At 38.2% G+C, this 72,089-nt stretch overlaps 1 protein-coding gene and 1 long non-coding RNA gene across 2 annotated transcripts; both read right to left on the bottom strand.

The window, feature by feature from the left end:
- Window positions 1-49,666: 49,666 nt before the first annotated feature.
- On the bottom strand, window positions 49,667-59,158 carry LOC126829857 (uncharacterized). Its single transcript, XM_050560024.2, has 6 exons — window positions 58,840-59,158; window positions 56,295-56,639; window positions 55,073-55,384; window positions 54,072-54,135; window positions 51,723-51,787; window positions 49,667-51,172 (listed from the first exon to the last, which is right to left on the bottom strand). The coding sequence occupies exons 1-6, from the start codon at window positions 58,985-58,987 to the stop codon at window positions 51,090-51,092; spliced, it is 1,017 nt and encodes a 338-aa protein (XP_050415981.2). The 5' UTR covers window positions 58,988-59,158; the 3' UTR covers window positions 49,667-51,089.
- Window positions 59,159-60,507: 1,349 nt separating this feature from the next.
- On the bottom strand, window positions 60,508-62,742 carry LOC126829866 (uncharacterized). The gene is made up of 3 exons (XR_007683569.2): window positions 62,493-62,742; window positions 61,309-61,659; window positions 60,508-60,837 (listed from the first exon to the last, which is right to left on the bottom strand). It is a non-coding gene; the product is annotated as an uncharacterized LOC126829866 (long non-coding RNA).
- Between the last annotated feature and the right edge of the window lie 9,347 nt (window positions 62,743-72,089).

Raw genomic sequence — 72,089 nt, 5'->3', positions numbered from 1 at the left:
AATCATACTTTCAGTTACGTACTTTATGTAATCATACTTTCAGTTACGTAATTTATGTAATCATACTTTCAGTTACATAATTTATATAGTCATACAGTTATATAATTTATGTAATTATACTTTCACGTACATAATTTATATAATCAAACTTTCCCTTTCATAATTTTTGACATTACAATATATGTGCTAACTGAGCCCGATGGATTTATATAAAGTATATTGATATATTGCAGATAGTCAAAATATAGATGGACGTTTCTACTATTATGATGATAAACAAACATTTACTAACGCAACTAAAAGTTGTGAGGCTATGGGTATGGAATTAGCTACAGCAAAAACTAAAGCTGATTATCAGTCGTTGATGAGTTTTGCGGAGGAAAATATGTAGGTATATTCAAAACTACTAAGAGGGGAGTGGAGGGCAGGGGAAATCAGGGAATGGGGCAAGTGATCCAATTTAACCCTTTGTAACGCAGAATTTATAAATTGATTGTTAATCAATTACATTATCAAAGCTGGCTTTTGTCTGTCCTGGCTCATTGTGTTGTTAATAGTGTCGTATTGTTAAAGGATGGATAACCCCTTCAACAAACTTATAAACGAAATGAAATGAAATGGGGTTTAACGTCCAACTGTTCTGCTACCTAAACTGGGCTAATGAGAGAAATTTTGCCCGGGCAGCGGCACTATCGCCTACTCTTATATCGAATTCCATCTGCCAAGGGATCTTTTACGTGCACGCCAATTTGTACACGGGACCTCGGTTTTTCGCCCCATCCGCTCGACTAGATAGGTGTCCTTATCAGGCCCTCCTTCCTGCATCACTGACAAGGGGAAACCACGCCGGAAAATCTGGATGAACTTTCTCGGCCAATGCAGGGATCGAACACCCGACCTCCAGGCCAGCGAGCCAGCGTCTTACCCACTTAGCCACCGTGATCTCCCAACAAACTTATAATTATAATTCTTATAATTCATAGTTCCTATAATTCAAATGGGTAACCCATTACAGTTGTTAATACATGGTAATTATAACCGCCCCATACTTCTAGTCTATGTTAATACTGAATTCTTTATTTCGCATAAATACATTCATTTTTTTTAAAAAAAGCGAACAGTTATAGTGATACAAATGTTATATAATCCTAAAGTATAGGAACATATATATATATATATATATATATATATATGTTAATATTTAAATAATGCGAAATGTGACTTAAATTCCGGTATGATCTGTCGTTTTCATGAAAGCTGACGTGGCCTTGAAGTTGGTGGCTTGTATTGCTATATTGTCTTGTTTGTTCTGGTGTTGCGGCAATATTATCTGTGTGGGGGATGGGGCGGGGGAGGGGGTAGTCTCTATTATTCAGACAAATATTCTACGGGTTGCCAATATTTGAGAATAATTAGGTCATTGGCTAGATTATTAGGTCTTGCATGTAATCATGTACAAAATCTACCTTTTTCAGTCTTAGGTCGTAATAAGGTGGCTAAATAAACCTAAAACAAGATGTCAACGCCCATGAAATTAGGGGGGTTGGGTGGCTGAATGGTTAGCACGTGCGCGCTGTACCATAAAGTCTGTCATTGAGTCAACTGGCGTGGTTTCGAATCCCCGGTTGTACGTGGCAAGGAGTAGGGTCGCCTGTCCAACCTCGTGGGATTTCTCCGGGTTCTCCGGTTTCCTCCCACTGCTAAAGACCCCTACGCGCAAGCGAATTATTGAAATAAAATTAAACCATGTGTTAGTCTCGAAATGACCTAGTTTGTGTCGAGAGGACGTTAAACCCCATTTCTCTCTCTCTCTCTCTCCCATGAAATTAATTTAAAAATTGCCATTTCAGAAGATCTATTTGCATTGCCTGTTCAATATCCAACGGGGGGTTGGATGGCTGAATGGTTAGCATGCGCGCGCTGTATCATAAAGTCTGTCATTGAGTCGAATCCCCGGTTGTACGTGACAAGGAGTAGGGTCGCCTGTCCAACCTCGTGGGCTTTCTCCGGGTCCTCCGGTTTCCTCCCACTGCTAAAGACCCCTATGCGCAAGCGAATTATTGAAATAAAATTAAACCATATGTTAGTCCCGAAATGACCTAGTATGTGTCGAGTGGACGTTAAACTCCATTTCTCTCTCTCTCAATATCCAACGCTTCTAATGTTTTTATTGTAATTTCTCTCGTCATGGAACATATCTATGTTTTTTTTATTAAACCTAGTTCGTCGTCACGTTTCTTTATAATAATGCATGAATTATGGGATTTATTTCAGGAAGGGAAAGAACCCTTTCTTGGACCTAACTAAAAAGTTCCATTGCCCATGCTTAACCGGGAATTTTTTTTTTATGTGTTGATTATCCAGACCTTCCGTACGTTGGAGACTAGAAGGTTCTGGGTGTCCGAATCTAATCTGGGGTAGTTATTCTGTTATCCTCTCATTTTACAACTCCTTCACTTCTGATGAATTTTAAGTCAACTGAAAGTCGATCGTGTAATTGTAAGTTAAGACTAGGAGTTTATGGGTGTCCGAGATTAATTTTAAGGGAATTGAAAGCCGGTCGTGTACTTATCATACTTCAGTCAGTAATAATACTAACCGGATGTTATTACTACACGTCCGGAAATATTGAGTTGGCGTTGTGGATTAACCTTAGCAAAGATATCCACTTATTTTATCACGTATGTAAAATTGGTGGACATTGTCCTTTATATCATTTTGTCTTGACATTGGTTGACATTGTCCTTTAAATCATTTTTCTTTGTAATTGGTGGTTATTGTCCTTTAAATCATTGTTTTGTTATTACAGTATTTCTTTCTGGATTGGTCTACAGTTTAATGTTACTGAAAACAATTACAAATGGATTGACGGAACATTTATGGACGTTATTAATTGGCAGGATCCAAAAACACCGTATGACATAAAATCGTATGGATGGAACGTGTGTGCCTATATAGACAACCAACTGAAGAAATGGAATACTGATTCGTGTGCCGAGCAGAAACATTACATATGTGTTGACTTCAGTCCAGGTAAATCTAGGTTTTACACAATCTGTGCTTAATTTATTCTGATTTGTAGCCAGACCCTAACTTTTCTGGTACCGTGGACGTAATGAGAGTTGATTACACATGATTGACGTGGAATTCGATATAAGAATAGGCCATATCGCCGCTGTCCGGGCAAACATCTCTCATAGCACACTGTATAGTGTATGCCCATCTTCATTAGCCCATTTAGTGAAGAAACTTCTAATTCGCGAATTGAAACTTCTAATTCGCGAATTGAAACTTCTAATTCGCGAATTGAAACTTCTAATTCGCGAATTGAAACTTCTAATTCGCGAATTGAAACTTCTAATTCGCGAATTGAAACTTCTAATTCGCGAATTGAAACTTCTAATTCGCGAATTGAAACTTCAAATTCGCGAATTTAAATTTCTAATTTGAAATTCTAAATTTCTAAATCTGCTACGTGCAGATACGTTCGGATACTTTTCGATACGATTAACACGATTGCCACGACTGACCTCAATATATGATAAGATCACCACGATTAAAACCACAAATCGGGAATTGGGTTGCTAGATGTCTAACTTTAGATCACAAGATCTGCCAGTGAGTCACTTATAGTAGTTTGGATACGGGGCAGGTTCGTCTGTTTAACCATGTAGGTTTTCTTTACTTGAATGTTCTGTCTCCGTTAAGCTTATAAACCTTCTTTGGACTCATCCAACTGCTAAAGACCCCTAGACCATATTTTAGTGTCGACATGACCTAGTTTGTGTTTATCGGAAGTTGAACTCTCTCTTGATTGATAAAATAGCGTAATTAATCCACTATTCGATCTAATGTGAATATTTCAGTGCCAGTCTATACGTATGGGTCTGACAATGTCACCCATTCCGAAGCCCAACAACGATGTTTACAAAATAAAAGTACTCTACCAATAATTATCACAAAAATCGAAGAAAGATCATTGGATGATTTCCTGGCATCTCTTGGTTTACCCAAGTAAGATATTCTAACCATTTAGTCTCTAGCAAGGCATTGGGAGTGGAAAAAACACCGAATATGTGGACATATTATGCCGTCGAATCTGCCTGTCTGTGTGTGTGTGTGTGGGGGGGGGGTGCGTGTGTGGGGGGGGGGGGTCGCCTACAGGGCGCAATTCGTAATGGATTGTCCTGAAACGTTGTATACGTGTTCCTTATACCCTAAGGATGATCCCTATAACGTTTTTAGTGCATGCCCGACCCTCAGAGACAGAGCCACGCCCATTTTTTATTTGTTTGTTTGTCATGTACAGGACGCATTTCTGAACAGATCATCTTGAATGGATACTTATTCCTTATACCATAAGGATTATATTTACTGTTTTTAGTGCATGTCAGGAACAGGAACAGAGTCACGCCCATTTTCTCTTAGTGTGTCTGTGTGTCGCCTATAGGCCGCTATTCTTAATGGATCGCCTTGAAACCTTTTCATACTTATTCCTTATATCCTAAGGATGACTTTATTTTGTTTGGTGGATACCCGACCCCCTGGGACAGAGCCACGCCCAATTTTTGTGTGTGTCTTTTGTCGTCTATAGGCCGCAATTCCTTACTGATCCTTTTGAAACTTTGTATACCTATTCCTTATACCTTAAGGATGAACCTATTGTTTTTGCTGAGCCACACCCATTTTCCTTTGTGTGTGTGTGTGTGTGTGTGTGCGTGTTGCCTACGGCCACAATTCGTCTTGGAACTTGATATAACTATTCCTTATAGCCTAAAGATAGCAACTACTGATTTTAGTGCATGCCCCGATTCCTAGGGACAGAGCCACGCCCAATTTTTGTGTTTATCGTATACTGGCCACAATTATGAATGACTCAACTTCAAATTTGGCATATGTATTCCTTATAGTCTAAAGGCGGCCATGCCCAGTTTTTGTGTTTAGCGTCTAAAGGTCACAGTTGTGAATGGATTATCTTGGAATTTAGTATAGCCTACTTATTCCTTATACCCCAAGTACGGCAACTATTGATTTTGGTACATGGTCCGCCCGCTTGGCCCAAGGACGGTTACTATTGATTTTGTTACATGGTACATGCCCCCACCCCCACCGGGCGGTGCCACACCCACGTTCTGTTCATATTTGGTCTGTAAATAATCTACAGGTTGCAATTATTAACATATTTGGATCCAATTCAGTATGATCCATCATAGGGTTGTGTCCATTTATATTGGTCCATATTCAACTCCCAGGGGCAGAGCCACGCCCAATTTTAGCGTTTTTTGTCTATAGGCTGGAATTCTGAATATGAATGGATCATCTTGGAACATATTTATTCCTTATACCGTAAGAATAGCAACCATTTATTTTGGTGCATGTCTCGACCCCCAGGGGCTGTGTCACACTGACGTTTTGTTAAATTAGGTCTGTAAATTTGGCAAAACAAATCCAACGCCTAGCCTTTTATTTTAAAAAGTACCATATGAATCAAAGCAGGAATGTGGACGTATATTGCAGCGATAGCGATGCTCTCGTTGTATTTTATAACCCCTGTAGAGTTATTACTTTTTTCTACTAGACAGGCTGGCAGCTAATGGCTCAAACCATTGTTCTACAAGACAAACTGGCAGCTCATGTCTCACAGCACTGTTCTACTAGACAGCACATGTCTCACAGCATTGTTCTACAAGTCCCACTGATAGCCCAAAGTTCACAGCATTGTTCTACAAGGCGGAGGCACGGCTAACGTCTCTGTTCTACAAAACAGATTGGCGGCTAAGGAGCACAGCTATGTTCTACTGATTGTTCATGGCTCACAGTTTTGAATTCGCCTTCATGAGTCGATTGTCAAATATAGAAAATTACTATATATCCATTTTTGAAATATTTAATTAAAAAAGAAATATCCACAACAAGTAGTTATAATTCTATTGTGTTATCTGTGTTATTGATGGTAAGTTGTGGTTTATTCTATTAAACAGAAATGAAGAGTTATGGATAGGTCTGTATAGAGATGATACTGATGGTGAATACAGATGGATGAATGGTGAGGAATTGGCGGGCATCTATATCAGCTGGTATACCTCCAGCTACTTCTCCGTTGATCAATATGTATATGTTCATTTAGGTTCCCATTTACACCAAACCCCAAGTAACAGCCCGCTAGAATATATGTGCCAAAACAATACTACAAATGGTAAGTTTTACCGTGTAAAATCATTCTTTCAAGTAACCATTTAATTTTGTTGATGTAGGTCAACACAAAAGCGAATGTCACCTGATTTACGATAGGCCAATACGATGGGCGAGAAATCAATTCTGGTGAGTGGATGCGTGTTTCGAAACGTACAAGCGACGTAACTTTTGCTGAGCAGGTTTCACATCAAGGTTAACCTTAACCTTATGTAAAAAAAATCTTTAACAAAGTATTACTAAACAATTCCAGAAAATCAATGACATTTGGACCAGTAGTTGTAAAATTATCGAAAACATTAAATTATTTAACAATGTTACACTTGTCTTGAACTGGAAAAAACATCTGTTATATCTGCACTTAGTAGTACAATTACTTGTTAACATAGAACCATCAATATTAATACCTTGAAAAATATCTTTACCTAGGAAATTTTTACCACTTTCGACAAATAAAATACACATTCTGAACTTTTACTATTATATTATATAATTGTTCTAAATATACCAAGAATTTTAATGGAATGTGAAGTGTAACTTCTAATAGAGGTTGCAGCACAAGATTCAATAGATTGTCTAATATACGACTGGTTAAACGTTTTCAAATTCATTATGGAAGCATCGGAAGCAGTGTCTACGGTCATGTGATGAGGAATTGAGTTGATAAATACTGTACACTCAACACTGCGTTTCGTGAGGCTGTTGGAATCAGTAGACAGGACCTGAAATCCATCTTCAGGAGTAGATGTAACGGTAGAGTCATCAATTTGTATCAGGTTGACACGGGGATGTTTACATACGTTGGCACTTAGTCTTTTTTGCCAAGTAGCAGTCTTGCCTTGATACTTTGGGTAATTTGCAAGGTGTTGCGGGCAGTTTAGTTCGGTTTCGGAAACGGTAATGTTCTGCTACAATGTTGATTCTGGGTTGAAAATACATGTAATGACGTAATTTGTTGAGTCTGTGTACCTATGTAGACGTCTGCATTATAACTTTCATGATCGTCTGGAAAGTCTGGAATTTGAAAACAGTCTTTCTCACTGTTGGCAAGGCATAACCAAATTTCCAGGATTGGCTTGAAAAGCTGGAAGCTGTGAAAGCTGTGAAATCGATGAAAACTTGGCTGGAATTTCCGCTAGAAATTAAGTTGGTTATTCGGTTTCTCCTCGTCGCCAAATATAGTATGGATGTATATAATACAGTCCACATTAATGCAGAGAGAAAGAGATAGAGAAATGGGGTTTAACGTCCACTCGACACAAACTAGGTCATTTTGGGACTAACATATGGTTTAATTTTATTTCAATAATTCGCTTCCGCGTAGGGGTCTTAAGCAGTGGGAGGAAACCGGAGGACCCGGAGAAAACCCACGAGGTTGGACAGGCGACCCTACTCCTTGTCACGTACAGCCGGGGATTCGAAACCACGCCAGTCGACTCAATGACAGACTTTATGATACAGCGCGCGCAGGCTAACCATTCAGCCATCCACCCCCCCCATTAATGCAGATGATGTTTATTCTTAGACATAAGATGTTGGGGCCATCATACTATCTCTATTACGACACAGTCTCTAAAAATAATTGTAGTTATATCCCTTACATTATTGTATAATAGAAATAAACCAAGACGTCACATAAAGCATATTAAACAAAATTTTTACCAAAGTAAACAACTTCATAATTCGAGAATGTGGTTCACTAAAATATCAATGTTAACGATTTTGACAGTTTCTAGACAATAATAAAATTATTTTATAATTTATTATATTATCATTATTTTATAGGACAAACGAAGATGTATTATGACCTGCAAGTTACCGATGCCTACCCATTGAATTCACCAAGAAAGGAGATACAAGTGAACACAAGAACAGAATGTGCCGGATATTGTTCAAGAGATAACGGGTGTTTGAAGTTCACACTGGATGGATCAAATTGTACAACGTATGGTCCCGTAGTTTATACACGAAATACCGGTGGTCTATATTTGTATAAAAGAATATAAATGAATCCTAGAATCCAATAAGCAAATTATTTTACATGACAATTAAATTGTCCTGTGTGATGATTAAATTATATTAAAACAAACAAATATGATATCGCATAATTATCCGAATACCAACGCTACATTGGTTGATGCTTTGGGACACGATAACTTTAGTTCCAATTAAGTGAGAGTGATGAAACTTGGTGTATAGTTTCATTACATCAATACCTTGACTAAGTTCGATAATGAGAATTGTCTGCTTAGGCTAAGGAGCAATAAGCACTAATTGCGCATGGCCAAAAGTATATAATTCGAATTCTTCCATTTATTAAAGTAGAGTTTAAATCATCTGGACCGAAAACTTTAAAACATAACTCGTTCTTGTCATACATAGGGTTTAATTGTTATGATTAATATATCAGACGCACATACCTTTATTATAATACTATTTGTGTATCAGTTGCCAAATATATAGCAACGTTCAATAATAAATCGGCGTCTTTGGATGTAGAATGATCTGAAATTTAAATACAAAATATTATAAATGATGAATTGTACAGTATAATTATAATAATAGCACAGTCGGACAATGATCATACGCCCACCAGTATCTTTACGATGGGACAAAAAACGAGGCCCCGTGTACACATTGGTGTGCATGTAAAATATCTCTTGGTAGTTGGAATTCAGTGTAAGAGTAGTTTGTAGCGCTGCTATTCGGGCTGCTATGGCGGATGCCCAGTCGGAGCAGAACAGCGGGACATTTTAAAGTTTCAATGACAAGCATCACTTCTGGACAAATCCACGATTTTCACTTCAACTATAACTTCTGATATGTGCACTTTTATAAGATTCCATGGACAGTAATTAAATGACAATTCTCTGTTTAACTCGGAGAGGTTTTCCAATAACAATAAGCAGAATAGTTGATAGTTGCAGCAACCATTTTGTTATCAAATGATCTTAAGTGAATTGATATGAACGGTCCGAACGAAAGTGCCAAATGGTCTTCAACTGCTACTCACTACCTTAGCTTTCCATTATTGATAGACACCACTTGCTCCAAAATATTCTCAAACCAAATACAGAATCCTCGTGGCGTACGTTCTTTAAATTTTAAAGAATATGATTTTAAAATATGCAAAAATTGCATAATATATATTTTTGTAAGTAATAAAATACTGACCTATATCTAAGGTGTTAATTAAAAGAACTATTCAGCATCTGCAAAACATGAATATGCATATTATATATATCTATCATTTAAAGATTTAATATGTGAGAGCTAAATCTCCTCGTGGCAGTTCATTTTTCTAGCTTCAAAGGCTATACAAATTATTATTTAGACATTCATTCACATGACAAGTCCATAATCAACCCACTAGACAGTCAGATGTCTTGGATATTTAATTGATTAGAATTCCTACTCTTATATCGAATTCCAACTGCCAAGGGATCTTTTACGTGCACGCCAATGTATACACGGGTCCTCGGTTTTTCGTCCCATCCGAACGACTAGACAGCTGTCCTTATCAGACCCTCCGCCCTGCACCGCTGACAAACATGCACGCCGGATGAACTTTGTCGGCCAATGCATAGATCGAACACGCGACCTCCAGGCTAGCGAGTCAGCCTCTATCACGATGTCGCCATCTAGAAATTACAAGGTCTGTGGTAATTAATACAGATATTAGTTATCGCGATGTCGCCATCTGGTAATTACCAGTTACATATATTAGTTACCGCGATGTCGTCATCTGGAAATTACGAAATATGTGGTAAAAGGACTAGAGCGAATGTAGTGCGAGTTATAAATAGACAATTTTTCCCTTAATCTTTTCCTTCCCTCTTCCTGCATTTTTTGGTTGACTTTTTGGTCTTAAATTGGAGAAAAAGGACCAAACTTGCAATTTCATAGCAGTTTTGGATAATACTGATGATATTACAGCGGGGGGATAGGGGTGTAGAGTGTCTTTAGGCAGAGTAATCATTGTGCCGGAAGTGAGATTTTGGCCCCAGTCAACATCAAATTCCCGTAGCAAAGAATCTAAACGGTCACCCCCCCCCCCCCCTACGAAATTATGATGAGAAGATTGCCAAAAGTGGTCCCCATTGTGCCTCTAAATCTTTGGTTAATACTGATGATATTACAGTGAAGGGATAGGGGGTACAAAATTATGATGAGGAGATTGCCAAAAGTGGTCACAATGCCTATAAAGATTGGAACCAACGGAATGTTGAGCAAAAAGCTACAGCTTGTGATGTTACAGACATTTAACATTGAAGAGCCCCGGGGAAGAACGATCTAAGTCACTTTTTCAACGAACCACAGTTAATGACGTCATCTGGTAGCTAATTGTATAAGCTTTCTGTGGAACAATCAATTTCAGGTAAAAACGATCGGAGTCACATCGAACCAAGGCCCTTCTGAAATGGCCTCCCGGACAAATACAAGTCCATCGTATTTATTTGACCGTAATTTGGTTTTCCGGTATTCAGTATAACATGGTGTTTTCCGGTAGTTTTCCGGTATATACTATTGCCGCCAAACAGAGAGTTTTTTGGGTCTGGCTGTAATCATATTCTTATTTCTTATTATATTATATTCCTTATTATATTAGTTTCTATATGGCAATAAATTATATTACAGGTTCTCACTTTTTTAACTGGCTACTTGCACCAATCTCAGTCTTACTGGAAATTTCACGACGGATAGTTTCTAGTCGTTTGGATGGTATAGAAAAAAACTGAGGTCTCATGTACACATTGGCGTGCGTGTGAAAGAACTCTTGTCAGTTGGAATTTGAAATAAGAGTATAGGCCGTAGTGCCACTATCCGGGCAAAATTTCCTTCATAGCACACTTCGATGGCCCAATCCGCGTAGAACAACGAATGACACAGTACTTACCGATATACTCGTATGTAAGTTTAAATCCCATACATTGAAAGATTCCATTTGATTTGAAATTTACGGTTGTGCCCTGGCCAGGTGGAAGAGTTATAGGTGTTGGCGCGGTTCCACCACAGTACCTATGAAATGTTTTAACATATATTTAAAAATTACATATATTTATATAAAAATTCAATATTTTATGCGGAAATCCCTTGTGTCAGAAGACAACGATTACTGTTGTATTGTAATATATAAAATTCAGTCTTTTAGAATGTTGCATATTGTTATATCTTTTGCATTCATTGCTTTCTTTATTTTTATCTTGCATTGTTTGTTACATTATTACTATTAGTATGTGACGCGAATTTCGATACATATAATAATAATAATAACAATAATAATACTTTATTTAGTAATGCAAGGCCATAGTACATCAGCAATTCGTCGTGGCATGCTCCTAATCAACCGTCCAATCACGATTTGGGTCAATCTGACCCACTCCTCTTGCAGTGCCACGGCCAATTCTTGCAGTGTTGTCGGTTGACGTTGACGGTGACGAACACGTCTCCCGATCAAATTAAAAGAGAGAGAGAAATGGGGTTTAATGTCCACTCGACACAGAATAGGTCAATTCGGGACTAACAAATGGTTTTAATTTTATTTCAATAATTCGCTTGCGCGTAGGGGTCTTTAGCAGTGGGAGGAAACCGGAGGATCTGGAGAAAACCCACGAGGTTGGACAGGCAACCCTACTCCTTGTCACGTACAACCGGGGATTCGAAACCACGCCAGTTGACTCAATGACAGGCCTCATGATACTGCGCGCGCGTGCTAACCATTCGCCCCCCCCCCCGATCAAATTAAACGTAACACACTAAAGCAAAGATACGCTAAACAATAAATCTTATGCAAGAACCGATAAGAAAACAAACATGGATAGGATAAACCAGCAAGCGGCAGTTTTTATCAACCATTCCTTGAAGTTTCAAATTTGACAATGAACCCCTCCCACCTGTATGGCGGTGTTGCGTATCGCACATGCAACTCAGTGGTTCGGTTGGGGCGATAAGTTCTTCTCTTGTGAACACACTCTCAAAGCATGTCAAGTGTCCATGACTATTTATCATACCACAACCTGCATAGGTATTTGCATTTCAATATCCCCTACTTTTTTTTTGAAGAATATATTTCACAAGGTAGACGTTGTTCAGGTTTGTTACATAATGTGCCATTTGTTTAATATGGTGGTTGAAAGTGGTCATGTAAAAACTCGCCCTTTGCATAACACGACATCACGACAGTATTAGCTCGATCATACGACAAAATAGACTCACAAAATATTGCGTGATTGTTTTCGACCTATCGCCCTAGTCTCTCTCTACAAGATACAAAAATACAAAATTTTGCAAGCACTACAGTTGCCTGATTACATCATGTAAGAAACAGAATAGATAAATATAAATAAATCGCACGCGTTAAACAGTTGCCCCTCCACTCCTCTAACGATCAAATCAGCTTAGTAACCGGTTTAAGTAAAGAGTTGGCGTTGGTTAAATTAATTATAAATTTACCAGGAAAATGGCAAATGGAACACTAGTTCAATTATTGAAGAGGTTTTACAGGTTAGTAAACTTATTTGGATTGGAGAAACCTCTGTTTAAAAATTACATCCGCTAAAAAGATTAACTTATCACCATTTTAAGAGTTTAAAACCTCTTAACATCCTCTACGTCCAGGTACCATTTGATCTACTGGGGCGTGTGGTTTAGATCATAAAATCTGCCATTGGTGTAACAATATAGTCGTTGCGACATTGTTTTTAAATTTATAGACAAAGAATAGGTAAATAAGATGACTTTATATTTCATTAATTAATATATTTGGCAAATTAATAGTTTCACACATATTCACATATATATTATATATAGTGTGTACTAAATCAACTTAGTCTGTAATTGACAGTTGACACATAAAAAGAGCTATTTAGCCAAAACATGTGCCAATAATATTCCACCAGATTACACGTGAGTGGAATTATTCTAATTGCATCATTTGGCTTAAAGTAACCAATCATATCGTTAATTGCACAGGTTCAGGGCCATGAACAGGCTTTCTGTGCGTGATATGCAGGAGTCTTATAAAATAAATCATAGTTTTGTTTTAAGTTAGACTTCCATTAGATTCCAGAGAGGTTCCATCTGAGTTCCTAGACAGCCGCGAGGCTGGCTAGGGTGGAAAAATGGTTTTAGCTAGTATTGTTATTTATTATGCTTGTATATATGTATTCGGCTATGCTATATAAAATGTAGAAGCGAACTATTGCATTGTTATTCCTGGTAAGACACACGTCTTACGAAAACAGTAAGAAGCAAACACACAATGTGAAGCAGAAGTAAAGACAGCTAGAGACAAATTCTAGACGAGCACAAGGCTACAGAAATATGTAGTAAGAAAGATGCATGGGTCGTATGTAGGATGTGGCGACCGGTTTTTAGGATCGCCCGCTCTCCACGTCAAACCTAGTGGGTCTTCTCAGCTTCCTTCAGTTTTCTCCCACTGCTAAAGTTCCTAAATGGTCTGGTTTGTGTGAAGTAACCCCCCCCCCCCCTCTCTCTCTTCCTCTCTCTATCTCTCTTTCTCTCTCTCAACCACCTTCCTATAACGTTTCTTTCTGTTTTAAATAGTTGAAGGTGAAATGGAGTGTTTCTAAAGATTTTACGTACAACTTACTTTGTATTAGCAATCTTCACATAGTCAAAAGGGCAACTATTACTGGAGCTGCTGTCCGATTGACAAAACACTTTTTGGATTACAAAGTCATCATCAAAAGTAATTTTGATCTGCATGCCTTCAATTCCATTGATCTGTATGTTGTCGTCTCTACCTCTTCCATAATTACCTGGATAGTTATCAGAAGTGATCATCGGCGACACTGGAAAGGTAGAAATAGATTATGATTATTATACAAGTTAATTTATAGATCCCACATCGAACAGCCATGTAACTATCTTTGTCGCGGGAGAGAAATAGGGTTTAATGTCCACTCAACACAAACTACAGGTTATTTCGTGACTAACATATGTTTCAATCTTATTTCCATAATTCGCTTGCGCGTAGGGGGCTTTAGCAGTGCGATGAACGAAAATCAAGGTATGTGTGTTTTAGCAACAATATTATGATTACAACATGAAGCATAATCTTACCACTGCAAAGTTTCCCGGCAAAACCATCCAGACATGTGCAAGTAATTCCTCCATCTGTTGGGTTACAAGTCCCACCATTGAAACAAGGGGATGGATGACAGAGGTTATCTGTAATATAAATAATATGATCAGTTATGGTACATAGAATATTGAACACCCCCACCCCCCCAACAGTCGAGCAATCAAATTTCGGGCAAACGCATATAATATAGTGAACAAAAAAATCAAACAAATTTAGTAATTTGTTTTGGTAGGGGTGGGAGTTAAAACACCTTTTTGCTTTCTAGTCGGCAAACAAAGTGCCGGTCTGACGCCATTCTGTATTGTGCGACAATATTCCATACACCTCGCAGTGTTTTGTTTTATTAGAGCTAATCCCACTGCTGTAATGGGAGCAAATTTCTGTTCCAAATTATGACTGGTCAATAGTCCGATTAACAACCAATAGCTAACTGCGTAACAATATCATTACGCTTTAAACAGAGCTCCAAATTGGACCAAATATGTTTACATAACGTTACATCATGACCCACGGTTTTATTACGCCCAATTAACCAGTATATAGCAGAATATTGCAGAAAAAAAAACTAATTGCGTGACAAACGAGGCTATGAAAACGGATACAATGTAAACAATACTGTTTGGGGACGAACAATACTTTCACCGTTTTTAATACTTTCCAGAAGCCAATCCAGCAAAGGCCAAAGAGGGATTTCTCGGGGTATTGCTTCAGGAATAGGCAATTTTTGTGTCATCAATTTGTCGATAAGTCGATAAATGGATGAAAATTTAAAACATTAAAATCGGTGTAATAAATAGCAGTGTCTAGCGCAAATCTACACTTTAGGCACTTTGCTATAATATTATGTCCGACATATTTTTTTCTGGCATCAATGTTTGTTTCATCATTTTTGGGGGGAAATGAAATGCCCGGTGTCCTGTGAATGAAACGGCAACAGTCTGACTGACTTGTTGACTGGGGTTCAGCTGGACATTGGGTTGGATTTCTGCTGTAAAATCATATAAAAAAAACTGTATTGGAGAATTAACAAGTTATATAAACACGGGCTGGAATAGCAGCTATATAGGAAAACGCATTTGCGGTCGTCTAATCTTCAAATTTTCAAAAGCCATATAAATGAGACTATATTGAACTACTTTCAAGTTGATGTACTCGCCACCGGGAATGGCATGAAAACGAGTTTCATTTCTTTTACATTTTCTGGTAGGCACAGAGTGGAATTTCGCTTCCAAACGCGCTTAAATAAATCTATACGGCAATATTGTTATGTTTGTGTACTCACTAGCGGAAATAGCAAGAAATTTGCTTGGGTCGACGTTCGCTTGCGCCTTGGCTTCGCCGGCTGTGACTGTACATTCTATTTGGATATTTCCATTTCTGCCCCCTCCCCCACCCCTTTAATGCTGATTAAACCCGTACGCCTATGAGTTTCCATAGAAATGTACCTGGGCCTGTATATAGTAACTTGTGAATGTACGAAATAATATAGGTTTCTATACAAATACATGTATACCTGGCCATGTATGTAGTAACATGACTTACCACTGCAAGTTTTTCCACAGAAACCAGGGGGACAGGTACAGGTAAAGTCACCGACAGTTGGGTTACACGTGGCATTATTTTCACACAGATCACACAGATTAACTGTAATAAAATAAGTTACGATTATGATGATGACAATAATATATCTGTATTAATTAATAACAAACTATATTTACATATAGATCACCTAAATCAACATTAATCGCTACATAACAACAATCTTCTATATGTCGCTGAATTTGGCATGTGCACAAACAAGAAGCATGACCACCCGATTAGATTTTATTACATACTTCGAGAAGGTATTTGTTGAGTAATAAAACCTTCTAGTAGTTTATCGAGGGGTGGCCGTCCTTACCGCACGGTACAAATAAAACCTTCTAGTAGTTTATCGAGGTTCGGGTGTTTACGGAGTCCAAAATGGCCGCTTTATATAAATGAGAATTTTGGGGATAACTAACCCGAACCCTAACCCTTTTTAAAAGACTGAACTTGGGTCTAATTTAGTATTTACTTCTCTTAAAAGGGTTAGGTTTAAGAATTTGGGGGAGAGGTTAAGTCTCCACATAAGCTTGTTCTGGAATTTGTTGCTTCTAGTGGTGATAATATTTGTACCGTGCGGTAAGGACGGCCAGCCCTCGATAAACTACTAGAAGGATTTATTACTCAACAAATACCTTCTCGAAGTATGTAATAAAATCTAATCGGGTGGCATGACAGATTTACTTAACTTACCGTCACAAGTTTGACCTGTATAACCATCATCACAATCACATGTAAAACCCCCGTCTATCCTGTTACATGGTTGATGACCTTCACATGGACTAGGACTGCAGTAATCGACTTGAAATGAAATATGAATAACACATGGTAAGATGCATATGAAGCCAGTCTATTAAAATAGAAATGGGGTCTTTTGTTTTGAACACTAATCGAACTAGTGATAGGTATGGAACGATATTCATTTGAATATCCATAAAAAATAGTCACGTTCTCTTGTTTATCCTAATTTCCAACTTCCGGTTTTATAACACTGAAATGAACGAACGCCCACTACAGGTTTTACAATGTTAATGGAGTTACTTTCTCTTGTTTATCCAAATTTCCAACTTCCGGATATATTGCACCTACTACAACTCGAGAGTATTCGTTTACTTCGAGATTGGAATCCTGACGAACTCTCTCCAATGACAGGTCACCTAGACATGTGCAACACAGCACAGGTTTGGTTTGGGTCGGCTATTCCTGTGTACTTAAAATTGTTCAGCGGGCAGATTTTCAACCACGATATTTTACGAACCGAAAATTAACTGATTGGCAAAGAAAACAGTTATTAAATAATTAAGTTTTAAATATACGCAGAAGTATAGGAAGGCGTCTGCTGGGACGTCTTGGGTGACAAATAAAATGCTGTTAGAAATGTAGAAGTTTTACTTCATAACCGATAAAAACGGAAAGTTCTCTGCTGTGACGTCTTGTGTGACAAATAAAATGGTGTCACAAAGGTAGAAATTATATTTCAAAACCGGTAAAAAGCGGCATTAATAGTTTCGTTCGAATAGGTAGGATCCGCAAAAAAAACAACATTTTTTGTAAATTTGGTTTTAAATTGGAATCGAGTGATCCTTCCCTCTATGGGAGTTTTAAAAGCTCATTTTCCATACCCTCCTTACTTTTCCAAAGACCTACCCGACAATTTCTGTTGTTAGGTGCTCTTTTTTCCTTATCCAATGTTTCCTCTTTTGTATAAATTTATTCTTTTTCGCCAAAGGAGAGAGAGAGAGAGAGAGAGAGAGAGAGAGAGAAATGGGTTTAACGTCTATTCGACACAAACTAGGTCATTTCGGGACTAACATATGGTTTAATTTTATTTCAATAATTCGCTTGCACGTAGGAGTATTTAGCAGTAGGAGGAAACCGGAGGACCCGGAGAAAACCCATGAGGTTGGACAGGCGACCTTACTCCTTGTCACGTACAACCGAGGATTCGAAACCACGCCAGTTGACTCAATGACAGGCCTTATGATACAGCGCGCTCGTGCTAACCATTCGGCCATCCAACCCTGCTTTTCGCCAAAGGAACCGTTGTTTCTTCCCGTATCTTCCTAAGTTTAGAAAACTGATTTTTATTTATCGTTTGAGCATCCAATAAGATCTTTAAGCCATAAACCAGATTTATTCATTTTATATAAAATGGATGCTTCGTTGCCAAAAATAATTAAACAAAGGCGCAATCCTCAATAATCTAACACGGTTTCCGGCAAAGTCATCTCGACACTCCAGTAAAAGGTTTGAAATGTACTTTCTAAGAGGACTTAAGATTTGAATCAGAGTTAAATTTCGTTCGTTTAGCAAGAACCGAATCATTTTCAATTTTGAAATTTGAAACGGGTTGATTTACCTTCAACAAAGTTTTGAATGTTCACGTTTTCGAAAAAGTCATAAAATTTCTGATAAATAATTCTCGTATCAAGAGCATTAATGCTGCTTTTTAATATGCGCCACAGTGGAGCAGTAATCAACTTATCAAGCACAAAGCCTGGCAATCAAAATGAAATAGCGGAATTTGAATATGTAAAAGTATGCTTTGGGTCAATCTATTTTCGAAATCAAAATAACAAAGAAAATTGTTTATATGCTTCGCCAAAATATTTACAATTGCAGCATTGTGGAAAATAAATATTATTAAACCGGTTACCACGAAATGAAATGAAATGGAGTTTAAATTCTTACTGTTCTGCACCGACTGGTGCCATGAAATCCCAAGGGACTTGAAATATAATTTAAAAGGCAAATAACAAACCGACATTTCGTCCCCACCAATGTGTAAAGGCTTTACAGATGGCCCGAACCAACCGAAAACACCCAGGTTATAAACGTTTGGGCAGAATATCTATTAAAATACAGATTCAGTGTTATCGTCCAAACAAGTTAATAGATGAAGATCGCAGAATAAATGATTTATATTCAAGTTAAGATTTCGCTCTGAATTTGATAAATCTGACCAGTTTTCAACTAATTTAGAGCAGGTATTGCCACTGTATTGTGTAAATAAAGTGTTAAAATGCTTTTTGGTGATGGCTCTGTCTGACATGATATTATTTCGAAATTCAAAAATTCTTCCAGCTATATCATCAAGACTGTCAAAGTTTCAGCTAAAGTTGTAAGCGTAGTTTGCACCGAATTTGGAGCCACATGTTGTAGCTTCGTCGTATAAAAATTTATGTTTTTCGCACTCTATTAATTAAATTTATACTAAGGATCTGCCGATTGTGTCTCGTCTACTAATTGTGGCTGTCGAGATAATCGTTATTTTATTTCAAAGATTTATTTAGAATTATTTACATTTTTACCCAGCTTTTTAGTTTTTGTCTTTAATACCGAGATCATAGTATTCGCCCAAACCAATGTTGGATAGATATTCATTATTGGGCGCCACACCTGCTAACCGAATCAAATGACACAAAATTGAAAGAGATTAAATAGGTTAAGTCATTTAACAGTGAACAGCTATTGAGGTAGAAAACCATTTTATTAGAACTTAAATTTAGCTGCGTGGGGCACCCTAATGCATATTGTATGAGAATAAACGGCGTTATGTTTTGTAAAGACAATGTTACATGTATACATTTTTAAAGCAGTAATATTGTGATTACATGACGGAATAAATCAAGATCAGTCTTACCACTGCACGTTTTTCCAGCAAAACCATCTGGACATGAACAGGTAAAATCACCGTTTGTTGGGTGACAAGTACCATTATTTAGACAAGGGGATGGATGACAGAGGTTATCTGTAATATAAAAAATATGATTAGTTATGGTACAAGGAATACTGACAGTATCTACAACGATTACATAACGGGTATCAGAGACGGGTATCTAGAATCAGAGATAGTGTATTCCTACGTCCTGTTTGGTATCATTTCTATGCCGATATCCCCCTTCTGGGTCTACCCAGCCACAACTTAGCTATCAGACGTGACTTGTGATGGATGTACCTATACAGATATACCTGGCCGTGTATGTAGTAACATGACTTACCACTGCAAGTTTTTCCACAGAAACCAGGGGGACAGGTACAGGTAAAGTCACCGACAGTTGGGTTACACGTGGCATTATTTTCACACAGATCACACAGATTAACTGTAATAAAATAAGTTACGATTATGATGATGGCAATAATATATCTGTATTAATTAATAACAAACTATATTTACATATAGATCACATAAATCAACATTAATCGCTACATAACAACAATCTTCTATATGTCGCTGAAACATGTTATTTTACGAAGATCATTAAAATAAGTTTAAGCGTTTTCTAGAGTAAACATATTTTGGGCTTGAGGATTTACAGGCGATATACTAATTCTGTGAGGATAAGTCAATGTTCTTGCTTTTCTGTCACAGGCTTTAATCCTTATCGTCACAATCTTGTAAAATTAAATATCGGTGTAAAATATTACTCACCCCCACAAGTTGGCCCGGTAAAGCCAGGCAGACACGAACATTTATATTGACCTCGTTTTAGGTTTTTACAACTAGCACCATTTAGACAAGGCTACGAGGCTCTAGAGACCACCCTACTCCTTGTCACCTACGAGAAGGGAATCAAATGTGACTCAACGGAAAATGGTTGGGGGTTTAAACACAATCGATCATCTAGACGTATGGTTGAACTCAATGGAAAAGGGTTGGGGGTTTAAACACAATCGATCATCTAGACATATGGTTGAACTCAATGGAAAAGGGTTGGGGGTTTAAACACAATCGCTCACCTAGACATATGGTTGAACTCATGTAATATCTCCACTCCCACCTTCAACCCAACCCAAACAGTTACACCCCAATAGTTTGCAAATAAATCCAAGATCTGATAATATTTAAATCATGTAATCAAGATGAATATGTTTATGTAAAGATGATGCATCAAATATTCAATTTCGGATTTAAGGTGACATGAGCCAATTATTTTCAAAACAGAATCTGTGTAATTTCAGACAAAATATGGATAAAAAAAACGTCGTTCTGATATTTATGTAGCTTTAGCATTAGTTGATAACAATTTTTAATAAAGTATCACTTGCTGCGTCCACTGCGGCTTTTGTTTCCATAACTACTGTCACCCATAATACTACTAGCCAATAACAGTATTGAAAATGTCAAACGCAACATCTTGGTATCTTTAATTCTGACTGTCGTGGTAGTGGGAAGAATGATTATGTGGAGACAGAACTATGAGATATATAGCCCCCAAAGTGACACGTTACAAACATTAATTAAAAAAATAAATCAACGTTTACTTACTTAATTATAAACACCGGTCATTTGGCCAGCTTTAACCTTAGTTTGAACTGATTAAATCAATATCCATGGCGACATATTGTATAATTGTAAATGAAATGAAATGGTGTTTTTTGTCCTCCAACCACCACAACATTGCTTTACACCTCCCCTCATACCAAAACTTTCTGTTCCACACTTGATACACGCCTGATTTTGATGTGAAGGTAATTGTATTATTGTTACAACAGATATTATTAATTTATGGTTAAAATAATAGAGTGTTAAACTAACTGTAGTAGTAAGTGCAGGAGGTCCGCAAAATAAAACCGACAGAACACACCTGCTTACATGACAAACTACATAGATAAAACAACAGTTAATACCAAATCAAGTGATGATAATGATACAGACTTTACTCAAAAAAAAGAAAGAAAAGTTTTACATAAAGACCATTATGACTTACTTGACTTACTATCTCCTATTAGGACGTGGTTTCTCAAAATCAGGACATCTCCTGATTAGGAATTAGTATCCCCTAATTATTTATGTGGCCATAATACGCTTCCGTAGATTCGTAAATTATTGTCCATCAAATTCAAGACTTTTATTTAAATAATCAATTAGCAGTGTGAACTGCAAGGAACGACAGCACTTGTTGGACAGAATGGAATGAGGCCGCTGTATATAGTCTTTTGGTTGAACGTGTGTCAAGTAGCGTGGTTTCAATTCTCCGCTTGAACGTGACATGGAGTAGGGTCGCCTGTCGGTTTCCTCCCAATGCTGAAGGTCTCTACGCTCAAGCGAATTAGTGAAATAAAATTGAACCATATGTTAGTCCCGACACGACCTAGTTGTGTCGAGTGGACGTTAAACCCCAATTACTCTCACCCTCCAGTATTAATTGTCATCCCTGACCGACTTTAACGTTTCCTAGCATTTTCCTTGGGTTGAACGCTTTCTACCTAAGATGAGCAACATGTGTGAGATTCACCATGGGGAATCTTGAGATACCCAGTAAACATGCAACTGCCCGCCCTACATTTCAACGTAACCAACCATTTAACTCTGTAATCCTTCTGCCATTAATCCATGAATATTTACCAAAACCAAGGAGAAAATGTACATCTAAACAATTTTCATCGTTTTTACATCATAAATCAACAAAAATCGGCTTGCGAAAGGGAAAAGGAAGAGAAAGACTAAAACAGAATAGGGTTACAAAATGAAATGAAATAAACATCCACCGCATAACTGCACATCGCCCTTCCGATCAAAACCTCCTGCCCCATACTTCTTACATTTACCCCATGGTTCCCTGACCTACCATCTCCACCACATTGATTTACACCTCCCCTCCCCATCATCACCACGCCTTCATCGATACAAAGAAACTGTTTGATTCAAGACATAAAAACACAAGTTGCCAAGAAAAAAACGTGTATTCTATTCACTTTACATTAGCGAACGTTGTAAGGTTCATCCTTGCTATCATGAATGTTATCTGGTTACACAGACAGCGATGTATGCGTTTATGTGACCAAATACAATGACCAACACTCAATGTTATAAATTGGGAAACATAAAATGGTAAGGAAATGGGGTTTAACTTCCTACTTTTTTGCCCCAACTGGCTTAATGAAGACGGGCATGGGCGGTACAGTGTGCTGTGAGTGGAAATGTTGCACGGACAGCTGCACTACGGCCTACTCTTATTGCAAATTCCAACTGTCAAGGGTTCATTTACGTGCACACAAATGTGTACACGCGTTCTCGGTTTTCCGCCCAATTTGAACAACTGTACGTTGTTCCTTGCCAGGTCATCCGGCCTCAACACACGGAATCTCCAGGTCTTACTCACTGAACCACCGCGATTCCCGAGAAGGTAATTGAATTACTGTTCCAACACGTGATACACGCATGTTGTTTTTTTATGTGAAGGTAATTGTATTATTTTTCCAACAAATCTCATTAATTTGTGGATAAAATAATTGAACGTTAAACCATCTGTAAGTATTTCTAATACACTATCCATTGTTTTATGAACACCATATCGAATTGATTTATTGTAAACCTCCATTTATATATATGTCGGCTATACCTTCCATCTATAATCAGGGTCGATTCTACTTGCATAGGGTCCCTGGCTGAACATATCACTTGGTCCCTTTCATCTGCAGTGAAAAGGGGACATATTCTGGTTATTATTCGTCACATAAACAAATTCAATTTGTATGTCAGTATGGTATATAGATTGATATATTTGGCACATACAACATGAGAAATGGAATATATTCATTTATTATACAACTGATTTGGTTTCCCCTTTAATATTGCAGCGGATATTAAGCGCACCTGGGCTCTTCCCTCACTTTGTCTCCAGAGTGAGGAGCTGCGGTTGATCAGCTGGAATTCGAAATAAGAGTAGTCGTACGACCTTCTTCATTAGCCCAGTCGGTAAGTTAATCCCTCAACATTACCCAATTCCAATGTATACGTGCTGATTTAACATAGTGTGCAAAAATAAGAGAGTAACACATCAATATACTGAGAACCTAAATAAATATAAAAATAACGAGTTTCTAGCATGAGGATGGACAACTGTCTAGTGGCCCTCCATAATAAATATTGTGTAGTAATTAATAGACATTATAGGGCATTATAGTTATGACTGTCCAGGAGCAAAGTCACCCGTCCCAATATTATTACCGCGTAGAAGGGGGGAAATAATAACGAAATAAATCGGCATATAATAAGGAGTAAAACGTCAACAAGGACACAGTGAAAAAAAAGAATGGCTAATATCCTCTGCCGTGAAAAAATTATAACAATGGATAAAAGCAAGACTCAATAGAAATGCTTTGACCGATTTTGTCGATAATCGTCTGCTAAATAGAGTTTCGTGATGACAATAGTATGACAGTAGGCATCATGGGGTAGAACTGTGAAAAATTAACAATAATAAGGGCGATAAGCCGGATATAATATTAGATAACGTCATTCAAGTAACAGATTTAATATTTGGCACTTACTGCCCAAATAAGATATCGACGAGTGTTGAGAGAGGGACAGTGCCGTTCGGTATAATCATTGTTGTGAATCGGAGGAGGCCGAGGGGGCATCGTCTCGTTGGAATACACTGATAAATTTGGCATTTTGGTGTTTAATGGACTCATATTGGAGTTGTGGTTTTCGGAAGAACACAAAACCTACGTGTTTTGCACTCAAGGATCCTGTAACCGGGGACAGATCAGTTATCGAATAATATCTACTTTCTTTATCATCTATAAAGTGGTTAGTAATGGTACAGTAGTCATGAAGTATACTCTAAGTTCTAAAGTATGATGACCACTACATAATAATCTATAAAGTGGTTATAGTGTTCAGTAGTCATTGAGTAGGTGTTATGTTTCTTAAGAATAATGACCCGTACAGTATTATCTATAAAGTGACCATGCAGCCATTATTATGATAATTGTTTTTTATAGATCCATTCATAGAATCTATAAATGGACCAAATTTTCCAAATGAACGAAGACGGGTTGTTGTGATTTCCTTTTACCCGTCAGCCCCATTTCTTAAATTATATTATGCTATATTATCCCCTAATTCCTGATAGATCTAATCCTAAAACAGTTTATAACGTATATATGTAAGTTCAAAGGAAACGTTATAATTACTTTAAGAGGCGATTGAATTAAGAAAAACCACAGCATGTTGAAAAGAAATTAACAAGCATTTCAGTTCTATAATAATGAATGGTGGTTTTTAAACAGAAGTGTGGTGTCTTTAGTTCTATTATTTTTATTTTCGTACTTATTATACAGTGATGTTGGACATGCGAAGTTGAGATAGTCTTACATGCGGTTGAAGCGAGATGCTAATTCTAGGCCGGGTGGGGAGGTTCGGGAATTTCTGGAGTCCAAAATGGTCGCTTTATATAAAAGTAATAGGTAAATTGGATCCAAGTTCAGTCTTCTAAAAGGTTTAGGTTTAAGAATTTGGGGGAAAGGTTAAGTCTCCCGTGTTTGAACGTTCGATGCTATGAGAGCTAACGCACGAAGCTAGACTTACAAATAATTAGATGTACATGTACTTTGGATGTATCAAGGTTTGGATCAACAAAAGCACACAGTATTGAAGACAGAGTTATTTCATTATTATTAAAGATGTACAATACAATAAGAAGTAATTTAATGTTTCGGGATATAGTTTCCCACATATTCATACAGAACAAAAACATGAAGACAATTAGAAATTTACACTATTATTTACATCATCAAGTCAGTGCTGGTACCGGGCTTTATGGATTTGTGAGGTGCCTTTTATGCAAATTAAGACCACCAATGTTAGTTGCATAAAGGACATCGCCATAGGTTAAACAGTTTGATTTGCTCAGTGTGAACTTAAAACACCCCTGATCTCTTAAACAATATCTAGCGCATTCGATGTCGGTCTTCACTTGAACTTCTTGTCTTGGTAAACTCAATGGATAGGCATTGATGGCTTCCAGTTCATAGCTTCTATAGATACTGTTTAGAAGAACAGTTACTGTAAAATAAGACACTTTAATTATTATTAATTTAAAAACATGTCTGGTGGTTTGGGGGGGGGGGGGGTATGGACAAGAAAAAATATCTACAATGCACTATACAATCTAAAATTATAGTATTTAAAAATATTTATATTTCCTTGAAAGTCAATATTTATTTTTCTACATTTACAAGTCAATATTCTGTATATTATACAATATGTGAAATACATGATAATACTATACACATCAATTTATTTGTTTTAGCGTGGTTCTCTCTTGTCAGTGATGCAGAATGGAGGGCCTGACAAGGACAGCTGCCTAGTCGTTCGGATGGGACGAAAAACCGAGGTCCCGTGTACACATTGGCGTTCACGTAAAAGATCCCCTGACAGTTGGAAAAAGATATAAGAGTAGGCCGTAGAGCCGCTGTCCGGGCAAAATTTCCCGCGTAGCACACTGTATGGCGTATGCCCGTCCTCATTAACCCAGTTCGGAGCAAAACAGTAGGACGTTAAACCCCATTTCATTTCATTTCATTTCATATTTGTTTTAATTCTTTGGTACCCCAGAGGGTCTGGTTGGTCGAGATGCATGTACCGTTCCCCATGTTACTAAAAATAGAGATGACGCGGTCGGAGAATTCTGGGTTAATCCTCATGCTACAAAAAGCATATGGCGTTAGACTCACTCGGCAAACCTCGGCGAATTCCGTTACTTTACATTTAGGTAGGCTACTGTGATATACAAACTTAACCAAAAACCGAATGAATGATTTCGGGCTTAAAGTGTCACTGTTCCGCAACAATGGATCAATAAACACGGGCGTACATCATATCGTGATCTATGGGTGACCGTTTTCCCCAGACAGTGTCATATCAGCCGAATCCTCTTCCAATGCCAACTGTCAAGGTCACTTTTACGTGCATACCAACGAGTTTTTCGTCCGATCGGCAAAACTGAACCTTTCTCGGTCAACATCCAGATAGAATCCAGTTCCTTCTAGTTAGTATGTCACCGTGGCGTCCAGAATTCTTTTATATCGGACATATTACGCAATGGATTATATGCATTCATATTTCATACCAAAGACGAGTAAGCGGTTGCATTCATATTTTATAGAGTGAAGTCACAGTAGCTCAGTGAGTGCAGACGCGTGTTCGCTAACCAGGAGGTCTCGGATGTTGGCCGAAAAAGTTTTTTTCTTCAGGATTAACTGGGGTGTGTGGCTTTCTCAGTGGTGCAGGACGTAGGTCCTGGCAAGGACATTGTCTAGTCTTTCGGGTGGGAAAAACGGGGTCCCGTGTACACTTGGGTGTGCACGTAAAAGACCCTTGGCTTTGGAATTTGAAATAAGAGTAGGCCGTAGCGCAGCTTCTTGGGCAAAATTTCTCTCATAGCATAATGTGTGGGATGCACCCTTCAACATTATCCCAGTCTACGCAGAAACGTAGGACGCTAAACGCTTTTACGTGCATGCCAATGTGTACACGGTTTTTCGTCCCGCCTGAGCTTCTAGGCGGGTAACTACATGGATAGAGAGTTATCCCACCTTTAGTTTTATTTTGGCAAATATATGGTCGTGGAACACCCTCTGTGAAAGCATGTAACTTTGAATCTGGGTGGATATCAACACTTGTTCCACTGCCTTCAGCCCATTTATAGAAGTCCGCCAGTTCTACACCATTCATCCACCTGTATTCGCCATCAGTGTCATCTCTATACAGACCTATCCACAACTCTTCATCTCTGTTTATTAAAATAAACACATCAGTACAGAAATAAAACAAATGGAATATCTGTACCTGACGTTATGCAGTTGAAACTGTGTGATTGAGAGTTGAATCTCTATTTTCCCGCTTGAAAGGACAGTTCATCGCAAAAAGGATAGCGGGATTTCAGTTAGTAGGACATCTACTTTCATTTTAAATCAACCCAGAAAATTCCTGCTACCGAAGTTATGTCAGTTTGTATTTTGTGAGGAGTTTGTGGATCCCAAGTGATAATTACAAGCGAAGCGATCTTCATTTTCCTGTTTGAAACCAAAGTTCACTGCATTGGTTATAAAAGGAGGATTTCAATTAGTAGCACATCTAGCATGCGTATTGCGTATATAGGTACCAAATTCACCGTTAGTATCCACAGATCAGGTCAGCGGGCTAAAGGTTTAACCCCTGTTAAAACTCACTGTAACTTGTTCTCAACACATTCCTTTTGCGGAGTTGTTAGTTAAAGTAGTGCCCAGAGATGGTTCATATATCACCAGGATAATGTTGAGATCACAAGAGCGTTTATTTTTATATAGTGAGAACGTATGAAATATACTATAGAACTGCCATGTGCATATAGTTTAAAACTTTCCCGGTTTCCGGGATAGTATTCATACGAATGGTCGCCAGTCTAAGTTACACGGTGATCACGTGGCTAAGTGGGTAAGACGCTGGCTCGCATTGGCCGAGAAAGTACATCCAGATTTTCCGGCGTGGTTTCCCCTTGTCAGTGATGCAGGACGGAGGGCCTGACAAGGACAGCTGTCTAGTCGCTCGGATGGGACGAAAAACCGAGGTCCCGTGTACATATGGCGTGCACGTAAAAGATCCCTTGACAGTTGGAATTCGATATAAGAGTAGGCTGTAGCGCCGCTTCCCGGGCAAAATTTCACTCATAGCACACTGTATGGCGTATGCCCGTCTTCATTAGCCCAGTTTAAGAGCAGAACAGTAGGACGTTAAACCCCATTTCATTTCATTTCATTTGATTTCTAAGTTACAATGTGTTCGGTCAAGTAATCTAATATTTAGTTGAAAAGAATATCTTACTGTGACAAACTAAGCGTATCCAGGAAATCATTCAATCGGCTTTCCTCGGTTTTAGTGATAATTATTGGTAAACTACTTTTATTTTGTAGACATCTTTGTTGAGCCTCGACAAAAGAGACGTTGTCAAAACCATACGTATAAACGGACACTGAAATAATCCAATTTCAAATGCAAGAAAAACACTATGTCCTTTAATTAAGAATGTCAGCAATACGAAGACGCATTTTGCACACAGAGAACTAGATCTCTGCTCTGAATGGTCACCATTTCAGATCTGTCATACACACAGACTAAATAAACACTCTCTGTTTTATTAAATGCAAGCGAAAAAAATACTTTTCAAAATTTGCGAAGTATGCTGAGTGGTTTCGGCTAAAATCGTCCATTTAGGAATTAACATGTTGGGCAACTAGCTTATTGTCTGTTTTCAAGCGGAGCTACTTGTAGACAGACAGCGTGAGTTTAGTATGACGAAACGACAATTAGGTAACCAGGGAAACAAATTATATTCCTTGAAAAAATGTGTCTGTTTAAATGATTGGAAATTCCCTTTTTCAAAGTTTATTCCATCGGTTCGTCTTGGTATCACCGACGTTCTAAAATGTCTACTGCCAAAGCGCGGCTCAATCTATTTGGCAGAAGGTAACCTTATTATTACCAGCGTGCTCTGGTTCTAGCGAGGAAAACAAGGACCTGAACTAATCTGATCCGAGATGTATCGTTTTACTTCTTGTCACATACAATACCCCTTTCCCCCTGATATTAATGGAAATTGTAATATCACCGACAGAAACGTACCTTTGGTTATCACAACTACAATAGTAAAGGGAAGTAAATGTTATGTAGAAACGAAACAATTACCCAAGTTAAAGTCAACACAAACGTAATGTTTCTGATCACCACACGAACCAGTAGCCCATTTCTGCATTTCATTATCGATAAAAGCACACGCCTTGTACGGACTAGATGACGGCTCATCGGGTGCCCAGTTCACAACGTCCATGAAAGTTCCGTCAATCCATTGATAGTTGTTTTCAGTAGTGTTAAACTCTAGACCAATCCAGTTATAATTACCTGCACTGCAAGCATCAATAATGTTAGTATTTAAAACGAAACTAGAATTAGCAGGAGTTACTACAAGCCAACTAGGGTCATTAAGACTAGAAAGGGGTACTATGCAATACGGAGACAATAAGTATAATTAAAGGAGCTAAATCGCTAATATTTGGGACCAGAAATTGACACATATGGGTCGGAATTCATATGTAATATGAATGTATATAAACTGATTTACATTCAATCGTTTCTGTTTTTACTCTAATTTCTTATCATTATGTTCGGCGAAATACGTCAGAAGTCACAATCGAATTACAATCTCTAGCGTCTGGTTATTCTAGTCTACACCGATATAATTTATTGCGCATGCTCTCCAGATAAGAATATGGCGTCGCCGTTTGACATGACTTGTGGAATATGTCTAACCTCGTTCTTCGAGTCTCTTGTTACAAATGGCGCTGAAACACATTATGGTACACGATTCGTGTACCAATGGTAAAATATTTATTTTGTCTTAAATATTTGATATCAGAAGCCCATCTCTTCCCGGCAAGATCACAACATCAATGTTAATTTAAACTAATGTCGAAGACTTTGGGTGATATTGAGTTAGAGACTTAGCTACTTTAAAGAGTTATTATAACAAGGAAACTCGAATGGTATAAAAAAAAACGATCGCTATAAAGGGAAACTAGAATAAGTATGACAAATATTGCGTAAAAAAGAAACTAGTATGAATATAACGGCTATTATGTAAAAACGAAACTAGTATAACACAATTACTAAGTTTATTATGACGATTATTATGTAATAATGAAACTAGAATTATTATCACAAGAAGCGCCATTACATGTTGTATGACGCACACTATCAACAAATAAGGACGCATATTAAAAGCATAAACAAAACCAAAAACAAGACACACGACTAAACGTAACTCAGGGGATATTTGTTTATGTGACAGAAGGGTGGGGGAAAACTTAAAATACACCACAAACAAATATAAGAAATATTATAAACGCTGGGTCTTTACAGGGGATATCTGTTCATGCGACTGAATAACCAGCACCATCAATGGTAAATTAAACCAGCGGCTGTCATGCAAGATACGCCCACATTTTGCAAGAGATGGATAGAGAACAAGTTAAAACAAAACCCCGCGATTTTTCGTGCAATCAGTGGCCAAAATCCAGTAAGTTATGGTCTGAAATTCTCGAATATCGACAGGAACTGGGATCTTTGGGGTATAAACATATATTAAGTACCATCAAAATTGTGACACCTAGAGGTTCAACAGCCTTCGTATTACATACTTATGCACTATTTGCGTATAAGGAGCGGCTATTATATCGTTTTGAGTTTCCTGAAATTCCAACACAACCTTCATTAAGGTATAACTATGATATATTTAAACGGTTTTTAAAATCGAATAAAATTGTGAACTCTAGTCAAGAAGCCAATATAGAGATTTTTCGTACAATCAGGGGTCATAATCCAGGAAGTTACTGTCCGATATGCGCGAATATCGCAATGAACCGAGATCTTTGTGATATAAACATATGTTTTAAGTTTCATCAAAATTAATTTGATCAAAATTGTAACCTCTAGATGGTCCACAACCTTGATATTACATACTTTAACACTATTTGCTTACAGTTTCGGTCCGATTTGCACGACCACTAGATGGACCACAAGTTTTCAAAAAATCAGGGACCATAATCCAGTGCGTTACTGTCTGATATGTACGAATATCGACAAGAACCGAAATCTTTGGGTTATAAAAATACATTTCCAGTTTCATTAAAATCGGAGAAAAATTGTGACCTCTAGAGGGTCCACAAGCTAAAAACGGGATTTTCCGTACAACCAGGAGCCATAATCCACGAAGTTAAGGTCCGGTACATCTCAATATCGAAAGGAATCGAGATGTTTGGGAGATAAAGCTATATTTCAAGTTTCATCAAAGACGGATTAGAATTGTGACCTGTAGATTGTTCACAAACAAAATGAACGGAAGGGCGGACATGAGCGACGACAATACACGTCCACATGAAAATGTGGGCGTATAAAAACGTTAAACGGAAAAATAAATATTAGTAAAATATTTTTATTGCCATGGCTTAATCACCAGGACGATCAAAGGTAAATTCAAAATGCACCACGAACATTTATAAATCTATTAGCATAACAATAATTTAGTTTATTGACGGTGAAGCTGCATAAGATCATCACTACACCTTTAAAGGGTTGGGACGCCGTTAAAGTTATGACCGAAGATACCCAGTACACCTTTAAGGCGGTGTGACGCAAGCAAGCTAGACACATTAAAGTAAAGATATTTCTAGTTTGTGCAAATGAGTAGACACGAATGACAATATACTCACTTGCTGTCTATCAAAAAACTCGCCAAAGCCAGATATTCATCTTTTGTAGTTGCTGTAGCTAATTCCATACCATTAGCTTCACAACTACTTTTAGCATCTAAATATGTCTGGCTGTCAGCAAACAAGTAGAAACGACCATCTGTACTTTCTGTAATATACAAAATACAGCTACACACCTACAGCTGTACTTTCTATAATTATACATGAACGCCCTCTGTCCTGCACCACTGACAAGGGGGAACCACGTCGGAAAATCTGGATGAACTTTCTCGGCCAATGCAGGGATCGAACACCAGGTTAGCGAGCCAACATCTTACCCCCTTAGCCACTGTGGTTCACTAATAAAGTATGAAAAGATATTCCACCTGTTACCCGTCCATCATTGTATCGTATTGTCCAACTTTTTACTACCCGCGCTGGTAGGTGTCGTGATATTAATATGACATTAACATACAATTACGATTGTTTTGAGAATTACTTGTTAAAAGACCTATACTGAAAATGTAGCGCCCATTTGAGCAGGTGAGCTCCATGTTCTTCCGATGGCTTAAGGATTATCCAACAGCTAAATTTGCCTATTGCAGGTCTTTCTTTAGGTCTTAAATGTTATATTAATTAGACAAGACCATAATCAAATCTCGATGCCATAGGATACTCGGGCCCGTAGCAGGCTCGTAAAATTTGGTTGACTACGGAATCTTTAAGAGGGGCTGAGGATATAGCCGATTTCTTGATTTCATTATTGTCGGAGAAATAATTATTTTTTTTTTTGGGGGGGGGGGGGAGGCGGGGTAGCCACTCAATAGCCACCCCGTGGCTACGGGTCCGATCATACTCGTCCGAGAATTAAACTAGGTTAGGACGGTTCGGCCATTTATATCAATACAAAATTGGGAAAGCGAAGCTAAAACTCGAATATACCAGTATCGTGGTTACGTGGTTACGATAATAAACAATTGATCAATGCACACAGCTTGTCACAATTACAGAATAAAGTAATTTGAATGATATTTTCAATAGATTTATTTTGCCTTATCTACTTTTGATCTATTATAGCAAGGAAGGTCATGCCTTTATCCAAATATTACATAATGTATCTTTAAATTAAAATTTGAATGTATTCATGTAATCCGTGTTTTGTAGCACTATGCATCGCTATGCACAGTTCGGCAACCAAATCAAATATGTCATACTATGCAATTCTATGATTCGCTGGCTAGATGTGGAACGCACAATTGCCCCAAAACTCCCCACATCAAACGTGGGACGCATACTCTCTCCTTTGCTACATATTTTATTAACCTTGTGATCGTCCAGATTTGTCTCTGGTTGTATTTTTAATTCTTTAAATATCGTATGATTAACAAACAAGACGACAGGAACAAAAGTACGGTTTCTGCAGTTTTATATCAAGCTGGATACATAGGTTACATGCATAGATTAAAAATAAAGCCATTCTCTCTATCTCTCAATCCCACCAAAACGCTAGTGCGAGTTTACAGATAGAATTTGCTACATCCTCTCCTCTAGAATTAACATGGCGGTCGAACGAATCCACCACAGCTCAAGCATTTTATATGCCTTGACTTTTGCTATCTATTATTTACTTGGTCAAATATTACGTATTTAATTATGATAATTGGTTACTAAGCCTAATGACGTGAATACTATCCTTAAATGGACAATGGAATATTGCACACATATTGAGAGAAATAGACAATAGAATTTATATTTGACCTTAGACCTAAATATAGTCAAAATAAACTCATATCATAGCTAATATACTGACAATGGATGATAATTAGCCAAGGCCATAATAATATTACAGTTTTTGGTAGCTCGAATTTTGTTTTATGAATGCAGTAATTTATAGATTGAACCTTAACCTAGACTATCGACAAATCTGATCGGGATTTAACGGTATATTGTAGTACATGTAATAGTATAAAAATGACATCATTCGTAGCTTTTTAAGCTAACCCGTATCACATGCAGATTTGTATTGGTTTACTGTTTTATATGCATAGGCCTATAATTTAAAGAGATAATTTTTAAATATTTATCTGAGTTAAGGTTTGTCAGTTTTTAATTTTCACTGAGTGGGAAATGAAACAGTTCGGCAGTTTCAAAAAAAAAAAACCTTTCTACCGCGAGAAAAAGGTTCCTACCGCGGGAAAAAGGTTCCCACCGCGAAAAAAAACTTTCTATCGCGGAGAGAAGGTTTACACCGGGGAGAAAAGGTTTTTCGTTGTTATAATTTTCAAGACAGACGTAAACGAAGTAATCCGACTGCTCTTAAGGGTGATAGTCCCCGAATGGCGATAGTCTGCTAGTTGACGCAATGGGCGAAGAACGCCAGCATTTTTAATATAATAAGGGCGATAATCTGGATAGAATTTCGGAACCTCTGCAATTGAATAAATAAAGTTAAGAAATAACAGATGCCTTACCAAATGTACTGACACCGAACAGTGTCATCGCCAAAAGTTGTAACAGCATCATCATATTGAGTAGAACTTTTTTCACATCACTCAATGAATCTGAAAATTGATTTTTATATTAAGGCATATTTGTGTCACATGTATAATCGCATAAAACTTTAAACATACATTATTCAAGAGCTAAATCTGCCTATTGCAGGTCTTTCCTAAAGGCTTACGTGTTATATAAACTATTAATTAGACATTTATTAACAAAACAAGACCAAAATCGACTCTCGATGGCATCGGATACTCGAGATTTTAACTAGATTAAAACGATTCGTCATTTATGAATTTAATTTAAAAATAGGAAAGCGAGACTAAGTCCCGATTATAACAGTGCCCTGGCTACCACTGTGCAGACACCATGTCAAAACTACAAACAATGATAACTTAGCTGAGAATGAAGTAATTTGAATGAAATGTTCAACATTTTCTTTTTTATCTTCTATTTTCCAATTAGTATAGCAAAAATGGCCAACTCTTTATTAAACTCTTAACTAATGTATCTTTAACTAACATACGAGGGCTGGCTGAAAAGTTCTATGCCTATCTGTGAAAGACCTTTTAAAGTAAATGGTTTCCATTTAATTTTCTACATAGTCCCCAAAGATGTTGCAAGGCCTGGATGCCGGGTAGGAAGAAATTTTATTCAACTGACCTAAAGAAAAGTCGTTTGCAGCTGACATTACTAGGAAAATGACGACCGGCTAGTTCCTTTTTCATTCTTAGAAGCAGGTCTCATCCATGGTTACAAATCTGACCAAAAAGTTATTATCAGGATCTGCTTCAACACGGCGCAGATTGTCACGGGGCGTCAGAAATCTGACACGTTTCTGGTCCGCAGTGAAGAGCTTTGGCACTCATCTTGCAGAAATTTTTGTCATTCCTAACTCGTTGGCGATAATTTGCTCAACACTGGCAATATGTCGAGTGGCCATTCTTCGATCAGCCATCCCCATGCCATGCACCCGGGTAATGTTTTCTTGAATGGTTGCTGTTGATGGCCTTCCAGGACGCGGACCATCGCCAAATCTCGCTGAGCCAAGTGCTTAAATTCCGCAGCCCACTTCTTCACTTTGGAAAACGAAGGGGTATCATCCGCTAAAGTAAAGGCCATGTCTGCACGTATCTGTGTTGGGGTTAGTCTTTTCAGTTGCATGTATTTGATGACTTCCCTATAGACAGTTTTGTCCATTTCTGATGATTTCAATAGGTAGGTTCACAAGATGGTCTGGTACGAAGACCATAATAACACTACAGTTGCAGTTCTTGGTCCATGTTTCATTCAGTTATGGTACTTGTTGGTGGCTGTAGTATACCCATACAGACAATAGAAGTAGTGGTCTGAATCCAGTCTATTTATAGTGTTTGGATTTAGAGGGATGTCCTTTATATATCCACATAGTTACTGTATAATCATAATGGCTGAATAAAGATTTATGAATTATGGACCTCGGCTATTTCTATACAAGTTGAACTCATACACCCCGTCACATATGGCGACGAGTACGGATTGGCGTCAGGAACAGTTAGAGACTAAAGTAGATGTTTTTAGAGGACGACAAATACATTTTCGTCGTCAAAACCATGCAAGTTAGATGTATTGTGAAAGTACAATCTTTCTCTTCCTTTTCCTTTTCCCCTTTTGCATGGCGATTTTTGTTGACTTTTTGGTGTAGAATCGAAGAAAAGGGTTTGAAAATACACTTTCTGCCAGGTTTTGGTGAATATTCATGATTTTGAGGCTGAAGGATACGAGAGTTGAGAGGTTGATTAGGTTGAAATGTAGGGCCGATAATTGCATGTTTACTTCCAGTTTGTGTATCTCCATGATGAACCTCATACGTGCCACATGTTGCTCCATCAGTGGTAGAAAACGTTCTACCCAACGAAAATTTGGGGAAAAGTTAGAGCCGGTCTAAATCAATGGGGAAATCATTTGTGATCTGTGGCCATTTTGTGTTGGCCGAGGAAGTGCATTGGTAATTTCCGGCGTAGTTCACCCCTGGTGTAGGATGAAGGGTCTGGCAAGGGACGGATAGGACCAAAACTCTATATCTTGTGCACACATTGTCGTGCATGTTAAAGAAACCTTGAGCAGATCAGTAGGGCGTTAAACCCTATTTCATTTCATTTTCAATTTAATATATTATGCACACTGTTAAATTGATGGATTGGAGGCTGGGGGCGTGGGCGAATGGTTAACGCGTGCGCGTTGGATCAGAAGGTCTGCCATTGAGTCAAGTTGCGTGGTTTCGATTGCCTGCTTGTACCTGACAGGGAGTAGTGTCGCCTATCCGGGTCCTCCGGTTTCCTCCTACTGCTAAAGATTCCTAAGCGCAAGCGAATAACAGAACTAGTTTTTGGCCCTGTTCATTACAAATCACGAATGGTTCCCACTAAAAATAAAGTAATGACTACTCACCCTTCTATGTAAAAAATATCTTACAGCTACCATGTATACTAAAACATTGACGCGAGACTGAGAGACTATAAACACCTTGTTTTATATTACAGAATAAAATAGTTCCTTACTTGGTCATGCTTATCGATATAATATATTTCATAACGTATCATTGTTTGTATAATTTAACTCATTGAACGATTATTGATATATTTTTACTTATCCATATTTATATGGGTTAAGCTTTATCAATTTACTTTTCGTTAAGTGGTGGTTACTAGTCTAACGCGTGTTCTTTAGATCATAATGTCAATTGGACTAATTTGTATCAATATACTTTTCTTTAAGTAGGAGCCACAGTGGCTAAGTGGGTAAGACCCTGGCTCGCTAGCGGGTTCGCTCCCGTTGTTGGCCGAGAAAATTCATCTGGATTTTCCGGTGTGGTTTCCATTTGTCAGTGGTCCAGGACGGAGGGCATGACAAGAACAGCTGTCTAGTTGTTCGGAATGGACGGAAAACCGCGGTCCATATTGGCGTGCAGGTAAAATATCGCTTTACAGTTTTCATTCGATAAATGAGTAGACAGTAGGTAAAATTGCCCTCATCGCGCACTATATGGCGTATGGCCGTCTTCATTAGCCCAATCGGGGCAGAATAGTAGGACGTTAAACCCCATTTCATTCCACTTGTGATATAAATAAAGTTCGAATTCATCATGTTAGTCCTCCGTTATATCCTATATCCACCCTACCCCCGGTCAGACCGGGGTTGCCTCTTTACTTCGCTGCCACGGCGACGGAAAATGGTCTCAGAGTGCGTCAAGATCAACATAAGCGTGGTAAAAGCGTTGTGGGATCACCAGATATTGTGCTGTGGTCTCCATGGTCGCCAATGTTCGCTGAGTGACGGCGTTTGCTTTGACCATGTTCAAAACAAACGCCGAGGTTCTGCGATCTGATCTAGAAAATTGTGATAACGCGGCTTTTTTCAAGTTTGTAATCGTTTGGAACGCCACCCCGGTCGGACGGGTTATTAGAAACCAACAGCGTTTCACCCCATCCAGTCGATATATATTATTTACCGTAAACCATGATATTTGTCTGTGTAAAGTACCGCTCAATATGTTTTACAATGTAATTACACTAGGATGAATGTTAAACATTTCTTGTCTTTTGAACAGTATCTAGTGCCTTCGATTTAGGTAAGCACTTCGGCGTCTTAGGTCGTTAAACTCGATTGGTTAATATTGACGGCTTTCAGAACAAAGTACTTGAGAAGGTATAGATCAAATATTATCAATGTCAGTTCTTTTATTCTTTGTTTCTTAGAGGAATTCTTACACAATCAAACTATCATACTATTACTGATATTGGGGAATTGATCAAATTGATAGTATATTATAGAAACAAGACAGGTTATATAATATGACGTACTACCGTAATGGAAAATTTACAGAAACGAACAAAATTATGTTATTAAGCTACCAACCTAAGCAAAGAAGCCTATTATTCAAACAGAATCGAAACAGCTAGTGATAAACAAGGGGTATTAATCCTCACCAGACAATTCACCTTTCTCGCGAATGTAGACTGGATTTAGTAAATGGTTATTTTCGGACTTTTTCAACAATCACTTTACCCAACAAACCTATGTGAATATGAATGCCTAAAGGAGCTAGAAATGGGCATAAATGGGTCGCAACGCATATCATAATGTAAGATGAATATACATGTATATAAACTGATTTCCATTCAATCGTTTTTGTATTACTGGAATTTCTAATCAGTTATGTTCTGCGAAATACGCAAAGAGTGCAAATTTAATAGCAGTCTTTGGCAGTCATTCTGTCTTAAATATTGGATATCAGAAGCCCATCGTTTTAAGGTAAGATAACAACATCAATGTTAATTTAAATTGACCATCGACTTAGCTTCTTTAAAGATATCAGCCTCGCTGTTGGTTTGTTTATCGTAACAAACCTACAGCAACATTGATGCTAAGTATATCGATAAAACTTAACCCATATATTTTATCGATATATATTTCATAAAGTATCCGTGTTTGTATATGTTAATTAATTGAATCGATCATTCTCTTAATTAACACATACGAACACGGATACTTTATGAAATATATATATATCGATAAAATTAACCCATGATCATAACCAATTAAAGAAGATATAGTCGTTTGGTGACCAAGCTAGCTGTAAGATGTTTTAATTGAACTGTGAGTAAATACTTTATTTTAATACGGGACCATTCGTAATTGGTAAGGAAATTGTGTTTTTCATGCTACTGTAAATTGCCACCTGGCTAATGAAGATGTGCATACGCCTTGCCCTTGCTACACCCAATCTGATAAACACAGATCCTATTTCGTTCCGCTTTTTTATAGTTCAAAATTTCGTTTTAGTTATCTTAACTACACTAGAATATGGAAGAGTTGTTATATAACCCGCGTTCTGTTTGATGTAAGGGATTAGCCAACGAAACAGTTTGTTGTGCCGAGTTCTTGGCGTGCGGTGCATGGAACTGTGGGTATCCCACAAGAAACATCAACGCTGATTTGTTAATCAAATGCCTGACGGCATAGGACCAGAAGCCTCTTGTATGACCCCAGACGCGACCTGCTACTACAACCGGTCAGATCTTCATGTAGTGGAGGCCATCGAAAGTATAAAAAACGAAAGGAAATATAGATCTGTATTTTAATCAGATTGTGCTAGACTGGTTGAGGCTCTATGATGAAATGAAATGAGGTTTAACGTCCTACTGTTTTGCTCCGAACTGGACTAATGAAGACGGGCATACGCCATACAGTGTGCTATGAGGGACATTTTGCCCGGGCAGCGGCACTAGGGCCTAGTCTTATATCGAATATCAACTGTCAAGGGATCTTTTACGTGCACGCCAATGTGTACACGGGACCTCGGTCTCGTCCCATCCGAACGACTAGACAGCTGTTCTTGTCAGCCCCGCCGTCCTGCATCACTGACAAGGGAGTACCACGCCGGAAAATCTGGATGAACTTTCTCGGCCAATGCAGGGATCGAACACCCGACCTCCAGGCTAGCGAGCCAGCGTCTCACCCACTTAGCCACCGTGACCCTCCGGCTGGATGAGGCTCTATAATGAAATGAAATAGGGTTTAACGTTGTACTGTTCTGCCCCTACTGGGATAATAAAGGTGAACACACGCCATGAGGAAATTTAGATATGTATTGTAACCATATTGTTCTAGCCCCTCCCCCCCCCCGCCTTCCCTGGAGCGTGATGCTACGGCCTATGTTTATTTCGAATTTCATCTGTCATGGTTTCTTTTACGTGTACGGCAATGTATGTACCATCCAAAATTTTTATACGTTGTCCCTTGTCAGTCCCTGCGTCGGACAACATGGAAAAGGGTGAATCACGACATAAAATCCCAACGAACTCTCTCGGCCAACACCGGAATCGAAGACGAAACCTCTAGGTTAGCAAGCGACCGTCTTACTCATTGAGCCACCGCGGCTCCCTCACTTAATATGTTAGTTAACGTGTCAGTGTTATGCCATTCACATCTGATACAAATATGCATAAATATAAAAATCATTTTTCAGATTCATTGAGTGATGTGAATAAGAAAGAAGTTCTACTGAATATGATGATGCTGTTACAATAACTGGTGATGACACTGCCTGGTGTCAGTACATTTGGTAAGGCCTCTGTTGTTTCTTATACATTATTTAGTATTGTTTAGAATAAATGGCCAATGGCACCTTGAACGCTGGTGGGGATAAAGAGGTTTTATGCTCAATTGAAACAAACTAGGTGATTTCGGGACTAACGTGGAGGTCAGTTTTATTTCAATAATTCACTTAGGGAGGAAACCGGAGTACAGGACAAAATCCATGAGGTTGGACAGGCTACCCTACCCCTTGGGGTTGTGGGGTGGCCGCCACCATTGTTGTGTACAAATATCTAAAGAAGAAATCAACCGCTTTCCAGGATTTTGAGTTATAGTTCAAGCCCTGATCTTGTACACGCGAAATTCAAAGATTTATTAGGGTTGTATGTATTGGAGGTTAATATTACCTCAATATAATTAACTCCAAATGACTTCACGGAAGATTGTTCCAGGGCATAGTTGCTATGAGAGGTACAACCTGTAGATGTATAGCTGTATTTTGTATAATTATAGAAAGTACAGATATATGTGTGTAGCTATATTTTGTATATTACAGAAAGTACAGATGGTCGTTTCTACTTTTTTGCTGATAGCCAGACATATTTATATGCTAAAAGTAGTTGTTAAGCTAATGGTATGGAATTAGCTACAGCATCTACTAAAGATGATTATCAGGCTTTGGCGAATTTTTTGTCGGGCAACAGGTAGGTATATTTCAGACAGAATTCACCAGTCGCTTAGTGAACTAAATCGACCGCTAGCGGCATTTTATCGTGTAAATTCACGGATGTTTTAATCACATCAAAATTGGGGTTTTTTTTCATAGCAATATATTTCTATGGTTTTCTTTGGTTTTTACGTCATTAAAACCAAAGAAAGGCCATTATAAGACCGTTTTTCGAAAGTAAGAATTCCAAGTAAAATGTTAAATATTTTGTTCAAAAATTTCGATAAACATCTCTAAGTAGTATCAAATGGACAATAACAGTAGTCTAAATTCTAAACAGTCGGTGTTTATCTCCTAAATATTTCTAGTTTCTTTTGTACATAGCTACCGTTATAATAATACTAGTTTCGTTTTAAATACTAACATTATTGATGCGTGCAGTACAAGTAATTGGAACTGGATAGGTCTGCAGCTTAACACTACTGAGAACAACTACCAATGGATTGACGGAACATTTATGGACGTTGTCAACTGGGGACCCGATGAGCCGTCATCTAGCCCGTACAAGACGTGTGCTTTTATAGACAACGAAGTGAGGGAATGGGCCACTGGTTCGTGTGGTGATCTGAAACATTACGTTTGTGTCGACTTTAACTTAGGTAATAATAGGGCGCATAGCTCTTATTTTGGAACCTTAAAGTACATTAAAATAATTTTAACAGCACATATTAATGAAATGGGGTTTAACGTCCCACTGTTCTTCTTCGACTGGGCTCACATATTAATGTAATAAAACTGATTTATTCAATTTGTAAGCATTTTATTCTAAAATTTATTCAGTTACGTTGGGTAAAATACGTGAACAGTACAAATTGAACATCAGTTCTTTGCGTCCATTCTACACGTTTTATTTTTAAATATTATTTTGTCGTTTGTGAATCAGCCATGTTGAAGTACTCCCGCATTGTCTTGTGGAATGTTTTCTTTGTTCATTACAACTGACGCTCGAAACCATAGAGTACACGACGTCGAGTACTGATTTTAAAATGTGCTTTGTGTCTTAAATTACGATCCCATATTTCCAGGGTAAGATTGAAATGGGTCAATATAGAATTTTAACTTGGAATTGAATGTGGGTCTTGAACTAAGTTTTGGGGATTTGCACATCACGAGTTGTCACTGATGAATGACCAATATACCCATGCAAGGATTGTGTTCTATAAACAAAAACGGAATAAACAACACATGAAAACAACGAATTATAACACGTTTCTGATCTTTCAAAATTATTTCAGTGCCCGTCTATACGTACGGTTTTGACAACGTCTCTTTTGTCGAGGCTCAACAAAAATGTCTACAAAATAAAAGTAGTTTGCCAATAATTACCACAAAAACAGAGGAAAATCGATTGAATGATTTTCTGGATACACTTGGTTTGTCACGGTAGGATTTTCATTTTTTTATACCAGAGAGAGAGAAATGAATTTTAACGTTCACACGACACAGACTAGACGATTTCTGGACAAACATATGGTTCAATTTTATTTCAAGAATTCATTGGACGTAGCGGTCTTTTGAGTGTAGATATGCATCTCATAATCCTCCTGTATAAAGTCTAGTAATAAACACCTATTTGATCAACTACTGTCACCATAGTCATAATTATAACATAGCATGATACTAATGATATGACTATACCGATTTGAAGACACTAGTAAGACGTTGTCTCACTAACCTAGTGGTTCAGTGCTCGATCACTGTGTTGACGGAGAAAGTTCATCGTGTTTTTCGCCGTGGTCCCCCCTTGTCAGTGATGCAGGACTGAGGTTTTCGTCTCATGCGAACGAAAATACGTTGTCCTGTGTACACATTGGCGTGCACATAAACGAACCTTTGGCGGGTGTAATTCGATATTCGACAAGAGCGTAGCGCCGCTGTCTGGGCAAAATTCCTCTCATAGCACACTGTGGCGTAGGACCGTCTTCATTAGTCAACTCAGAGAAGAACAGTAGGGGGTTAAACCCAATGTCATTTCTATACTGATTTGTTTATTATTTATTAAACAGAGATGAAGAGTTGTGGATAGGTCTGTATAGAGATGACACTAATGGTGAATACAGGTGGATGAATGGTGTAGAACTGGCGGACTTCTATAAATGGGCCAAAGGCAGTGGAACAAGTATTGATATCCACCCAGATTCAAAGTTACATGCTTTCACAGAGGGTGGTCCGCGACCATATATTTGCCAAAAGAAAACTAAGGGTGAGTTATCTTTCCAGTCAAGTAGCAACACGATCACATTTCAAGTGGACACGGGTCACCATTGTGCAAACGCTATTTATTGCCCCCCCCCCCCTTTCCCCCTTTTAGCATGGCAAACCTCATACCAGTTTTTGAGCAAAAAGGTGTTGCCACATGTTGCTTCATCTGTGGTAGAAAGCGTTCAACCAACGAAAATTTTGGGAAAAGTTAGAGTCGGCCCAAAGAGACGAGAACTAACATTAAAGTCAATGGGGAAAATTAATAGTTATCTGTATCCATAACTTAAATATTATTCCACGGTAATATAATATATTGGCCAAAACAAAAGACAAAATATCCGGTCAAGCACGCGAACTGTTAGTTTCAAGATAACTAGTCACCTCACAGTAGGATTCCGCTAGATATGGGCACGATTAAATGTCAGATACTTTCGTATCACAAGCTGTTCCAGCTGAAGCGAGGTTACCTTTCTACTAGCATTGTCAAATGCCTGGCTGTTCTATTATCAGCATACACTACACTTTTTTCTGTAGTGGCGTGTCCAGTAACAAATACTATAGGAATGTTTAGGCTTCAGAGTAAAACTGAAAACAGTCGTCTTTTCATTGGAAAGGCACTGTCATCTATGCAACTAGTTAAGTTTCCCCTTAACCTCCCACTCCACGCCTTTAAAATATTAATGCCTCCCCCACCTCCACCCTTAAAGATATAAATATAACCCCTTACACCACGCATTTTAATACATCAATACCCCCACCGAGCCCTCATCATTTAAGATACAACTATAAATACAACTGCTCAATCATCATTCTGCTTTAACATATAAAATGTGAAAGGCAAAAAAACTGTTGCGTAATATCATAATATATATCTTTGGAGCCAATGTGATCCACTAGCCAGGATGAGGCGGTTTATATCCCGGCGTTCCCCTGGTACGTTTTGCCGATGGGACGAAAGGCCAAGATCCACCGATTTAACGTTGGCGTGCACGTATAATAACAACCGAGAGCTGACATTCGAAGCAGATTTCGTCGAAATGCCACTATCTGGACCATTGCCCCCACATAGCACACTATTATGGTGTATGCCTGTCGTCACTTGCCCGATTGGTGCCGCAAAGTGAGAATTTAAACTCGATATAATTCATTCGATTCTTGTTTTAGTTTGTATATCACAGTACCCAAATACATCAGATATATGTTTCAGTTAATAATATTTAAAGTGTCTTATTTTACAGTTGTTCTAAACAGTATCTATAGAAGCTATGAACTGGAAGCCATCAATGCCTATCCATTGAGTTTACCGAGACAAGAAGGTCAAGTGAAGACCAACACAGGGGTGTTTTAAGTTCACACTGAGCGAATCAAACTGTTTAACCTATGGCGATGTCCTTTATGCAACCAACATTGGTGGTCTGCGTTTGTATAAAAGGCTCCTCACAAATCCATAATCTCCTGTGCCAGCCTTTTACTTGATGATGTAAATCAGTGATTTTTAACCAGTGTGCCGCGGCGCACAGGTGTGCCGCGAGATCTTCCTTAGTGTGCCTTAGTTTGAACGGCACACTAAGAAAATGCGAAAAACCACGTGATCCCAATTGAGTATTCACCGTTGTTCATAGCTATTTTTTCTTTATTTAGTTTGAGTCATTCTATGACTAATAACTGTCTACAGTTGTATGTCGTCTGACTTACCATGTTTTTATTTTTCACAATTCAAATATTTTTCATATATGTTTAGCCACGGGTGCCGCTATTTTTTCATGCATTCTAAGGTGTGCTGTTGGCAAAAAAGGTTGAGAACGACTGATGTAAATTTACAGTTGTCTTATTGCACACTCCTCGACCCACTATCTTCACTACATTGGATACAGATCTAACAATATGTAAAATTTCCTGACTGGATTGAAATCAAGTAGCATGGGCTCAAGTTGGGAATGAATGAATGAATGGGGTTTAGTGTCCCACTTTTCTGCGCCAGCTCTTATAGTCTTAATCCATACGCCAGATACTCTACAGTAAAATAGTTCGTTTACATTTAGGCTTAAATTCACATTTCAAATTTTCAATATCACAATTATGCACATAAACGAATATTCATATATAAAAATGCATACATCGAGTGTCATTAGCATAAAAGTATTGATGTTTTGGTATATAACGGTTCGTGTATTGATGTATCTAAATCATAATAATATTACATTATTACATTATAATAAGCACCTTATTTCTGCTTGAGTTGAAGGAATGACACCTTTTTGGCGCGGTGTGCTGTTTGAACTTTGCCAACAGTGCACGACGAATATGTCAAGCTGCCTTTGGTAACCCCTCAAAATTTAAATGATGGCAATCACTGTTGTTCGCAACATGTATGTAATCGTTCGGGTAGGACGAAAACCGAGGTCCCGTGTATGTAAGAGATGCCTTGACAGATGGGATTCGAAATATAAGTAGGCCGTAGTGTCGCTTCCCAGGCAAAATGTTCCTCATAGCACATTATAGAGAGAGAGAAATGGGGTTTAACGTCCACTCGACACAAACTAGGTCATTTCGGGACTAACACATGGTTTAATTTTATTTCAATCATTCGCTTGCGCGTAGGGGTCTTTAGCAGTGGGAGGAAACCGGAGGACCCGGAGAAAACCCACGAGGTTGGACAGGCGACCCTACTCCTTGTCACGTACAACCGGGGAATCGAAACCCCGTTAGTTGACTCAATGACAGACCGTATGATACAGCGCGCGCGTGCTAACCATTCGGCCATCCAACCCCCCTATAACACATTATATGTCGTATTCCTGTCTTCATTAGCCCAGTCGGACGTTAAATCCCATATCACTTTACTTCCGTAACAAACTTCTTATAACTAGTTAGGACGCGAAACTTTATTTCATTTCATTTGTAACATGTGTGACAAAAGTGCACGTCCTATAATTTTAGGCCGCATAATATCCTGAATATAATCTGTAATCATGAGAGAATTTTTAAAAAAAAACCTATCCTTAAAGCCATGCGAATCTTATTCTTAAGGTTATTACATTTAATATAGCTCTCTTTACTGTAAAATAATGGCACCGTACAATGAATAAAATATATAATTTATTATGTGCATAAATATACTCTACTAATTCGTGAAGGCCCTTTGAAAGAGATACGTTTTTAATGATTTCTTAAAGTTATCTTGTAATTTAGAGTTTTTAAAGTGTCTGGTAAATCACCCCATATGCAGTGGACTGGAAACACCGAAGGACCTGTCCGCAAATATTTTTCGTTTTGTTGACGAATAATGACTGGTTGTTTGAATATCGTGTCAGATATCGGTTAGGATTGGTTTTAAGTAATTGATCATTTAACAATGAGATTTCTAGGATAAAAATTATTTTCAATTGTAGACATTAAATATGAGGTGGATTACAGATTATATGTAGAAGATCAATTAAAATGATTCTGATTACACTATTTTGCCTTATTACACTATTTTGCCTATACCGTTTTTTTAGGACTTCGAATTTTGTCTAATGGTTTGGATTGTTCGTACTTGGTTTTATTTTATTTCTAGACGATGTATTTTTTATCTGAAATAAAAAAAAATGACGATGTTGTAGATTTGTAAGATGTAGATTGAAATATCACATCCACAATTCAAAGAAATGATTGTAGTTATTATTTATAGTGATGTTCTATGAATTTCAAGTTAGTAGAAGTGCTGGGGATATTTGCGTATCACGGGATAACAACTTAGCTGGCCAAAAAAATAAACACTAAATTATGTTTACATAAAATGAACTTTGCTTTATATATACTATTCAAAAAAAGTAGGGGATATTTGATTTTTAAGTGTTATTAAAGTCACCTAATGAAACTGACGAAGAAACAAATAACAAAATGAAATGAAGTTCACATTCATCGATTTATTCCAAATGATCGTTAGACTAAGTAAGGCACAGACTGACCATTATAAGGGTAAAATGATACCCGGGGTCAAACAGCAAAGTTACCACAGCATCACAACCAAGTCAGTAACGGGTAAATCCTCCTCTGTTTGCCAAACAAGCATTGATCCGACGTGGCATACTCCTAATGAGACGTCTAAGGTCATTTTGGTCCAGATTGTCCCATTCCTGTTGCAACGCAGCAGCAAGTTCTTGGACATTGGCAGGACGTTGTTGACGTTGACGTAACCTCTGTCCAAGCATGTCCCAGACATGCTCGATGGGGGAGAGATCGGGACTCAGTGCTGGCCAAGGTAATGTGGTGATGTTCTGTTGTTGGAGGTAACCTGTAACGATCCTGGCCCTGTGACATCTTGCGTTGTCAGCCTGGAAGATGAAACGGCGGCCATGACGTCGTGCGAACGGCACAACATGGACTGCCAAGATGTTGTCCCGGTAGTACTGCCCTGTAACACGCCCTGCAACAACATGTAAAGCAGTTCTTCCAGCAACAGTGATGCCTCCCCACACCATAACAGAACCACCCCCAAATCGATCATGTCTGATGACGTTAACGTCTTGGAAGCGCTCGTTTCGACGACGCCACACCCTCCTACGTCTGTCCAAAAAATCAACAGTGAACCTTGACTCATCTGAAAACATCACATTGCTCCAGCGTCGATTATTCCAGTGTTGACGATCCCTACACCAACGACGTCTTGCCTGAATGTGATGATCTCTCAAACAAGGGATCACGCGAGGACGTCGGGCGCGAAGGTGACCCCTATGCAGTCGATTCCGAATCGTCTGGCCACTCACTCTCACACCAGTGTCTGTTTGAAGACGAGCGCTGATCTGATTTGCTGTGATGACACGATTTCTCAAGGCCAAGGTACGGATAAATCGATCCTCGGCTTGAGTTGTTGCCCTTGGTCGACCTGAGCGTGGTCTGTCCTGTACAGATTGTGTATCACGGTATCTGGACCATAGCCTGCTTATGACAGACTGAGAAACATTCATCGTCCGCGCCACAACCGCCTGTGTTGTGCCGATCTGTAGCATGCCAAGGGCACGTAACCTTTCATTTTGGGTAAGCCGACGCATATCAAAATTTGTTTTCTGGTCACTAAAACAATTAAACTGATGTTTCCACCCTGGAATTCAATGCCACAATGACTGTAACATTCAAAGTCAGAGTCGTGCAAATCTTGGGTTGGACCCCCATGATGATCCCAAGCATCACCTGCATTCCATGCGGTAGCTATTGGTGCGTTTGGGCGTCACATGTAACTGGAAATGTTTCTTCTGTTAGGTTCTATAGTGCCTTTTTTCGTAGTCATTTGCATATTTTAGTATTATGCCCCCAAAATCAAATATCCCCTACTTTTTTTGAATAGTATAGTTGACAAAAGTTTAACGCCCCATGTATGGGATTAATCCATATAAGCTTAGTACTATTTTAATGATCTTTTTTTAAAATTTAAAACGGGATAAGGATTATTAGAAACAATAAACAAACTTATTGAATTTATATTCAAGACTCAGTTTGTGCCATTATATGCTTATATGCTTTTATCAACATGTTTTTGTTTTAACAAAATGAGTCCGAGGAATTGGAATAAACAGTGTCGAAACCTCTTACGTCTTAAGTTCGTTAGACTGATAAAAAGTTTACATCTGATTATGTCAACGCGGGAATAAATAGTAATACAGTATTAAGAATAAATTTTACGAATTAACGTTAACATTTCTGAAAGGTTTTTGTGGGCACGGGAAAGACCCGACTGCATAGCGCTCTGTGGGTTAGCAATTAAACATTATTATCCATGGAATTAATTCTAGAAGCTGTAAAACCCATATTGCTTCCTGCATACACGTGCACCCACCCAAACCAACACCCAACCAGTTTAGAACCTCAGTGAACTGTTACAAATAGTGCATCAGCAATATCATCATCTCGTTTCCTCTAGCATATCTGTGACGTGAGTATAGACTTCATTTCCTTGGGATTGGTCGGCGTGGTATCCCTTTGTCAGTGGTTCTGATAAGTTCTTGTCATGCTAACGGTGGGAAAACCGAGTAGACATGCGGGCGCATGTGAAAGAACAGCTGGCAGATGCAATTAGACAAAGATCTGGCGGGTACGCCGCTATAAATGGTGGAGAAAAGTACGACATTTCATTTGTGTTCGTGATAGTTAAAATAAAACACAACAAGAGCGAAAAGAAATTCATTATAGCAGTTTATATATTATGACAATAGTTATTACGCCATTAGATGACAAAATGAAATTACTACATTTATTATAGTTATTGTTTGTAACGTCTTACGTTACATTATTACAATGTATTACATAAAACAAGACATATAAGTCATTACGTATATACTCCCAGTTTATTCGTTATTACATTACCCATACTGTATGTATCTATGGAGATTATTTAGTCTAGAGCCGCGGTGGCTCAGTGAGTATGACGTTGTCTCGCTAACCTGGAGGTCCCATGTTCGATCTCAGTGTTGGCAGAGAAAGTCTATCGGGATTTACCTGTGTTGTTCCCCTTGTCAGTGGTGCAGGGCAGGGGCCAGGCAAGGGACAACGTATATTCGTTTAGATGGGGTGAAAAACCGAGGTCAATTGTACATAACTGAACCATTATTGACAGTTTGAATATGATATAACAGTAGTCAGCAGAGCCGGTGTCAGGATAATTTCCCTCACAGCACACTGCATGGCGTATGTCCGTCTTCATTATCCCAGTTGGAGTAGAAGGACGTTAAACCCTATTTCGTTTATACTGTAATACTATGTGTATATACGGGGATTAATTAGTTCTCTGAATGATGTTCTGTTCAGTGTATTGAAGTCGTTACCTACATACGATTGGCAGCAAGAGTTATGCTAATTAGGTACCTTGCCAGATAACTCGGCAAAGATCCGAAGCTAATTTTCCGAAAACGTGGCACCAATAAATCATCCCTTTGTTTCCATATTAGGATAGGGAGACCCATCTACGCCATAATGCCTCATGCTTTCTTGATTAAGTTAACTTTAGAATATCATATTAAAATTTAAAACGGTTGTCTTATACTGTGTCGCTAAGAATACTAGAGCCATTGCTAGCTTTGGTAGTTTTATAATGGTTTCGTCCCGTTCGAAAAACGCTGCTTTTTTTTTCTCTTTTTCAATTCAGCGTACATATCAGAGACTGTATGTGATAAAGGTCTGAATATTGATTTTTTCCCCATAACAATTGTTAGTAATCAAAACTAATTCGAAAGTTGCGAGTAGACCGGTGTGTAAATCTTTAAGACTCACGAAAATTGAAAATCGGCCTTAATTCTGTTAAATTTCAAACCGATTTTTGAAAAATTTATATTTTTTATAGCCAGGGACATATTTGATCAGATAAAAATAGAATTTAGAAAATATGATATTTCTATTTTTCCTTGAAATTTTTTCTAAAGTTGGATAGCCGACGTATATCCGATTCCAGCGATATAAGCTTTGCTGCCAATTGTTCAGCTTTATTTTACGAAGAGCATGTAAATATCTTAGTTATGTATGTGTGAAGGTGGGGGTAGTTTGTATCCGCTCATCATAACGTTTCGGTATTGTGTAAATCTTAAGCATTGCGTGCAATTCTAGTTATTATTATTATTATTATTATTATTTAAAAGATATATTTCAGCTACAATTTATATCTAAGATATAAATTATTAAAATTCTCCATTACGTCATCTATCAAATCGTTGCTTAGAAACCACAATGAAACATCATCACAAACCAAACAAGAGGTAGCAGAAAAGATGAGTTTGTCAGTATCCCAACTCCTGCAGCTGAAACATACAAGGTCACAATGATCAGCTGAAATCCAGGCCCAGTAGTGACGAGTGTGGTGTACGAAACAGGGTTTGCCAGCTATGGATTTTTGTAAATGAATACTTAGAATGTATTACAGGAGTCGGCCCTACCTGTATTGGTATTAAAGGTGTAGGCCTTACCTATATTGGTATTAAAGGTGTAGGCCCTAGCTCTATTGGTATTAAAGGTATAGGCTCTACCTGTAATGGTATTAAAGGTCTGGGCCCTACCTGTAATGGTATTATGAAGGTGTAGACCCTGCCAGCTACGGATTTTTGTAAATGATTACTTAAGATGAATTATGGACATATCATGGCGTAAATACCATAGCCCTTGCATGAAATCATAATCATCATATATCATTTCTCAACAGTCCTAGCTACTTTCAGATGACCCACGCGGGATTCTTTGGCGGGTTCCGTGCACTCCGTTACCATTCATGGCCATTACGTGTAGCCATTTAATTTGTCATAAATAAAGATTTTATCTCCCCACCCCGATCCCCGGCATCAGACCACAACTTACCAGGGCAACCTAGCTTTTTCATTTCTTCTGTTGATAAACAATGTTTATAAAGCTTCGTTAACTCCCTGAAATAAGTAATTATTTTAATTCTAATTTATAACATTTACAGACCATCAATTTAATATAACAAAAGGAAAAAAAACAATTTGCAACTAAAATCTGAGTTTAAAATTAGTTTCATCGAAATGATATGAGAACAATCAAGCATTAACTTGCACAGAACTTGGGAATTATTCAGATCAAAGCAGATAGTCTATTTATGGTCTATTCTATTCTAATGTCGCACCGAAAATTGCCTTACGTGTTTGTGCTGTTTTACACCGCTTAAGTGGGGGGTTTAAATGTCACTAGCGTTGGGGGTTAAACAGGTTTAAGTGAGAAGTTAACATGTCCCTAGAGCTGAAGGGTAAATTTAAGGGAGAGGTTAACTTTTCTCTAGCGTTGTACGGGTAAACAGATTTAAGTGAGGGGTTAATATTTTTCTAGCTTTGAAGGGCAAAATATTTAAGTGAGAGGTTAAATTTTCTCTGGCGTTGTAAGGGTACACAGATTTAAGTGAGGGGTTAACATTTTTCTAGTTTTGAAGGGTAAAAATATTTAAGTGGGAGATTAACATCTTTAGCGTCGAAAGGGTACACAGATTTACATGACTTGTTAAAGATACATTATGGGAGATAAGATAAAGAGATGGCAGTTCTCGCTATAATAGTTAAAAACTAGATAGTGTAAAGGTAATTTGCTGGAAATTTCAGTCAAATTGATCCACTATGAGCCGAGAAAGAAGCGGGTGAAATTTTTGCATAGTCTCGGTCATCATTACTAAAATCATTAATGTAAACAGCATAGTCTCGATTATCCACTTTTTCTGATTTAATTATCAACGGCCGTTAGCGGCATATAGGAATCTAATCCAGCCAACATCGAAGGCTAGCCTTGACATCGAGAGTTTATTATGGTCTGGATAAGTTAATTAATGTCTAATTGATAATTTAGATAACATTTCAGGCCTAAAGAAAGACTTGTAATAAGCAGATTTTGCTCTTGCATAATGCATGTTTAACAATTCTTTAGCGTTGTAAGAGTAAACATATGTAAAGCGAGAGGTTAAAGTTGCAATTGCAAATTTTCAAGTTATATTCTTAAAATGTATTAAAATAAAGCCTTAAAATAGATGGTATTCATAAACAGTCCTACCTTGTTAAAGAATAATCCTATTAATCCTATAATTCGCTATTGCCAGCTGAGAAATTAGCAAAAATATCATTTTTAACTTCAAATTCCAACGTTGGAAAATGGCTGCCCCATGTTGCCAATAGCAAAACAGGGGAGGTAATTGTGTTGTTATTTCCTGTGTCATAGATTTTTAAGGGTGGGAAATAATGCCCATGATCGTATAATAGTGATTTGATAACCTACTGAGCAAAAGACATAGAAATAATTATGTTTTGACTTTCTTAGAAAATTTGAAATTCTCGCTTTAACCTTTCTCTCGCGTTGAATGGTAAACAGAATTAGATGAGAGGGTAGCATTTTTCTAGCGTTGAGGGGTAAACAGATTTAAGTGAGATGTTAACATTTCTCTAGCGTTAAAGGTTTACACAGATTAAAGCGAGAGGTTAGCATTTGTCTAGCGTTGAAGGGGTAAAATATTTAAGTGACAGGTTATCACTTCGCTAGCATTGTAATCGTTAACAAATGTAAGTGATAGGTTAACATTTCTCTAACGTTGAAGAGAAAAAATATTAAAGTGAGGGTTTAACCTTTCTCTAGCGTTGATACGTAAAATATTTGATTGAGGAATTAACATTTCACTAGGGACGAAGAGGTAAAAGTATTTAGATGAGGGCTTAATATTTCGTCAACGAGGAAGGGGTGCACAGATTTGAGTGACAACAATGGATTTGCTACAGATCGGAAGTATCATGTCGATATGGAGTTTAGCAAAATACATAGCATGACTATTACCAAGTAATATAATAGTTATAGACTGAATATTATCAAGTCTTGATCATACAGTAACACAATAGTATAGTCTGATAAGTATCACGACTTGATTAATACAATAGTTATAATATAGCCTTCATAGTTATAATATAGTCTTGATTACTATCATGACTTGATTAATACAATAGTTATAATATAGCCTTCATATTACCCAGGTTGAGGTTAACCGTATACATATAGCGCTAATTTGGGGAACGCGCAAATTAAACACACAAGTTCTATGAATACAGTTGCTTCTCTGGTCGTTATTAAGCAATGATAAAATATAAAATATTACGAGACAACCTGCAAAAACAACTATACTTGATTAATAACGACCAATATAATATAAACATTTGAACTTACTGACAGTCTTTACCGGATGTTACTACGTTTAAACAGTCTTTGTCTGTGTTGTTAGACTGGTGAACTGTGGAATATATCAACGATATATATATATATATTTATTTATATGTATTTGCATTCTATGAATAATCCCCAGATAAAGCAGAGACTGGGTAATCAGTAGCAAAACAGAGATAAAAAAGAGACTAGGCAATCGAGAATTATCTCCCTTTTTCGGAATATTTGTCATCAGGAAGTGATGAAATGTAGTTTGATATCGCGATTGCATCCAGGGTCATCAATGTAATATATTAACGATATATATTTATGTATTAAAGGTACAGGCCCCACCCGTATTGGTATTAAAGGTGTAGACAGTACCTGTACTGGTATTAAATGTGTAGGCCCTGTCTGTATTGATTGCAGGTGTAGACCCTACCTGTATTGGTATTAAATTTGTACGCCCTACCAATATTGGTATTAAATGGGGGGGGGGGGTCAAATGGTTAGCACGTGCGTGCTGTATTATAAGGCCTGTCATTGAGTCAACTGGCGTGGTTTCGAATCCCCGGTTGTACATGACAAGGAGTAGGGTCGCCTGTCCAACCTCGTGGGTTTTCTCCGGGTCCTCCGGTTTCCTCCCACTGCTAAAGACCCCTACGCGCAAGCGAATTATTGAAATAAAATTAAACCATATGTTAGTCCCGAAATGACCTAGTTTGTGTCGAGTGGGCGTTAATCTATAATCTCTCTCTCTGGTATTAAATGTGTAGACCCTATCTATATCGGTATTAAAGTTGTAGGCCCTAAATGTATTGGTCTTAAAGGTGTGGGCCATACCTGTATGTGGTATTAAAGGTGTGGGCCCTATCTGTAATGGTATTACATGTGTACACCCTACCCGTATTATTATTAACGGTGTAAGCCCTACTGTATTTTTTTATTAAAGGTGCTGGTCCTACATGTATTGGTATTAAATGTGTAGACCCTACCTGTATTGATATAAAAGGTGTCGACCCTACCTGTAGTCGTATTTAAGGTTATATTAAGACTGTGTTGATCAAACGCCCCTAAAATACATCTCAGATCTGTAACGGTTTTAGTGTTTAAATGTAGAGTTGAGCTTGTAAAATAAGAACAGTTGTTATTGTTGAGGGCCTCGTTATTTTCAGTTGTGGCTTCAAGATATGCTGACCAATTTGGGTTTAATGGGGGCGATCGCCATTCCCATCGCCACCCCTCACTCATAATACTAGCTTCTCCACTACATACAATTGACGATGGTAGATAATCAATGCGTCTAATCACCTCCATTTTCAGATTGCTTGGTTCATCTGTAAAAATAATATCCATATTGTCTTCAAAGATATGTTACTATTATTTTATATCTATTTCGGTATATAGGAAACCAAAAGCTTGAATTTAAAAATATAAAAATATTTTCACAATAATATGTTTTCACGGTAAATCTAATGGCGGTGGGTTTTTTTTTGTATTTGTTGCAGTACTGAATAATGATGACATTGACAATTGATCACGTTGCGATATTTCACCCTTGCAAATTCGGGTAACTAAAACTAATTTAATACTTTGGTCGCCATACATATACCCTTGGGTATAATTGCAAGCTTTGGAATAAGTATGCTTGCTATATGTCTTGTTTTATCATAATATATAATTATTTTTGACATCTACTCTGCCTTTTTCTAGGGATACCGGCTATACTAGCGGCACTTTGGTAAGTGGTAATTGTTTATACATGTAGATATATATATTATAAACTGCTTTACTGCCCATACACACTGTCTGTACGGACGGCCGTAAACATTGTAAACTGACTGACTTACTTTTTATACTGACGGCTGTAGATATTTCACACTGGTTTGCTTTCTAGGTCGTTAATAACGTAAACTGACTTACGTTCTGGCGGACGGTGGTATATATTGTAAACAGACCTACGTTGTAATTATTGTAAATTGACGTCTTTTATAACGGGTGGTTGTAAATATTGTAAACTGATTTACTTGCTAACGACCGGTTGTATACATTGAAAACTGACATATTTGTCAACGACCGATCGTTACTTTTTAACCGAAAGTTGCAATTATTATGACTTACTTTCTGCACATAAGATTGTAGCTATTGTAAACTGACCTAAATGCTAGCATACTGACGATAGGTTGTAATTATTGTACACTAACATGCATTCTGAGGGTAGATCGTAATTATTGTAAACTAACTTACGTGCTATACAGACAGTTGTAAATGGTATCCCTGCAGTGGCATTGGAATCTGATTCGTTAAAATTACATCGAAACTGTACGCCATTTTCTTGTGCCTTTGCCAAGTAGGTCAAGGTTGTTCGTGTTTCACCCGGACAGACTAATGTAGTCCCGTTTTCAGGTGGATCTGACAATCGTCCAACCGTAACGTTATCAGTAAAGGGAAACGACTGCCATGGTAACCTGTCTTCGGGAAGTCGCCATTGCCAGGTCCAATTAGTCGCAATACCACTACATTCCAGTCTAATCTTAGCATGAATTGGATACACGGATTGCTCGGGTTGACGAACAACCATGGATGGTCCACCTTGTAAATATAAATAATAAAATGAAGGTTAATATGATGCCTGCTTTGAAACAATCATCATTCACACTGTGAGGAAACGTTTGATTTATATCAGCCATAGAAACTGCAGTTTTATTCACTAATGGAATCAAATAACCTGGTTGGTTCATGGTGTCGTGAATTAGATGGGGAGGGGATGGGGGTAGATTATGATGAAAGGGTTTGGAAGTTTCATAAGAGAGCTTCATGGTAGAATAGATAGGGACAATGGGTCGACGTATTATCACATTTTTTGCTGGGACCATAAACTCATCTTATTCTTTGACACAATGCATTTAGACAAAAACCCAAGCCTCTGCCAATTTAAGTACGATCGACGTGTAACTTGACGACATCCATGTTCTTTGGACACTTATGCGGTGACGTCATGCATGGTTCATGGTCCATATAGCAAGCTTGTACCTCTTTCCCTATAAGGATCAATGACATTGTATGTTATGACCGGGGTTTATGGATGGAATTAGTCAGACTTGTATAGTTACTGTATTACCTAGACTCGATTAGTTGATATAACACGTGATATTGGATGAGATGAATAATTGTTATCAAGATCTGTTTTGCACGTAAAGAGTAATTAATGCCTTAGAAGAATGAATAATAAATATAAATGCCGATGTGACATTTCTGACCGATAATTTAAATTTCTCACGCCTTAATATGTACTTATATTGAATTAAGAAAATTTAACGCTGTACTAAGAAAACAAAATCAGAATACCTACTCTAGATAATCTCCCGATCAGTTTTCTCCGCTACCAAAAAAGGCTGGCAGAGGCTTGTTATGCTCGAGGAGCTTAGATGGATGAAATTTCAATTTATCATAACTTTGTAAATGCTAAGCGGACAGAATTAAACCATTTTTGGATCGAAATTCTATAATACAATACTGAAGTTTGCAAGCGCTAAATGGCATATCGAGCTCATTGTGGAACGGCTTGACATGTTTCAAAAATAAAAGAACCAACACAAAACTATTATACCAAATACCATATTTGATCGTGCCCGATAGTAAGTGCAGGGGGACCTCCTCACCACACCTTAACAAAATGCACAAGACGAACCCCCGGACACGATACAAACAGACCTATCAAGCAATGCACTACAAACGTATATATCACACCAGGATAATACATCCGGGGAGGTGGGGGGGGGGGAGGGAAAGGTGGCTTTACAATCCCGGTAACCAATTAAATATTATAAGCTACGGACTTCATAAAAGGAGGCTGATATAAAACTCCAATAGTCAAATATGTTCTAGAAGACTGGATGTGTTCTGCCTCATACACGATACTCGGCATCGAACTCGAGTTGCCGAAAAATTTATGCTGTAATTGCTTGTACTCGCACACACCATGTTCACAATTAGAAAAATACAACATACTGTGGGCTCTAGAGGCTTACAAACTGTATATTATTCATATTTTGAGAAAATCAAGGGCCATAATTCAAGATGTTGCGGGCTGATGCAGACCAAATCCATTTTGATCCTTAATCTGTAAAATTTCATCTTAATCGTGACATAAACTAATGTCAACAGACGCACAAGCATCTATAAGTTCCAATGTACGGAAGGACGTACTTAAACGACAACATATCACGTCCACATATTACCACAATAGGTAGAGTGAGTAAAATTCTGTGAAAGAAAACGTGGAATATTTTGACAATTTAAGTAACTTGACTTGCTTAATGACCCTAAATGAACACATTATGAAAATGTTAGCGCACTTGATTTGAACCATTGTTACAGGTATCCATCTCAATAAGTGTATCAAGTCGTGGTGTTTGTTACCTCACTGTCGCTAATGGGTGTATCAAATCGTGGTGTTTGTTACCTCACTATCGCTAATAAGTGTATCGAATTGTGGTGTTTGTTACCTCACTATCGCTGATAAGTGTATCGAATTGTGGTGTTTTTTACCTCACTATCGTTGATAAATTATCGAATCGTGGTGTTTGTTACCTCACTATCGTTGATAAATTATCGAATAGTGGTGTTTGTTACCTCACTATCACTGATAAGTGTATGGAATTGTGGTGTTTGTTGCTTCAGTATTGCTAATAAGTGTTCCGAAGTGTTGTGTTTGATATTTCACTATCGTTGATAAGTGTATGGTATCGTAATTAAAATGGATATCAAGTACACTACAACGTAAACTTACCTGTCTTTAGATGAAAATCGCCTTGTAAGTTTTGAATTCCCGCGTCATTCAAAACGTGAATTACACATCTGTATTTCCCTGCATCTGAACAATCTGGTTGTTTAATTGTCAAGATTGCTTTGGTAAAAACGGATCTTGTTGATATCATGTGAAGGCTATATTTTTTTGGTGAAATCCCTGGTCCAGGAACAACAGTACCGTTGCCTACAATCCCTAATAAAATTCTAGATTCTGTTGTGTTTACAGGTATTTTCTGTATTTCAACTGAACGTATTGCGTCGCTAGGCGAGGGCGTGTTTAGTGAACATTCTACGGTTAATGTATTATCGTTGTTTGTTACATAAATATGGATAGCATCAACATCTGTAAAGAAAAGATCAGTATGTTAATGACAAACATTCCCATAGGGATTAGCGAACACTGCTCACAATTTAGATTTATCTTCATTTGGATATATCGCATCCGCGTAGGGGTCTTCAGCAGAAGGCGGGGGGTGGGGGCCTGTGGTCTCGTTGAATAGAAACCACACATTGGACGCGTTGACAGGCATTATGATCTACAACTTCAGCCTTCCAGGTCTCAAAATAAAGAACGTCACAAAATCTCCGTGTAAAGGTCATGTGTACACCACCCAGACTTCTATATTTTTGGTAAATATTTATATTGTTTTGGTTTAGCAAACGGTATTTTGTTTCACATACACGAACGCAAGATCTTTAAAATTATCAGAATAGTTCAATGAACCTATTCGAAATACGCCCACACAGCAGTTTTGTCTCAGCAGCAGATTATCCAAATGGAAAACTTGGACGTTGACTAAATTTAATAAGGATCTAACATCCTTCAATGAATCTAATCTCCCCAAGCTTCTTCGGGCATATAATATATCTCTGTAACAGAGATGAAAAAAATGGGGTTTAACGTCCACTCGACACAAACTAGGTCATTTCGAGATTACCATATGGTTCAATTTTATTTCAATAATTCGCTTGCACGTGGGGTCTTGGGAGAAAACCGGATTATCCAGAGAAATCCATGAGGTTGGACAGGCGACCCTACTTTGCTTGTCACGAACAACCGAGGAATGGAAACCATGCCAGTTGACTCAATGACAGACGTTATGATACAACGCGCGCTAACCATTCGGCCATCCAACCCCCTCTTTGTAACAGAAAGTCTTAGAATCATCTCGGTCATAGAACACTGAATATCGATAGTGTTCATCCTCTCATTACCCCAACTATTCAAACCAAATTTTAAAAATCCGTTAAAAGCTGAAGTCTCTATGCGTCAACAAGATTTTCCTAGAAAAACGGATTTTTAAAATTTCTTTTGAAGAGTTAAGGTCATAAGAGGATGAACCTCATCGATATTTAGCACTCAGTGACAGCCAGTTCCCGAGTGCTAAAAATTGATGGGGTTCATCCTCTTATGACCCTCTTCAAACCAAATTTGAAAAATAAATCTGTTAAAAACTGTAGTCTATATCGCGTTAACAAGATTTTCGTAAAGGGAAAAAATCCGTCTAAAACTGTAGCCTCTGTGCGTTAAAGGGCCAATTGTTGACGATCGGTAGGATCGAAGGACGGGCATCAGTGACGACATAAATGTTGGCGTATAAAAGTGGTATATTAAGTGAAATAGGTTTCTCAAACAACTTACTAGTTAAATATATAGTTATGTCCTGGTTATGACTTTCCAAACCTGCGGCTGTACATCGAAATTGTTTACCATTATCTTCACCTTTCACATTATAACTTAAGAAACTGCTTGTCGAATATTGGCACCCTTCAGTTTCCGGTCGAGTAACAATAGTGGATATATCCTCCTCGGAATGAACGTAAGCCCTCCATGATGATTTAGAATTAGATCTCCATAACCAGGAGATATTTTGTGGAGGGTTGCCGATATCCCCCTCGCATTTGAATGTGAGAAGATCACCGACTGTAGAAAAGTACGTGTTTGGTGTTTTACTTGTACTGATACTGGTAGGAACAACTGTAATAAACAGAGTATTATACTATTAGTAGGAAAACTGTAATAACAGAGTATTAACCAAGGAAAAAACTGTAATAAATGGAGTATTATACTATGAAATTGAAATGAAATGGGGGTTAACGTCCTACTGTTCTGCTCCGACTGGACTATATGAAGACGGCTGGTAGGAAATACTGTAGTAAACACAGTAGGAAAATTGTAATAAATAAAGAGAGTATTGGTGGGGGAAAAACTGTAATAAACAGAGTATCAGTAGGAAAAACTGTAATAAACAGAGCATTTAACTACTGGTAGGTAAACTGTTTGTGGGGTTCAGGGGGTTGGTGGGGCTTAAGGTAGGAGCAAGGGGTTGGTGGGGTTGAAGGTCGAGATGTTTCAGACTGGTTTCCTCTTGTCAGCAGCACAGGATCAAGGGTCGGTTAAATAAAAGCCGCTCGTCGTTCGGGTGGCTCAATAAACAAACAAACTTACGGACATCTGTGACGGTTTTAGTTTCCTGTAAACCTTGAAGGTTATCTTCTGTGGTCCCGGACGTAATACAACCATACACGTCGTGGACTCTACAAGATGGACTCTCCGCAATTTCTAGATACGAATTCAGCGGTGCTGATATGTCAAATGAACCCATGACAGTAACGCCGTCTTCACTCCGTGAAAGCCAAGATTTATCAATTATCCAACTTTCTGATTCTCGGCCTCTGTGACGGTAAATCCGTATTTCGTCAAGTCTGGTATAACCAGCATCTACTTGCGGTGAACATCTCAATTTTAATTGTCCGGCGCTTGGTAGATTTAGAATTTGTAATTGACCGGACGTGATAGCTAAAAAATATTTTTAAAAATATATCCAGTAATTTATAATCAAGGCAGCAAAAAAACAAAAAAACAACAACAACATACAAAAAGCAAAGTCTTTAACAGTCACCGGAGATAACGTTCAAGATGGGTGCACGCAATTTGAAAGTCTTTTAATCTGGGGTTTTCCCAATTAGCCGCGAAATGTTGACGAGAAATTAAACCCAGTTACCTTGCATAAACCATTTCTTTATCATATAGCAATTATGGACATGTCTTCTGTGTTCAACAAACTTTGCTTGCCTGCTACTCATTATAGTCAATACATTCTCTGGTATTTTCTTCAATCTGGCTTTTTCGGGAATATTTAATGCATTTGTACTGTAGATCAAGTGTGGGCTGTGGCTTGTAATCGTTTGCGAGAAGTCGTGACAACATACAATTTAACACTAGCTAGTCAGCAAAATATAACACAAAAGATCTACAGTAAATGCAATTATGTATGTGCTATGGCGTACAAGGGGTCAAAGGGATTAATGTATCAGTTGGGCTCGTGTTGGTGCCTGGGTATGGAGGTGATGGACACTGACGGAGAATCCCTCGTTTGACTCTCAAGGTACGGTGGTACCTTTATCGTGTGATTCTCAGAGTACGGAGATGGTGGACATTGCCGGGGAAATCCTTCACAAGACTCTCAAGGTAAGAAGGTGATGGACACTGCTGGGAAATCCCTCGTATGACTCTCAAGGTCAGGAGGTGTTCACAAGTAGGATATACAAACATATGTTTTGATACATGAGCTCGGACTATAACGCGTCTATACGCTTACGTACCGATGTCGGATTTGGCGTGTTTCTTACCTCTAGAGTATAGAGTAGTTGAGAAACTGTAGGCCTCGAAATCTCCTAAAATACATTTGAACTCTATTCCTCTATCTGTCATGGTATGTTTCAAAGTTGAAGTGGTAAACGAGTTACAACCAAACTGTTGCGAGCTATAACTGGTGGTAATGTTATCCGGGTACTGGTAAGGCAGCCATGTTTTATTCAACGGATCGTCTCGCCATTGCCATGTCCAATTCTTTAAGGGAATTCCTACATACCCCGAACATTTTACTTCTACTGAAGAATTAATAGCATACACACCTTCTCGATCTGACATAGCTAACCCTCTGGGATCAGCTGTAACATACACAAACACAAAGATGGGTCAGCTGTAACAGTACATATACATATAATTAACAGAAATTGAATTGTAATTAATTATACTACTTGTAGCAACATAAATTGTATTCTTTGGTTTTTGGCAGTTTAAAGTAAAAAGAAGTGAATGGATCCGGGGCGTAATATCATCCAAAGCCTTCGACATTGAACACACGCACGAATTATTTGTCAATTTAAGTCAACATTGATGTTGTGATCTTACCGGGAAAAGATGGGCCTCTGATATCCAATATTTAAAGCAAAATTTACATTTTACCATTGGTACACGAATCGTGTACCATAATGCGTTTCAGCGCCATTTGTAACAAGGGTCTCAAAGACAGAGGCTAGACATATTCCACAAGTCATGTCAAACGGTGACGCCATATTCTTATCTGGAGAGCATGCGCAATAAATACTATCGGTGTAGACTGGAATAACCAGACGCTAGAGATTGCCATTCGATTGAGACTTCTGGCGTATTTTGCCGAACATAACTGATTTGAAATTAGAGCAAAAACGGAAACGATTGAATGTAAATCAGTTTATATACATTCATATTATATTATTATATGCGTTGCTACCCATTTGTGTCAATTTCTAGGTCCCAAATATTAGCGATTTAGCTCCTTTAATACAGAGCAGTGCCAACCAAGTTAAATCTATCGTACTGTATTTGATGATTGGAGATCATTGGCATAGTGAATACCGCATCAACCGACCGTATGATTATACCCCCCACAATTAAATATTTAAGCCTTGTACGAAATTCAATTATTTCAAAATTGTTATTTTACTGATGAAAATTTGGCTTGTAGAAGACGAGGTTCGGGTAATTATTAGAGTAATAATACCCAATGTATTGGTTTGTTTTGGGTGGACGTTCAATCCTATCTCTCTCACTTTTTCTCTTTTCATATTGCTGATGATATACGGTTGCATGTAATGCACATCATGAATTACATAAAGATTCTAATATATTAACCCCACCAACACAACAACTTAAGTACATTAAATAAGAGAAGAGTTTCTTACCTTCAATGCAGATGCGTATACTCTTCGAATACAAAGTCGACTGTCCAAGTTTACATGTAAATTGCAGGGCATTGTCATCATCCCTTATCACGTAAGTCATCGTTGTGCGTGAAAAGTTACCGCAGTCTGGATTATACGATGTTTGGTTCACTACGTCGTGTTGATCAGAGAGTGGGACTGTAGTGCTGCGTACATGAGAGCGGACTCTATAATACTTCGAATATACCCACGACCACTGATGTTGATAAGTTCCTGTATATCCACTACACTCCAGGGTTATCGGTGTGCCTGGTGTGTACACCGGTAGTTCTGGTTCACTCTTTATTTCAAGATCTCTGGCTACACCTTTCAATGAAAACATAAACAAAAATATGCTAGAGGCCCATGATGATGAATGGAAAAGGGGTTTAAGTCACCGTGAAATTGATATAAGATTAATTTCCCTGGTTATCTGTGCCACGCGGATCGGGGGGGGGGGGCAATTTGCCCGGGGAATGTTGTTTTCCACTCCCATTGAAATTTTCAGCAAATTGCCTTTACATTATCTAGTTTTTAACTATTATAGTGAGAACTGTCAGCGCTTTATCTAATCTCCCATAATGTATCTTTAATCGAAATAAAACAAAATCAAGTTAATTTAGATAATTATTAACTTACTCTCGGCATAAATACCATAATTACTTGTAGAATATTCTATAAATGTGTTCGTTATATGTATTTGTGTGAAAAAAAGGCCTGTCTCCGTGCAATCAATTTAGATGATAATAACTTACTCTCAACATGAACAATCGTATCAACTTGTAGAGTCTGACTGCCAACATCATTAACGCCATTAGTAGAACAGATATACTGACCACCATCCGTACAATCAGGGTTCATTATCAGCAGTTCCAGATATGATCCTGTGATTCCTGTAAATTCTCCACTAATATTGTATTTGACTTGATTAATTTCAGATCCAAGAGTAGCTCCAGATGCAGATATTGATGCTAAGATTGTTGGCGATTCCGGAGTGAGTGGATTGTGTTTTTGTATCTGGATGTAATTCAGGGATGTAAAGTCTGATGTTTCAATCGGAGAACATCGAATTGTTAGATTTGCAGCTCCGACTGGTAAAATGTATTTTGGTGATACTTGAACGCGTGCGGCATCCATATCTATTACACAATATAAATACAAAAGAAACATTGAGACAGTATTATATTTGAACATTATATAATTAGTTCCAATCTATGAGAGAGAGAGAGAGAGAGAGAGAGAGAGAGGAGGTGGTTCAATACGATAGCACGCAGTGGTCTTTAACAGTGGGAAGAAACCTGCACATGAGGTTGGACACCACGCCACTTGACTCAATGGCAGACATTATGAATTCACATGCACGCGTTGAGCCACTAGATCCCCACCCTACCCAAATGGTAAAATGGTACGACTAATCATGAATGAATCAAATAATGGGTTTCGTGATTGTTATAATCTGGTGACAATTTAGTCAAAGATTGGTATTGCTTATATAAAACTGAAAAGCAATGAAATGCGGTGTAACGTCCTACTGTTCTGTACCAACCGGGCTAATGAAGACGGACATACGCTATACAGTGTGATATTGGGGATATTTTGCCCGGACAGTGGCGCTAAGGCCTACTCTTATATCGAATTCCAATTGTCAATGTGTACAATGTGGACCTATAATTTTCGTCCCATCCGAACTACTATACATAGTCCCTTGCCAGGCTGGGGAACCACAACGGAAAATCCTGATAAACTTTCTCGGCCAACGCGAGGATTGAATACGGGGCCTCCAGGTTAACAAGCCAATAAGCCACCGTGGCATGTATAAAAAAAAAGAAACCTCTAGAAAACGACTGTAATGTGTCTTACTGGCTAAATATATCGTTGTCGTTCTACTGGCTGGTTCTGGACCTCCAACTGTACATCTGAACTGTCTTCTATTGTCATCGTCTCCTATTTTATACCTCAAGACACTCTTTGTCCAATAATCACATTGGGTGGAGGTTGGTGATTCAGCGTCACCATTGGTTACACTTTCTATATTGGAATAAACAACCCAGTCGTCACTATTGGGGGACTTCCATTCCCAGGTTATGTTTAGTGGAGGATCTCCTACGTCACCGCTACATTCTATATCACGAGTTTCGTTGATGTTAGAGAATCGTCTGTTCGGGATGGTCGCCATTGTTAAAGTACCTTATAGTTAGATAAAAATATATGGAATTAGCTGAATAAATAACAAAACATTATTTTTGTTTTATCGTATCCATAGTGTTCGATCGATACGATCGTGTGATGAGATTCGGGTATGGTTGATTTGATCAACAGAACAAGAGATGGATGAAATAGTAGGGGTTGAACAATCTATTGAATCGACTGTATCAACGATCGTGCTGATTCGACATGCCAGATATAATAACAACGAAATCGATTGTTGAATAATGTACATATGTCCGTTTTCAATGTACAAGTTTTCGCGGAGCTTCCTCGCGCGTTTTCGACGGTTACATGGAAACCTTCCAATTACAGTTGCATTAGACGAAACTTTTTAGTCGGCAAAAAACGCGAGCAGAAAAGCTGTGAAAAAAACCTGAATGAAAAAGGTGTCTTACGTTTAAAGCCAACAGTGGCTGTAGCTTGTAGACGTTGAGTTTCCAAACCAAACCTTCCAACCGTAACACACTGATACTCAGCTGCGTCAGTACAATCTGGGTTCGATACATCGATCTGCAGATACGATCCTGTTATTCCAATAAGCTGCCCACTGATGTTATACTTGGCTTGAGTCAATCCAGGACCACGTGTTATACCAGAAGATGTAATAAAAGCTACACGTACTGGCGAATCTCCAGAACGTCTTGTTATCTCTATATATGTCAGTGAGGTATAACCACTTGTTTCTATTGGTGAACAATTTATGGTTAAATTTGAAGCCCCAACAGGAAGCTGGTTTGTTGGTGAAATATTTATTCGTGCTGCATCAAAATCTGTAATATATACGAACAGAATTTATTCACCTTACCAAACTGACTTAAGCATATTAATGTTCAACAGACCAGAAGATATTTTGGGAAAGGCTTCTCCGCCAATATAAATAGGTTTTTATCGACAGGCTAATCATAACAATACACCAAAGCAAATGCACAACCTTTCAGAACGAACAATGGATACCATTTAGAATACCGCCGATCTGAGGACAACCTTAATTACGCCCTGCTTTTCTGCTCCAACCAGACTAATCAAGACGGATATGCCACATGCAGTGTGCTATGTGGGACATTGTGCCCAGAAGGCGACGCTACCGTCTACTCTTATTCCATCTGTAAAAGGGTTAAAACGCCTTACTGTTCTGTTCTGGGCTAATGAAGACGGGTATGTGCCATTCTGTGAGCTATGACATCAGCAAAGGCATCAGCAAATAGATTATGACAAATCGAAATGCGGTTACTTACTGGCTAAGTTTATAGTTATTTTTACCAACAATAAACCTCAACTGTTCCAGACCTCCTTGTTAGTAAGCGAAGAAAACGTCAAATATATTATGGCAAAATGAAATAAAATTACTTACTGGCTAGGTTTATAGTTGTCTTTGCACTGAGTACGTCCACATTACCAACAATACACCTCAACTTCTTACCATTATCACTTGCTCCAACCGTGTACGTTAAGGAACTTCTTGCAATATAATTACATCTGTCAGCATTAGGTGGGTCTAGATTACCGTCAGTTATATCAGCAAGATCAGGATAGGGAAACCATTCGTCGCTATCTGGCAGTCTCGATTCCCACGAGATATTTTGTGGAGGATTTCCAACTTCACCACTGCATTCTAATTCCAGAGTTTCGTTGATGTTGTAGAATCGTCTGTTAGGGCTGGTTACTATTGACATGTTACCTCGTAAAAGAAATTGCAGTCGTTAACTATTTAACCAATTGTCTTAATCAACTGATCATACCAAGTTACAGGATGACGTTGTGTTATCGTCCGTTTAAAGTAGCTACTGCTAGAAGGTGGAACTCGTTACCTATTAACCTACGTCATTATCCTATCCTCATTTAAGAAGATTTTAAAAACTCATTTGTTTCAAACAAGTTATAACTGAGAGATAAAGACTCTTTATGGAGTTATGTTTTATCAAACACTACGAGCACACGTTTTGTGAAGTTTAAGCATTATAGAAATGGGCGTTTATTATTATTTAACTGAATGGAAATTATCGATATATTCCGATATATTTCCGGGCGTAATTCCCTCTCAGTGATGCAGGACGGGTGTGTGGGGGGGTCTGGCAAGGACAGTGTGTTGTCGTTCGGATGACACGAAAACCCGAGGTCCCGTATACTCATTGGCATGCCCGTAAAATGAACCGTTGACAGATGAAATTCCATATAAGAGTAGCCTATCGTGCCGTCGACCGCGAAAAATTGAACTCATCACATACACTATATATGGCGTATGCCCGACTGCATTAACTTTATCGGTGCAGAAAAATAGAACGTTAAATTTATTTTATTTCATTACGTTTTTTAAAATGTTCACCTACCTCGAATTGTAATGGTTTGATTATGCCGAGAACGACTAAATCCAATCCCAGATTTGCCAGATGTAAAGCATTCATATGTAGCATCATCAGTACAGTTGGGATTATTGATGACAACCTGTACATAAGTTTTCCAAGGGGCGTCTACTTCAAAATGACCACTGACTATATATTCAGGGCTAGCAAATCCTTGTCCATAAACTGGACCAAATCTATATTAAAGATACATTATGTAAGATTTAGATAAAAAGCTGGACTTTTGCTATAATAGTTCAAAAACAAATATGAAAACATAATATATTGAAAATGTCACGCAAATTACTTTGCTATGACTGAGTGAAGTTATGACTGTTTGAAGCCAAAAGAAAAACATGTAATAAACAGATTTAGCTCTTACATAATTGTCATGATTTAGACGTTATTCTGAGTGACAAAACAAATAAACTGTTGAGCATGAATGAAATGTGGTCGCAACTACATATGCGTCATTTAAACATGCATTATGCAAGAGCTAAATCTGTCTATAGCAGGTCTTTCTTTAGGCCTGAAATGAATGTTATCTATATTATTAATTAGACATTAATTAACTTATCCATACCATAATCAACTCTAGATGGTTATGCTAGTCTGCGATCTTTAGTGGATTATGGGCCGATTTACTGCATAACTTTCCTTCACGATTTAACGATTAAATGGACTATGCTGTTTATCGTACTGACTTTAGTAATGATGATCGAGGCTAGGCGGAAATTTCAACCGCTTAGTTCTCGGTTCATAGTGGATCAATTTGAATGAAATTTTCAGCAAATTGCCTTTACATTATCTAGTTTTTAACTATTATAGTGATAACTGCCAACTCGTTATCGAATCTCCCATAATGTATCTTTAAGTAACGATCCGCCATTTGCAGTTTTCGCTAAAATATCACTAAATTTTCGTTCGCGGGCTGTAAGAGATATATGAGGGACCTCCAGGTTAGTGAGTCAACGTCTTAATTAGTGAAAGCAAGAAATCAATGGAGAAGCTGGCGGCATTGCGAGAAGGCGGGGAATGAGGGACTAGCATGTGGTTCAATTTTATTGCGCGATGGGGTCTTTAGCTCTGGGTTTGAGAGGGATCAACTCGATGTTTTGCTTATATAAAAATGAAATGAAATGAAATGGGGTTTAACATCCTACTGTTCTGCTCCTAAACTAGGCTAATGAAGACGGGCATACGCCATACAGTGTGCTATAAAGGAAATTTTGCTCGGGCAGCGGCGCTACGGCCTACTCGAATTCCAACTGCCAAGGGATCTTTTACGTGCACGCCAATGTGTACACAGTACCTCGGTTTTTCGTCCCATCCGAACGACTAGACAGCTGTCCTTGTCAGACCCTCCGCCCTACATCACTGACAAGGGGAAACCACGCCAGAAAATCTGGATGAACTTTCTCGGCCAATGCAGGGATCGAATACCCGACCTCTAGGCTAACGAGCCAGCGTCTTACCCACTTAACCACCGTGATCCCCCGATGTTTTGGACACTGAAATGTTGCGCTGGCCGGTATCCGAGTACCGGGGCAAAGCCAAGGAGCCAACCCCAAACTAAATAACAGCCACGCGCTAAAACCACCGCCCCCTACCCCCCCCCCCCACACACACACACACACACACACAAACACATCGTACAATAAAAAAACACCATACCTATCGATATGTGCAATCTCTGTTGTTTTGTTCTTCAGTATATAAAGACTGTATATTTGCCGGTACCAGGATTCAAAGGTTGGTGAACATCTGATCGTTAAAGCTGGATCACTTTGTTGTAAGTGTGTAGACGGTGTTACATACAAACCAGTGGTTACAACACCTTTAATATAGATAAATTAATATACAATCTAGCCAATGACCTAGATATTCCAAAATGTTGACGGCCCATTTAGAATAATATTGGTGAGTTGTCTGAATGAACTCTAACTTAGACAAATATACAGAAATGAAATGGGGTTTAACGCCCTACTCTTCTGCACCGACTGGGCTACTGAAGATGGAAACATGTCATAAAGTCTACTATGGGGGAAACTGTGTGCAGACGGAGGCGCTATGACCTACTGGTATATCGAATTCCAACTGCCGAGGGTTTTTTTACGTACATGTGTACACGGGACCTCGGTCTTTTGTCACAGAATATCTTCTCACATTCTAACATTACAACTTTTCGTCTCTTATCGCTCTTACTTGCTTTCGGTTATATATAGGGATAACTCGTGTTTTCCTTTTACTTTCTCACTTCCGGTTCCATCAAATATTCATTTCGCATCTACCACAGCAATGATCTATGTTATATTTAGAATGTGTTTAAGCAGGTTAATTAATGTAAATTAGCAGCAACCAGAATAGGTCTAGGGTAACGTTTAAAAAAATTACCTGCAAATGTAACATTTTTATCGTGTTGTTCCTCTATAAGAACTGTGGGTTTGTTGGCTTTATATCCTTCAACAACACAGTTATACTGGCCAGCATGCCGAGAATCTGGGTAGTGAATAACTACTTCTAAATATGAATCTAGCGCTCGATTCACCCCAAAACCGGAGCTGACATTAGTATTAGGCCTTGCGAAACCAGAGGCTAATGTGGCATGACCATGGTCGACCCAAGCAATTGATTTGTTATTTTTCCCTATCCATATATATTCCAATTTGACAAAGTCATCAGATAGTGTAGGATAACACGATATTGTCAATGATGTTGTACCAGTTTGTACAGCTACGGAAGGCCGTATATTAAGATCGGCTGTCTCTATCCCTGAAATTTACAAAAAAAATAAGGTATTAAAAGACAGTAATGAAATGAAATGGGGTTTAACATCCTACTGTTCTGCCCCGACTGGGCTAATGAAGACGGGAATACGCATGAAAGTGTGCTAAGGGGACAGCTTATATCGAATTTCAACTGCCAAGGGTTTGTTTATGTGCACGGAAATGTGTACACGGGAAATCGGTTTTTCGTATCATCCGAACGATTAGACGATGTACCTTGCTAGATCCTCGTCCTGTAAATTCCGATGAGGGTGTACACGTGACGTCGGTTTTCATAACATTCGAACTATTAGACACTGGTTTTTTTTTTTGTCGGTTCCCCTGTCCCTGCACCACTGATAAAGGGAAATCACGCCTTAAAATCCCGAGTAAGGTTCCCAGCCAATACCGGGAGCGAACCTCAGACATCTTGATCAGCGAGCCATCGTCTTACTCACTGGAGCACCGCGGTTCCGAATAAATGAATAAGTGAATGAATGAAATATTGAATGAAAGAAAGAATTACAACAAATACGTCATACCAATTTAAGTACGCGGATTACACCTTTAGTATGTGAAGTTGTCATGGTTACCCGTTCTTCCTAGGGTAATATGGCAGACCGTAACGTTTCCCACTTCCTAAGTTCGTTGATAGTATCACACACATACACAATTTATTTAGATATTCACCTGTATTAAATGGACCTATTTATGGAAGATAAATACCTGGCTATTCTAACCGGGTCAATCCTTACTCAGCTTTTGTTATTTAACCTATACAAACAATATAATAACGATTGCGAAATGTACACTAGCAGGGTGAAATAAAATGAAATGAGGTTTAAGGTCCTATTTTTCTGCACCACTGGGAGTGAATTGGCGATCTCCCG

Source organism: Patella vulgata, chromosome 8 (assembly GCF_932274485.2).
Source record: "Patella vulgata chromosome 8, xgPatVulg1.2, whole genome shotgun sequence".
NCBI lineage: Eukaryota > Metazoa > Mollusca > Gastropoda > Patellidae > Patella > Patella vulgata.
This window is presented reverse-complemented; position numbering and strand designations above follow the sequence as displayed.

What these genes read in the sequence shown, in the direction of transcription:
- LOC126829857 (XM_050560024.2), bottom strand. Translation starts at nt 58,987, where the DNA reads ATGATATCAACAAGATCCGTTTTTACCAAAGCAATCTTGACAATTAAA. An exon ending in TACAACTGTCTGTATAGCAC is followed by an intron (nt 55,385 to 56,294) that starts GTAAGTTAGTTT and finishes TTATTTTTACAG; the next exon opens with ATGAACCAAGCAATCTGAAA. An exon ending in AACCTTAAATACGACTACAG is followed by an intron (nt 54,136 to 55,072) that starts GTAGGGTCGACA and finishes TATATTCCACAG; the next exon opens with TTCACCAGTCTAACAACACA.